The following is a 72,089-nucleotide window of genomic DNA, read 5'->3' on the forward strand; positions in this document are numbered from 1 at the left end:
GGAGAGGGAGAGACAGAGAAAGAAACATCAATGTGAAAGAGACACAGCGATGGGTTGCCTCACCTATGCACCCCAGCCAGGGTCGGGGATCGAGCCTGCACCACAGCAGGTACATGCCCTTGACTGGAATCAAACACCAGGACTCTTCAGTCCACAGCCTGACGCTCTATCCATTGAGCCAAACTAGAAAAATTTACTTTTTTTCACTAAGTAATATGCTTTTAAGTTTCCTCCATGTCTTTCCATGGCTTGAGAGCTCATTTCTTTTTATTGCTGAATAATGTTCCATTGTCTGGATGTACCACAGTTTATCCACTCACCTACTGAAGGACATCTTGGTTTTAGCAATTATAAGCAAAGCTGCTATAAACATTTTAGCTATTTAGTGTTGGTCTCTCCTATCCTCATTTGTAAAATGAGACATTGAACAGAAATCTTTATCGTTTCTAACACTCAAAAATCCCATTGGTGAAGAAAACGAACTGCTAGGAACCGGAAAAGGAAGATGGGTGACATTTTGAAGTCAGGCATAAATGGTCCCCCAGCAGAGGAGATGCGAGAGGGAGGGAGGAAGGAGGAGAAGGGTAGCCTTTAGGTGAAAAAGAGACTTCAAATGAGAAGGACTTCATGGAGCCGAGAGCATGAGCATAATGATTATTTGTTTTAAAACAAAAAGAAAAACTAAGAGCACAAACAGTGCAGCTGGAAGCGGGGGGCCAGGTGGCTGCAGTCTGGCTAGGAGAAGGTGGGAAGGTGACCCACAGGACCCAGTGGTGGAGTCCAGGACACTTGCTTGGTTTACCTAACGAGTTTGTCAACCTATAACCAATTTGCATATGGAGCTAGAAAGAAAAGACGGAAAAGTGGCAAACGTAGATGCCTGGATAATACTGTCAGCTTGAAACACTAGCAGCAACTAGGATTGGCTCACGGGGACCCTCAGCACACAGCGTTTGTCAGGGCCCTGGCACTCTGCTCGTAGCTCACGTGGGCCAGCTCCCAATATGAAGTCTAACTCCTGTGCTAAGTTAGACTTTATATTCTGAATCTGACGGGAAGGGAGGTACATAGAGAACTCACCAGCCCTAGGAGCGTTGCTTGTAGATGAGAAACCTTTCAACTTTTGGAACACGTCCAGGATATATCCCAAAGATAATGTTAAAAAATATTTTTCCAGTTTTATTCAGAAATAATTGACATACATCACTATATAAGTTTAAGGTGTATGGATGGCATGATGATTTGATTTAACATATATTGTGAAATGATTGCTACAGTAGGTTTAGTTAATATCCATTATCTCATATACATACAATAAAAAGAAAAGAGAGCAAAAGGGGGGGAAAGTTATCTTTGTGATGAGAGCTCAGGATGTACTCCTGACAACTTTCCTATTGACTGTACGGCAGTGTTGGCTCTCGTTAGCCTGCTGTGCAGTACATCCCTAGCACTTACCAATGGTCATTTCGTTGGAGAGCTCCTGATTGTTGACTGTGGAAGGCCTCACTTTGTGACTGATCGATACAAGTCACAGGAACCAGATTTTCTCTTCTAATGTAGGCTTGTGCCATGGAGAAAAGTTGAAGTCCACACAGGCGAATACTAAGAAGTCAAAAGGTTCGTTTCCAAGGCCCTAAAAAGAGTGTTAGAAAAATCACCAAGAGAGATCTTTCCTGAGGCTGCTGGTGATGGGGCTAGAAGAGTTGTGAGGTACGTTACAGGTTTTTCTGAGGTGAGGCTTGGGAACTATACTGTGGCTCTTTTGACTGAAATTCATTACCTGGACACTTTACCTTGAATTATGTGATCTGTTGTCTGAATGCTCTTCACAATGTTTATTAGACTATTCACATGGAAATTATGATTAATTATATATTTTTTTAGTGCTTTACTGATATAAAATATAATTTACTCACTTCAGTTGTACAATTCATTCATTTTTAGTAAATTTACAGAGTTCTGCAACCATCTAATTTTAACATTTCCATCATCCAAAAAGAAAACCTCATGGCCACATGTAGGCACTGCTGTTTCCTCCCTCGGCCCCCAAAACCACTCCTCCACCCTCTGTCTCCATAGATTTGCCTTTTCTAGACATCTCATTACATCACTGGAATCATGCAGTATGTGGTTTTCCTGGCTGTTTTCTTTCACTTGCCTCTTTAAAGTTTCACTTAGCTTTTGAGGATTATCCATGTTGTAGCAACATTTATTTTTATATAATTAGAACTAGAGGTCCAGTGCATGGAATTTGTGCACTGGAGGGGGGGGGGTGTCCCTCAGCCCAGCCTGCACCCTCTCCAATCTGGACCCCTCGGGGGATGTCCAACTGCCAGTTTAGGCCCAATCCCTTTGGGACTGCTGGCTCCCAACTGCTTGCCTGCCTGCCTGGCTGATTGCCCCTAATCGCTTCTGCCTGCCAGCCTGATCACCCACTAACTACTCCCCTACCAGCCCAATTGCCCCCAACTGCCCTCCCCTGCTGGCCTGGTCACCCCCAACTGCCCTCCCCTGCAGGCCTGGTCACCTATAACTGCCCTCTTCTGCCGGCCATCTTGTGACCACATGGGGGTGGCCATCTTGTGCAAGGGTGTGATGGTCAATTTGCATATTACTGCTTTATTATATGGGATAAATGACTATAATACTTGACTCCTGTGTTCTTTGATACATCTGAGTGTATTATTATACTTGCTTTTAAAAGATAATAGATAAGGATACAATTTTGAGTGCATTTGTGAGTTTGTTTTAAATTCTTCTGGGACCTAATTTCAGAAGGATGTTCATAACCTCATTGTGTAGAAGCGTTAGATCTTCCTGTGACTGGGCCCCACGCCTGCTTTTGATGGGAAGCTGCTCAGCACCAGTACATTGGCAGCCCAGCAGCCATGAGTATTTTGCCCACGATCAAAAAGGGCACTTGGTCCCACAGAGAACAGCATGTTCTTGAGACTAGCCTGGGGACAGATGTCTGCGTGAGCACTTTCTCATCTGCACCAGAGCTGGGCAGAGCACCAGCCAGCACAGCCCGTGGACCCCCAGGGCTGGTCTCGGTGAATACCCACATTTCCTATTTTTTAGCTTCATCTCTTCTTTGAGGTACAATATTAGAATGCTCCTGTGACGTTTTGTGTGTGTGAAAATTGGGGAAGAACATTAAAATTGAGGTTTAATACTTGAAGGGAGTAGGAGGAAGATTCTTATATAATAATAGATAATAGGTCCAATATTCCTGTTCAGAAGACATAGGTAGAAAAAAGTGATAACTCTCTCATTAGCTGGGGTTTTTCCTTTTCTGATTCTCCACTTACATTTCTTATTATTTAAGAAAAGAAATTTTCACTCAGCAAAAGATAGCAAAGCACTCACAGGAGATCAGAATAATGTTATAAACACCACTTATTTTGTGAAATACAGAATGGTGTAAAGCCGAAGCATTCCACATGCTTGTCCAGGTTGGCAGTGGAGTAGTTGATAGGAAATAGTAAAACCTAACTGAGGAAGTAAGAAATAGCTCTAAAATTGTGCTGTGATTGTTATTATGTGAAGGTTTCTGAAGAACAGATCTTTCTAGTTGCCTCTTTCCAAGCTCCCCCACAGCCAAGTATAAAGACCGTTTTATAGAGGATGTAAATTAGTGCTGCCTGGGTAACCACCACTTCACAGAAAAGGAAGAAATACCAGCTGTAGCACTTCAGCTTTTTGCATGTATCTGCTCTAAATTCCACAAAAAGAAGCTCCAAACGCACTAGCTGTATTCCATAAAGTCTGTTTTGATGACTGGTTAGTTAGTTGGATATCAGGTCAACTAAAGGGACAACTCTTGTGTTGTCCCCTTAAGCACCGCTGCTGAGGATTAGACATGTATGTATGTCACGTGTAGATGGGAAGTTCCACATGTGAATCAAGAGAGTGTTACTTTAGTAATATGTGGACTTCATTTCATGGCTGATTCCTGAAGGCAAGAATTGGGATTGGGTATTTTCTGTGGCTTAAATTCAGTGGGCCCTCCAATTCTCAGATTTCTTATTTCTCTTTTTTCTTGGTGGATAAGTGGGAAGCAGATAAAAACTTTCTTTGATATTATAAAATACAAGTAATTCACAGAAGAATTTGGTAGTGTTCCCCACAGATAGATAAGTTTCCGTTATAGACATCCATATCTAACCTTTATAAAGCCCCCCCCCCCATCAAATATTTATTGAGCTGCTATTAGGTGCCAGACACACACACACATACACAAAGGGTGGGGCAAATACAGTTGTTCATATGAAAAATAATATAGTAATTAGTAAATAATAATACAAGATTAGACTGTTTTGCATACTCATAACTGTAAACCTATTTCTACCCCACCCTGTATGTATGCTATATGACTAAGGATGACTAAGACTTGTCCCATCTTCAAGGAGTTTGTATTGGTGGGAGGGTGCAATAGTCGCTCACAGACATCACTTTACATATGGGTGTGTGTTAGATGCAGATTTGCACAGCTTCATGGTTTAGCACAGGTCTTGTCACTTTGGGGAAACCATTTCACTTCCTTTACTGAACCTCATAGGTGATGGTGGCAGCAGGCAGATCACAGAGGGCCTTGTGTGGACTAATGGCCAGGACCTGCTACCCATCAGGCACTGGTGCAGGAATAACATTATTGAATCCACACTGCAGTTCTCTAAGGTCTCTGGTGCCATCACCCCACTGTACAGACAAAAAAATCCGAGGGAGCTTTGTGCTCAGGGATATTTAAAACTTTAGGATAACTATGAGTCTTCCTGAATCATGCATTTTGGAAAATTTAAAGTAGTTTAACTGATAAATTATTAAAAACACTATGTTTTTTAATTATTTAATTTTCACATTTTTAGCAAGAACATTTTTTTGTAGTAAAATATACATATAAAATTTAGCATTTCTAACCATTTTTAGGGTTACAATTTGGTGGCATTAAGTTGCACAACATTTACATTGTTGTGCAGGCATCACCACCATCCACCTAGAACTTTCCCATCTTCCCAAACTGAGACTCTGTACCCCCAGCCCTTTCACTTCGTGTATCTATGAGTTTGACTACTTTGGATGCCTCATATAAGTGGAATCGTACAGTATTTGGTCTTTTCTGACTTATTTCACTCAACATAATGTCCTCAAGGTTCATCTATGTGGTAGCATATTGCAGAATCTTCTTCCTTTTAAAGGCTGAATAATATTCCATTGTATTCATATATCACATTTTCTTTATCCATTCATCAGTTGTTGGTTATTTGGGTTGTTTTTACCTTTAGCTATTGTGAATAATGCTGCTATGAACATGGGTATACAGATATCTCTTCAAGACCCTGCTTTCAGTTATTTTGGGTATATATCCAGAAATTTAATTGCTGGGTCATATGGTAATTCTGTGTTTAAATTTTTGAGGGATTTTCATACTGTTTTCTCTAATGGCTGCATAATTTTACATTCCTACCAACAATGCAAAAGAGTTCCAATTTCTCCACATTCTAGCCAACACTTGGTATTTTCTGTCTTTTAGATAATAACTGTCTTTAATGGGTGTGACATGGAAAGCATTGTTTTTTTTATAAAAACAAACCTTATGAAAAGAATGCCAAATTTGTATAACTTGCAAGTTAAATACTGGAACTTTAAACTTCCTGCTTTCAGTAACCTGCTACCTCAGCCTTTCCCCAAGGCTGTGGACTGGTGTGGACTGGTTCTCCTGAGCCACCAGGAGAGGTGGCTGCAGTGGGTTAAGAGCTCAGGGGTCTAGCCAGATTGCCTGGTGCAGATGCTGGCTCCATCCTTTCTCCTGTGTGATCTTAGGGCCCAACCTCAGATTTTGCATCTGTGAAATGGGGGTAATAATTGAGGGTGGTTATGAGTGCTGAGAATACTGGGTATATAGACTCTCTCTATATATATATACCTCTTATCGATTGTATTGTCAGAAATAATTCAGAAGAAAAGTTTGAGTAGCACTGTCTGATGAGGAGATCTTGAAGAGCTTTTCGCTGGGAAGTGACAAGCCTTGTTCTTATTGGCTGCCAACAACTTTGAGAGGAATTTCTTTGTCAGCAAGCTGGAGAAAGGTGGGGCTCAGATTGCTGGTTAAAATCAAGGACCTAGTGGCCTCCCAGAATAGTGAGAGAACTGGGAGGAAGCAACTTTATACCAGTGACTACCTGGAATGGGGTTCAGTTCCCAAACATATGTTCCATATTCCTTTTGGTTACATGAAGCACAGTGGCTCCAATTTGATTGTTCTCCTGTAGAATAAAACACAGAATATAGCACCCGCCCAAGAAAGACTGGTGTTAAAAGCCTAATTCCATCATCTCCCAGTGCTGCAGGTTCCAGGGAGGCAGTATCAATAGAGCCCAGTTCTTAGATGTCTGGATGGCCATCTTACTGGTTTTTCTTAATGAGCTGCTTCATGTCCATCAGCCAGGAAAGGCCTGATGGGGTGGAACACATTCCAGATGGATCTGTTGCTGCCAGTAGTGTTAACCCTTCAGGCCAGAGGGCCCACAGACTTTCTCAGTTTGTGAGCCCTGGTGCCTCAGTAAGTCTTTTATGAGCCTCTAAGCCAAAAGAAATACCTAATTAGATATTTTATTAAGTAGTTTTTAAAAAATATGTCTTTTAAAAAATAATTTTATTGATTTCAGAGAGGAAGGGAGAAGGAGAGAGGGATAGAAACATCACTGATGAGAGAGTATCCTTGATTGGCTGTCTCGTACATGCCCCCTACTAAGGATTGAGCCCACAACCCGGGCATGTACCCTGACCTGGAATCAAACCATGACCTCCTGGTTCATAGGTTGACACTCAATCACTGAGCCACACTGTCCGGGCTTTATTAAGTAGTTTTAATGAACTGTCTGAAAAGGGATTTTTCTAATTGCAGAGAAAAGGAAGAAAGTTGAGAAAAGCTTTGCTTCTTCAGAAATCAGTGTGCCCAGTTTAATTTGTTCCAAGTGGAAGTCTCAAGAGATGACTATTCACTCCATTGAAGAATGGATATAGTTGGTTTTTTTTTTTAACTGAAAGGTTTACAGAATTATTTGGAAAACACAAAATTCCTGGAAAATAGGAATCTCTATGCATGTTTTTGTTGTCTCTGGACATGATTGTGATGTCCTGTAGAACAGGCCCTGTCCAGCATCATTTCTTGGTCCCCGTGGCAGTTCTGGTAAGCTCAGCACATAGGCAGGGATCCGTTTTAATAGTGACACGGTGAGAAATGGCGCTGCCAACTTAGATAGTTAAACTATACTTAGGATCAAGAGGATTGTAGGAATTCAGCTTGAAAACACCATGTGATCACAATAATATCAACAGTGAGTGTTGTAAAGGACCCATTCATTCCTGTTTCTTAAGCCCAGTTATACTTTTGCTGTCTCAAGTGGACAGAGGTATAAGACTTCATTTAATTTTTAATTTTAAAAGGTGAGTGTTTTAGTCATACCTACAGTGTGGGGTGAGGGAATTGAAGATGAAAAGATAATTCTTGCCAAAGTTATTTGATAAAGTGAAAAGAGACTGTTTTTCATGAGGGACCCACATCAGCTCCATGCTCTTGCAGCTCCAGGAGCTGACCTGAAAGAAAGGTATGCAACTCCACCCTGCTTGGCTCTTCCCTCTCGGGTCCCTCTTCCAGACTGCTGTGCCTAAGAGGTGCTTTTCAGGCCTTTGCACCAGCCTCTCCCCTCTAGTGCTAATCACTTTCCAAAGTGACAGGATAACCTCGGATCTGTGTCTCAAGCCGGACCTCGTTTTCCATCTCCGGGCCCAGCGTAAGCCATTGCTGCCTCCGGGACATGATGTAAAGTCAGTATATTTAAATTAGAACTCCTCATCTTCCTTCTCTCTCTGCTCCCCTCTGGGCTTTGGTAGTTCATCCCAGTCTGACCCAACCTGTCACCTAGAGTCACACCCATCTCTCTTGTTTTCCTCCATCTTCCCTCTCCCTCATCCTACACATCCAGTTGGTCAGCAGGCCCATGTTGTCTGTATCTCCCATCACCTCTCCGCATCTCATAGCCACCTCGTGAATCCCGGCCACCATGGTCTGGTTCTGGCAGTTGAGGGTTGTGGCGGCCTTGTAATTGCCTCTGCTGCCTCTAGTGTTGCTGCCTTTGGGCACTCTGACCCTTAGGAAAAACCTTAAAACCCTTACCATGGCTTATAGGGTCCTAGCCTCTCCCTGCCCACTGTCCTCCAGCTAGGTCTCTACCCCAGGCTCTTAGTACCCCCACCTTTCATTATTTTTCAGGTCCTGGTGCTAATGTCACTTCCCGAACAAGGCCTACTTTTTACAGACTTCATTACAATTTCTTCTTTAATTATATATCTTTTCCCCCTTGGCTAAAGGTCTGTGATGGCTGAGATCATGTCTGCAATTCATCATTCTATTCCTAGGCTCTACCCCAACACCAGTCAAGCAGGAAGAACTGAGGAAACATTTGTTCAATGAATGCATGCATGAATGAATGAATGAATGAATGAATGAATGAATGAATGAACAAATGATGCCTCATATGAGGTTCTTTCTTGTTAAAAGATGAAGTTTTGAAACAAGCCACAGGAACTTCATTTCAATCAATGAATGTTTCTTTCTAACTTACATTTACTCAAATGATGACAGTCTGATGTGACTTTGTAGGTGTTCTTACCTGCACATGGCCCATCTCTGCTTATGTAACCAGAGGCAACTGAGGCAGTGATTATTGACAAACCACCAGCCTTGCGTCAGAACAGTTAATCTAGGAGGACCTATTGGGACCTATAGAGTTGATTGACATATCATCATAGTTCTGAAATTATAATTAGAAAAGAATTGAACTAGCAAACTTTGGCAGTTTTTTTGGGGGGGGTGAAGCAGGGTTGTTTTTTATATGAAATTTGAATGCAGTTAAATTGGTCACTTCGGAGCACACAGTTGAACAGCTACTTTGCCATATCTTGAAAAATCATGAAAGGTGGGCTTTGTTTGCTGGAGGGGCAGGCTTAGACTCACTGCCCTGCCACTCCTGTCCCTGAACCTGAAATCACTGCCATTGGGAACACAGCAGACGGCCGGCAAACAAGGCCTGTGTGGCTTTGCCTTATCTCTACAGTATCCAGGACGTGCTTGGACCAAGAAATGGGAGGAGGATGGCCCAGAGGCAGAAGTGACCTTGCATAATGGAACACTGTGGGGGGTAAGAGGGCCAGCGGAAGGCTGAGGGCAGCTCAGGAGGATGAGAGGAAAGAAAGGAAGGTTAGAGGATGCCAGAGCTCAAGGCATCTATTTCCAAACACTGCGGAGGGTCTTTGTCATACCAGAAAGGGGAAAATGCTCTTCTTCCTCTACTAACATAGGAACCCCTAAGCCAAAGAAATCAGGTTCATCTTCTTATTAACTACTACTATCAGTTTAGTTTTTGATCATTACTATTAGTAACATTCATTTGCATTATGGATTAAGTAGGATTGGGCAAATAACATGAGAATCTTACATTCTGAACAATTGACTTTTAGAGTACTACCTGTCAAAATTTTGAGACCTCTGTTATTTATAGCTCATAGGATTGAGAAGAGTCTTAGGGCATATATTACTCACATGCATAGAGAAGAAATAGAGCTGAAGAAAAATGAAATAATGGAATTTAATATATATTCAGTTTCAGAGGCCATATTCCCTCCCATCCAAATGCAGATATTCCTTTGCTGGTCCCTCACCCTGCAGACTGTGCAGAGTCTCCATCCAGCAGTGACCCTTGAACTGTCAGGATGGCTCTAGGGAGGGAATGTGCTTCCACCTGCTAGTCACACAGCATGACCTGTGCACGTGGGCACCTTCTGCACCCTCACAGGCTGCATGGGACGTGTGGCTTTTGCATAAGTCCAAATGCATGTCTAATAAGTTTAAATCCATTAAATTTCCAATCGAGTATTTCACTTATTTTTGATCTAGACATTGTGATGTAAAATTTCATTTCCTATTAACCCGTAACCATAAAGTTTACACTTTAAAAAGAAAGGTGTCATGCTGTGAGCATAATTAATATTTCAATGAGAATATTGTTTATAGTACATTTGCTTCTTATAACCACCCTTTGAAATACTCTCAAAGAAGTGTTAGGAACACATTGAGAAATCTGAGGCCAAGGATGGGGTGTGACTGGTCCAGGTTTCCACAGCTAGTAAAAGGCAAAGTAAGACCCAGGCCCAGGAGTTCTGAGCCTCAGCTGACATCCTTTCTCCTTCACCGAACCTGCGTTAAGCTGTCACTCTGAGGCTTGGCCTTACTAAGAGGAATGCTCTCCTAGTCTTGTCTGGTCATCATGGGTTCTTGGCGGCTGCTCTCTCAGAAAGCAAATCTGTTTCTTTTCTTAATTGCCTGGGGACTTGCCTTTTATAGGCTGTTGCCTCATAGGAGGGGTCCCCTGGCTCATCGTGCCCTTACTCTTTGCAACAGCATGGATGGATCTGGAGAACATTGTGCTAATTGAATAAGCCAGTCAGAGAAAGATAAGTACCATATGATTTTACTCATGTGGAATCTAGTGAACATAATAAAGTAACAAACAAAATGGAAACAGACTCATAAGTAGAGAACAGACTGACAGCTGTCAGAGGGAAGGGGAGTTGTAGGAATGGGGAGAAGGAGAAGGGATTAAGCAAAAAACAAACAAACAAAAGACTCATAGATATAGACAACAGTATGGTGATTACCAGAGGGAAAGGAGGATGGGGGAAGCTAGAAGAAGGAATAGGAGGGATAAATGATGATGGAAAGAAACTTGACTTGGGGTGGTGAACACACATACAATATACAGATGAATAAATGTACAATTATAGAATTGTACATTTGAAACCTATATAGTTTTATTAACCAATTTCATCCCAATATATTCAATTAAAAAATTGGGTCATTGTGTTATTGAGTTTGAGAGTTCTTGATATATTCTGGATGCAAAAAATAAACTTTTTTTTAGTTTCAAGATATTAAAGTCTTTGTCCTGTTTTTGTTGTTTTTTTCCTCTATAGCAGTAGGTGATTTTTTGTTGTTGTTAAGAGAGAGAGGAAGGGAGAGGGAAGAGAGAGAAAAATGTCCTGGATTGGTTGCCTTCTGCAGGCCCCCTACTAAAAGATCGAACCAGCAACCCTTCTGTGCACAGGATGACATCCAACCAACTGAGCCACACTGGCCATGGCAGTTTTTATTATTCTGTAGTTTATTTTATATATTTTTTTCTACTACATAAACTAAACTGGCTTTGAACTTTTCACAAAAAACAGACTATAGTATTTCTTTCATTTCAGGCCACACCAAATGTCTGAAACATTATTATGCTATGTGTCGAAGGAGCCTTGTTGGTAGGATTACTGCCCGGGTATTCCTGAGTTGGATGCTCCTGTCACGTTCTGCTAAGCATTGGAACCTTCTGGCTTCTGAGAGCCAGAACCATGTCAGGTGAATGATGTGTCCGAATTCTGGCCAGGTCTCCTCGGTGGAGGCACCATGCTGGAGGTTTGGATGAGGTTGATGGGCTGTGAGCTACAGGTTAACAGTGATAGGTGTGACTGGGAAGAAAGTCAGAGGGAAATGGGAGGGAAGGAAAATGCCCCTGTGGGCATTTGGAGGGGTGAAGTGTCTGAGGGATAAAGCTTGTCGCTTCCATGCCTGTCCCCCTGGAAGGCAGTGGATTGATACAGTAGATCATGACAGTCCCCACTAGTGGCTGTATCCATAGAATGGGTATTATTGATTTCTGCTGCAATGAGGCCCTTTGCGCAGCACCCAGAACGGGGCCCTTCTGCATAGCAGGTCCCCTAAACCAGTGGTCGGCAAACTGCGGCTTACGAGCCACATGCGGCTCTTTGGCCCCTTGAGTGTGGCCACGAAGTTTCAATCGCACTGTATGTGCGCTCCCGCACGTGGTATTTTGTGGAAGAGCCACACTCAAGGGGCCGCAGTTTGCCAACCACTGCCCTAAACGAATAAGCCAGGTGATGATGGAGGGGGTCTTGTAATCTCATGGAAGCTTCTGGCCACCAATCTTTGTGTGTAGAAAGAATGGTAAAAAGAGAAAACTCAAGCTGTAGCCAGTTTGACTCAGTGGATAGAGCATCAGCCCATGGACTAAAGGGTCCCAGGTTCGATTCATGTCAAGGGCACGTATCTTGGTTGCAGGCTTGATCCCTGGCCCTGGTCGGGCTTGTGCAGGAGGCAGCCAATCGATGTGTCTCTCTCACATAGATGTTTTTCTCTCTGTCTCTCCCTCTCCCTTCCACTCTCTCTAAAAGTCAATGGAAAATATCCTCAGATGAGGATTAACAACAAAAAAAGGAAACTCGAAGGAAGTTGCTGAGGAGCCTCCTGATTTGCTAGTGAGCCCCCCCCCCCCCCTTTTTAAAAATATATTTTATTGATTTTTTTACAGAGAGGAAGGGAGAGGGATAGAGAGTTAGAAACATCGATGAGAGAGAAACATCGATCAGCTGCCTCCTGCACATCTCCCACTGGGGATGTGCCCGCAACCAAGGTACATGCCCTTGACCGGAATCGAACCTGGGACCTTTCAGTCCGCAGGCCGATGCTCTATCCACTGAGCCAAACTGGTTAGGGTGTGAGCCCCTTTTTGAAGGACAAATTAATGCAGAGATATAGGCACCTACAGCAAAAGCCTGAGAAACAGGCAACGTCATTCTCCACTGTAAATTTCCCTCACCAGGCTTCTGCTCCCCACCCTCTGTCAGGTTTCCTTCGTCGTTGTGCCAGCTTGCCTTCCTGAGCCATGGGAGAGTGTGAGAGTGCGGCTTCCTAATGCGCAGCAGGGAGTTTTCTTTATGTCTGATGTCCCCTGAGGATGGCTCATCATAATGGCCTGTTCCTCTAACAAAGTGGCCACACATCCGCTCCTGCCAGCCTGCCAGCAGTCCCCAGAGCAGAGGTATGAGGTAGGGGACCTCGGCTCAGAAACAACAGCTCAGTCTGCACTGGCTTTGTTCCTTGATGGCGTCATCCCACATTGCTATCCACTGTCTCCTAAAGGGGTGGCTGTGCCAAGAGGCGTAAAGGGCTGACAGGAAACAATATCCAAATGTCAGTTCAATTAGAAGACCATTTAAATTAGACAATGTAAGGCATTTCAGCAACTGCTTACTGTGAACCACAATTTGAGGTTGTGGGATACCTAATTGAGCAGAACAGGGGAAATGCATTTTCTGGGCCTCTGTTTAGCAATGGCAGAATGGGCTGCTATGACAGTCCCTAAATTCACACCTAATTGGTTCCTGGATAGAAAGTGTGCCAAAAGTTGATCTTGTTTTCTCAAAATGCAGTGTTATGCATTGGGGTTATATGCTTAGAAACAAATTTTATGCAAAGAAAACAAAACAAACTTGAGCAGCAAAATCGGTGCAGAGAAATACAACACAAATATATACTCTTCTAGACAGTTTACATGTTTAACCAAAAGCTGGATACACAAGCCACACAGATCCTTTGCCGGGTTTTTCTGTGCAGCCTGCACCGCGTGTCTTACTTAGACCCTGAGCCCAATAATGTATAGCGCCCGATCCTGCTAAGTCTGCCTCTAGCAAGCAGAAACATTGTTTTTGCTCCAGTGACCTTCAAAGAGCCTTCAAGATTAGGGCCGTCCTCCTGGAAAACTTTCTTTGCTCTGAATGGTACCTGCAGGGGAGGCACAGTTTCGGTGGTAACATCATATTTGGCATCGGCTGCAGGCCTTAGGTAGTCGTCCTAACTGTGAACTTTGGTGGTTACTGCACAATCTTATTTACCGTGAGAAACATGGTGGGCAGGGAATGAGGACTAGCTGTCTTCAGACTTTTCATTGGCAGCGACTCCCGAAGTGTTCCGAGGCTCCTTCTACCCCAGTGGTTAAATTGGAGTGGAGAAGGGGGGGTTCAGAGGCTGGAATTTTGTTGAGCCTTGGGGTAACGGCAGGCAAGTACAGTGTAGAGAATCATGCTTGCTGTTGCTCAGACCCAGACCTACCCTGGCATGTCTTGCTAGACCTGCCTGATCCCCAGCTTTGGTCTGAGGCCTGCCTTTGCAAATCCTCATTTTTCTCTACCTACACTGCCTCATATATTGGCAAGGCAAACTTCCATCCCATTGGGAAACCCCGTCCTCATCCACAGGAATGTGGCTTAGCCTAGTAACCCACATAGGGCAAGCCAAGACAATCATATACTTGTATAAAATTTACACCTTTCCCAAAGATGCAGTGATTCAGTCTCATCCACAGTTAAGTTTTTATGTATACTTTCAATTTGCAAACACTGAATTTAAGTGATTAGCTATTTAAATGAAGCCAGAGCGACTGGCTCTTTTGAGGTATCCTCCCCATCCTTAAGCCAAAGTGAACCCGAGGATGCCAGATCCGGGCTTGAAAAGCCTCCCCCTTTGACTGATACGTGCACATTGGGATTGAAAAAGAGAGAGAGAGGGTTGTGTATTAAGGACCAGGGTGGTGGGGAAAGGTACTTCAACCTTAGAACTAAAACCCACAGCTGAATTGTAGGGGCATTTTCCTATGGACATGTTATAAATTATGGTTAAGTTCAATGGTAGCTATACTACCAGTTAAAGATAGTTTGATGGACAGGGTCTATAGGGAAATGGATTGCCTGTACACAACCCTTTAGAATACAACCTGTTCATAAAATGTGGGGTATTAGAATTTCCAGTTTCTGGCCAGAGTCTTGATTTCAACAGGTTCTAGGGAAGGTACTGGAGTGAATAATAGAAGGAAAGTACCTAACAGGAAGCAAATGGGCAGAATAAAATAGGCAGTTTCAGCAAATTAGAAAGACTCAGCACCGTGGTGCTTTGTTTTTATTAATCCCCAAACTATAATTTACTCAGAATGAAATTTTATATAATTGCAATAAAGTACTATTGGCAAATATTTTTACTATTACTACTCATCTGTCTTTTAGCTAGACATCTGTAATTTTTTTTCCACAGCCATCTTGACTTAATGAGAGCAGGTTAATGTTTGGTGTGAAATGAAGAACCTTATCCTTAACCCAAATCTGAATGCATTTAACCTTAATTTCCTGGATAATGTGATTTATAAAGAACGTTAGTAGCTTAATTTATATACAAATTAACTTTTATTTTACATTTGATAAAGTTGAAATAGTTCCTTTGGACTAAGAGTAGGGAAAATATTTTTTAATGATCTCTTTTTAAAGTATTTTTTATTTTTAAATTATAGTTGACATACAATATTATATTAGTTTCAGGTGTACAGCCCACTTATTAGACATTACATAATTTACTAAGTGATCAACCCCAATAAATCTACTACCCATCTGACACCATACATAGTTATTACAGTATTATTGACTGTATTCCCTTTGCTCTACTTTACATCTCTATGACTATTCTGTAACTACGAATTTGTACTTCTTAATCCCTTCACCTCTTTCACCCAGTCCTACCCCTCCCCCCACACCTTACATTTGGCAACCATCAAAATGTTTTCTGTATCTAAGAGTCTGTTTGCTTGTTTAATTTTTTAGATTCCACATATAAGTGAAATCATCTGGCAGTTGTCTTTCTCTATCTGACTTTTTGTTGCAGATGGCAAGATTTCATTTTTTTTAAAATATGTTTTATTGAATTTTAGAGAGAGAGGAAAGGAGATGGAGAGAGAGAAACATTGATCATTTGCCTCCTGCATACACTCTGGGGTGGGGGTGGGGGTTTGAACCTACAACTTGGGCATGTGCCCTGACTGGGAATCAAACCAGTGACCTTTCGGAGCATAGGATGATATTCAACCAACTGAGCCACAACAGCCAAAGTAAGATTTTGTTCTTTTTTATAGCTGAGTCATATTCCATCAAATATATGTACTACTTCTTCTTTATCCATTCATCTGTTGATGGACACTTAGGTTGCTTCCATATCTTGGGTATTGTGAATAATGCTGCGGTAAACATGGATGCATATGTCTGTTTTGGGTTTCTTCAAATAAATACCCAGAAGTGGAATTACTGGGTCCTCCTTCTTTGTCTCATCTTATATAGCCTTTGTTTTATTTTATTACTATTATTTTTTATCTCCCTATATAGCCTTTGTTCTAAAATGTGTTTTGTCTAGTATAAGTATTGCAACCCCAGCTTTTTGTTTGTTTCCATTTTCTTTCTTTTTGGTTAGTCCTCACATGAGTATATTTTTTCAATTGCTTTTCAGAGAGAATGGAAAGGAAGGAGGAAGGGAGGGGGAGAGAGATAGGAGAGAGAGAGAAACATTGATGTGAGAGAAGACACATCAATTGGTTGTCTCCCGAATGTGCCCTGACCGGGGCCAGGGATTGAACCTGCAACCCAGGTATGTGCCCTTGACTGGGAATCAAACCCTTGACCCATCAGTGTGTGGATCAATGCTTTAACTGCTGGGCAACTCTGCCCAGGACTGTTTGTTTCCATTTTCATGTAATACCTTTTTCCATCCTTTTACTTTCAGTCTGTGTGTGTTTTTAGATCTGAAGTGAGTCTCTTGTAGCATACATATGGGTCTTGTTTTGTTATCCATTCAGCGTTCTTATGTCTTTTGAATGGAGCACTTAATCCATTTGCATTTAAAGTAATTGTTGATATATAAGTATTTATTGCCATTTTATTATTCATATTTTTTTTTAATCTTTTTTTCCTCTTTCTTCTTCTTAAAGAAGACCCTTTAACTTTTCTTGTAATACTGGTTTGGTGTGATAAACTCCTATAGCTTTTTCTTGTTGGGAAGCTTTTATGGGAACTCCCTTGTAGATAACTGCTTTTCTCTTGTTGCTTTTAAGATTCTCTCTTTGTCTTTAACCTTTGGAATTTTAATTATCACGTGTCTTAGTGTGGGTTTTTTGGGGGCTCATCTCATTTGGTACTCCCAATGCTTCCTGGATTTGTGTGTCTGTTTTCTTCACCAGGTTAGGGAAGTTTTCTGTCATTATTTTTTAAAAATATTTTTATTGATTTCAGAGAGGAGGAGAGGGAGAGAGAGAGATATAAACATCAATGATGAGAGAGAATCATTGATTGGCTGCCTCCTGCATGTCCCACACTGAGGATTAAGCCTGCTACCCTGGCATGTGCCACGAATCGAACCATGACTTCCTGGTCGAACCATGACTATAGGTCGATACTCAGTCACTGAGCCAGTCAGGCCTGTAATTATTTTGTCAGATAGGTTTTCAATTCCTTCCTCTCTTTCTTCTCCTTTTGGTACCCCATGATATGAATGTTGATATGCTTGAAGTTGTCTCAGAGGCTTCTTATAGCTTCCTCATTTTTTTTTTTTTGTTTCTTTTTCTTTTTGCTGTTTTGATTGGGTATTTCCTGCTTTCTTATCTTCCAAATTGCAGATCCTCTGCTTCATCTAGTATACTGTTGATTCTCTGTGATGTATTCTTCATTTCAGTTAACATATTCTTCATTTTTGACTGGTTCTTTTTTATGTTTTCTATATCTGTTTTTTTTTTTTTTTTTTTTTTTTTTAAATATATTTTATTTATTTTTTACAGAGAGGAAGGGAGAGAGATAGAGAGTTAGAAACATCGATGAGAGAGAAACATCGATCAGCTGCCTCCTGCACACCCTCCACTGGGGATGTGCCCGCAACCCAGGTACATGCCCTTGACCGGAATCGAACCTGGGACCCCTCAGTCCGCAGGCCGACGCTCTATCCATTGAGCCAAACCGGTCTCCTATATCTGTTTTTATACTTCCTATCTCTTGTTGAAGTTCTCACTAAGTTCATCTACTCTTCCCCTAAGTTCATTGAGTATCCTTAAAACCAGTGTTTTGAATTCTGTATCAGTTAGATTGATTGTCTCCACTTTGCTTAGTTCTTTTTCTGGAGTTTTGCCCAGTTCTTTCATTTGGGACATGTTTCTTTGTTTCCTAATTTTGGCTGCTTCTCTGTGTTTGTTTCTGTGTTTTAAGTAGAGTTGCTACGCCTCCCAGGCTTGGTATAACGAAGTTATGTAATACGGTCCAGTGGCACAGCCTCCCCATTCACTCTAGCTGGGCACTCCTGTTGCATCCCCTATAACAGCGGTTCTCAACCTGTGGGTCGTGACCCCCTTAGGGGGTCGAACAACCCTTTCACAGGGGTCACATAAGACCATCGGAAAACACATATTTTTGATGGTCTTAGGAACCGAGACACCACTCCTCTATCCGTCTCCAGGTGGGTCCGCCCACATGCAGATACGCCCACATACGAGTACCTGGAGTATTAAAGGGTTGCCGGCATTAGGACGGTTGAGAACCACTGCCCTAAAATGTGTAAGAGTAGGAAAAATATTAAGTTATGGCTTGCATTAATATTTTGAAGATATATTTTAGAGAAGAAATATTTTATATTTTAATGGGAATATATAATTTTATTGAAGAAAATCACATTCCTAATAATCACAGGTACATTAGGAAACTCTTTAAACATTTTTTATTCAAATATTGCTGATTTACATTGAGACAAATGAATCAAAATTTGTCTTAATACCTACATTTGAACATTAATATTAACCATATTTTAAGTATGTTATGAAACATTTATTTATAGTATTCTTAATTGTCATATTAACTTTACTCAGATATAATCTGTGAAATCTAATCACTTAAGTTACTAACCTTTTGTAGATAGATTGATTACCTATTAAAATGAAATATCTGCATTGATAGTTAAAAAGTGATCACTTAGTGTAACTATTAACATGTTGGTATTTACTCTCTTATGTTATTAAATTTTCTTTTCACTGAATGTATAAAAAAGCATTTACGAAATTAGACACTAATTATAATAATGAAATATAAACATTCATTAAGCTGAGCTTTTTTCACAGGAAACTGTCTTGCTAACAATATTATCATTAAAAATTTTTTTTACCAGTACCCTCAAAGAATAAGTAGAACACTGTTTTATGATTGAAAATGATAAATTTCAGTAGTTTTTAGAAACTACTGTGAAACTAACTCATGGCACTTCCATGGTTTTCAGGGTTTTCTCTATACTTTATTTTTCTTCTTCCTAATAGCATCATTTTAAGGCAGTGGCTGGGGATACTGCTAAATATCTACAATGCATAGGATAGCCCTCACAACTAAGAATTATCTGGTCCCAAATATAGGTTGACACAGCTAAGTTATGCCAAAGAAATAGTGTTATTCTCATCTGATCAGAATTGACTGCTGACAACAGAGTTAAAGAAGATTTGCTTTCTGCGTTGAAAGAACCTTGTTAGAGTTCAGTGGAGAAAACAGACAGAAAAACCAGAATTACAGAGCAGTATGGTAAGTACTAAAATAAATGCACGAGGTGCTGTGAGCCCATGCAGAAGGGGCATCTGGATTGGATAGGAAGGAAAGACCTCTTCTAGGGACAAGTTTATTTGAATTAATGAAAGTTAGGCAAAGCACGTATTTACCAGTCAGAAAGAGAGAAACTTCTCTAGGTATTTCAAACAAAGAGAATTATTACACAGCTGAGAAACAAAAGAGAAGACAGTGAAGCTCAGATGAGCAATAGCAGGAAGATGCTGCCACCCCTAGCCTGGAGGGATAAAGGGAAGAGGTGGTGTTACTTGAGCCGGACACACTGCCACCTGGAAGGAGGAGCTGCCCAGCAGGAGCTGGAGCCAAATAAGAGCCTCAGAGCTGCTGGAAAGGCCCCTGCAGCAGCCCACACAGAGAGAAATACCCTGGCATCTCCCAACAGTGCTGCTCACTGGCCAACCTGGCCAGAAGCCACTTGTTACAGGAGCCTGGGGATTGTGGTTCCCTACACTACAGAGAGACAAAAATGGCTGGAGAAAAATTCCGGGAGCAAACAAGAAAATATCCCAGAGAGTAGTTGTATGAGAGAGACTCACTGTATTGTGTGCTAGGCTTAGGTGATTTGACATCTCAACATCTTCAAGGGTAGTCGATGACACTAGATCAGTGGTTCTCAACCTTCTGGCCCTTTAAATACAGTTCCTCATGTTGTGACCCAACCATAAAATTATTTTCATTGCTACTTCATAACTGTAATGTTGCTACTGTTATGAATTGTAATGTAAATATCTGATATGCAGGATGGTCTTAGGCGACCCCTGTGAAAGGGTCGTTCGACCGCCAAAGGGGTCGCGACCCACAGGTTGAGAACCGCTGCACTAGATGAAGTGACACCACTCCATTTGCAGTTTGGGAAGTTCACTGTGGCTGGGTTGGAGGTGAGTCAGACCAGAGGACAGAAGACTCGTCAGGAGGTTAATGTAATCATCCATGTGAAGGTCCTAAAGGCTAGAATTAAGGTGGAGGCAGCCCACACTGAGCCAGGATCTCTTACACTTGGTGACTAGTAAGGGAGGGAAAGGAAGTCTAGGACCACCAACAGGTTTTAGCCAGTAGGTGGCACTGCTGTGTCAGAATCTGGTCCCTCTGATTCCCAGCCCACTGTGCTTTCACCAACAGTAGGCTGACCCACGGGCCCGAGTATCCTAATCTTTACAATTAGTGATCACGTGCTCCTTAGCTCTATAGTGCTGTGATTCAAGGATCTATACTTTCACTCCTTTAGTATTTCAGATTTCAATCCTTTAGCACTTAAGATTTCATCCTTTAGCATTAGATTTCAATGTTTGTTTGTTTTTCAGTGTTGTAGTTTCTATAATTTACACCAACATATTACAAAAACCTTCTTGTTTGTACATTTAACTTGATATATATTCCTGAATTTCAAGTACAAGTTCTTACTTAACAAGTACTGGTCATAGTTGTTTTCAGAGAATTCTCATTATGACTAAAATATTCTATTCTAAAGTTCATACACCCCAGAACCTAGCTTGTAGACAATGGATTTCACAATATTCCCATCTAAAAGTCTTTCTTGTAGTTCTGTTCATAAATATCTCTGGCAGAGTTTCCACAATTTACAAGCCTTGCTACAAAACCACTGACTGAATTGCGATCCTTGTTAATAGAGGTCAAAGTGTTAGTTCTAAATAATGCAACTTGGTGCTACTTGGAAATTCCAGGAAAAGCTTTCTTCCGTGATTTTCAGTTTCTTTCCAAGTAGCACACAACAATCACATTGTTCAGCTACATGAACAAAATAGTAAGGCAATGATTTTTTGAAAAGCATGTTGCCCCAATTAGAAACTGATTTTCTGCATGTATTTTACTGGATCTCCATCCTAAAACTTAAGTTTTACTTAGACTTCTTAGTGTTGTAAAAATCTAAACATCTTCACATTGGAAAAATAATAGTGGTATATAGTAATGAATTGTTACCTTGGTACAGATTTTGAGAAGGCAGGAGAACTTGATACAATTTCACATCAAGATAATCTACACTAATAAAAGAGAAAGATGCAAATTGACTGTACCTTTGCGATGCCCACCAGCCAATCAGGAGTGAGTATGCAAATTAACCCAACAAAGATGGAGGGTTAATTTGCATACACAGGCACCAAGTGGCAGGGGGCGGGGCAGGACACACGTTCTGCACTGCCCCAGCCACTCCAGGCCTCTGGGCAGTGTGGAAAGGCGCAAAGGCGGCTCCAGCCAGAGTGAAGGCCGTGCTGGCAGCCAGGGGAAGGAAGGCCCATTCTTGCATGAATCTTCATGCATCAGGCCTCTAGTTTTAAATAATCTAAGTGTGCAAAGTACATCGTTTTTACTGCTTAAGAGTTCACAGTCTTGTTCTGAAGGCAGCCATAAAACCTATCATTGTAATATGCTTGGGTAAAGCAACTTGGGGAGACATCTGTAACCCACAGAGTAAGGGATTAATTTATTTGAGTGGAATCAGGAAGGAATTCCTAAAGAAGGTGACACCTGCAGACAGTCTTAAAGTGTTAGATTAATGGTGTGTAGGCTTAGCCTGTTTTCACCTTTATTTCTACTACTATATTACATCAAGCCATCCTTCCAACTGTATTATTTTACTTAATGTAGGGTGGCCAGTCATCCCACTTTGCTAAGAACTTCCCCAGTTTCAGCCATCAGAGTCCCACATCATGGAAAATATCTCACTGCTGGGCTAATTGAGATAGCTGGCCACCCAAATATACTGCCTCCCAATCATACCTATATTCCTTACTCTTCTTTGCTCATGCCAGTTTCCTATCTGGAATGGACCATCACCTTGTAATTGCCTTGAATTCATCACAGGGCCCGCACAGATCTTTGTGCCCAATAGAGGCTTATGAATTGATTAGTTGGCTGATATATACATAAATGTTGGCACTTCTTCTTTTATAGATGACACTGAAGCACAGATTCCTGAAATGACTTTACTTAAGATTCATGTGACAATACTGATTTTAGAACCTAGGCCTGGCTTCATGTCTTTCATAGAACATGCTCAAACTACCCAACATTTTATCAAGCACTTTCCTATACCCCTTGAGCCCTTAGGATCAGCTTAACACAGTTTCATCCTGGGTATAAAAGGTCTCCTAGTGCCCTCTAGTTGTGTTAGTAATCTGTTTTTGTCCAGCCAGATTACACAGTAAGGGCTCCTGCCTGTTTTTCTGTATCCAGTACAAATCATAAGAAGGCCATTATTACTCCACTAGAGGCCTGGTGCATGAAATTCGTGCATGGGGGGCGGGGGTCCCTCAGCCTGGCCTGTACCCTCTTGCAATCTGGGACCCCCTCGGGGGATGTCCAACTGCTGGTTTAGGCCCGATCCCTGTGGGGCAGTTGGACCTCCCTCTCGCAATCCAGGACCACTGGCTCCTAACTGCTTGCCTGCCTGCCTGATTGCCCCTAACCACTCTGCCTGCCTTCCTGATTTCCCTTAACTGCTCACCTGCCTGCTTGATTGCCCCTAACTGCTCGCCTGCCTGCCTGCCTGCCTGCCTGCCTGCCTGCCTGATTGCCCCTAACCACTCTGCCTGCCTTCCTGATTTCCCTTAACTGCTCACCTGCCTGCTTGATTGCCTCTAACTGCTCGCCTGCCTGCCTGCCTGCCTGCCTGATTGCCCCTAACCACTCTGCCTGCCTGCCTGATTGCCCCTAACTGCCTCTACCTTGGCCCCCGCTGCCACAGCTTCGTCTGGAATGATGTCTGGAAGGTTGTTCAGCTGTCCGGTCTAATTAGCATATTATGCCTTTATTATTATAGATAATATGTTGCCTGTCAGTACCTGGGATTGGACTTGACTATGTATAGACTGACTTCATTATTTCAAGAATCTAAAAAGCTGAAACAACCACAATCCCCAGTTCCTCCCAGAGTTTGTATGTATAGGTGGACAGAGGATGCTAAGTGTTGGATTCATTTTGCAACTGGTTAGATGTCACATCCAGCCTCAGTGCTGGGGTGATTCAGGACTTAGCTTATATGGCTCATAAATTTGCAACCTACAGCTCTTCAGGCCCCCAATTGCTCCTTTAGAACATTAAACTGCAGAGAGCATGTGGTAGCCCCATCAGCTTCTGGTTAATAGAATTGGGTGACTGAACATCAGAAAGGCTCCAGGGGTTGAAGTCTCTGTATTGTACCTGGTCTCAGATGGAATCAGCCCTCTTGCTATGGCTGGCCATGAGCATCATTTTTAACTGGGCATGACATAGGGGCAAATAAATATGAACCCATCTGAGAATTTGAAAAGAAGCTGAACAGGCCTCTTTGCATGAAGTCAGATTTTCTTCTGCACTCAAAAAGGCTAAGTTAAATCTCAAGGTCTTTATATAACTTTCTTGTCTTCTCTTTTGCTTTTAATTTTTTAAAAATATATTTTTATTGATTTCAGAGAGGAAGGGAGAGGGAGAGAGAGAGAGAGAGAAATATCAATGATGAGAATCAATGACTGGCTGCCCCCTGCATGCCCCACACTGGGGATCAAGCTGGCAACCCAGGCATGTGCTCTTAACCGGAATTGAATCTAGGACCCTTGAGTCCGCAGGCTGATGCTCTATCCACTGAGCCAAACTGGCTATTGCTTTTAATTTTACCTTTGGAGTCATAAGGACTGGTGCCATAAGGACTTCTGGGGTTTGACTTAAATCAGGGTTATGTCATGAGGCACTGAACTTGGAGTCAGACACCTGCATTGCCTGTCCCACCTCTGCCTTTCCCTTTGTTCATGAGTTTGAAGCAAAGGGGAAAAGCATAGGTTTTGGAGGGGCAGCTGCAGGGTCCCTTGACAGATTACCTAGTCTGCCAAGCATCCATTTGATTATCTATGAAATGAAAATCATTCTATTGACCTCTTAGGTTTGCATGAGTACTCTGTAGCATGTTGTTTCTAAAGCACTTAGTACAAGGGCCTGACATGTAGTAAGTACTTAATAAATGGTAGCCTTTTAGGGTTATTATCATGATCCTTCATTCATTCACCAGTCATTAATTGAGAACAGGGGGACTGTACCATTTAAGCTGGCTTTTGAAGGCTGTGGAGGACTTGGGTTGATGGAAAGTGTTAAGGAAAGCAGGCTTTTCACTTGGGGCTGGGGGCGGGGGAGGAGGGGAGACAACATGGACACAGGTGTGAGCTGGGCTTCAGGACATGTGCAAGAAGGAAGAAGGTGCAGTATTTAATTTGAATTTTTGTTTCTGAATTTCTAGTACTTCAGTATTTATGTCTCTCTCCATTCCTCAGCCAGTTATAATACTGTTGACAGAAGCCCCTCACTAATGTGATTTCCTTCACAAAGTTGAGCTAATGCAACCTCAGCTTGGTCCCTCCCACTCATGTCCCTGTAGCATTTTGTAGCTCTCTCATTAGAGTTTTGGGGTATTCTGTAGACAGTAAGCAGCTGAGAGCATCTTGCACTAGTTCTTGTGCATACTAAGCACTCAGTCTGCCCATTAGCTGTTTTATACTTAAGTTGACATTTTGCTGTGACACATTTTGAAATCGTTGCTTTTTAAATTATTAATTAAAGCCAAATTTTTTTTTATTTTTAAAATATATTTTTATTGATTTCAGAGAGTAAGGGAGAGAGAGATAGAAAGATCAATCATGAGAATCATTGATTGGCTGCCTCCTGCACACCCCTACACTGGGGATTGAGCCAGCAACCCCTGGAATGTGCCCTGACCCTGAATTGAACCATGACCTCCTGATTCATAGGTGGAGGCTCAACCACTGAGCATACCAGCCTGGCCAAAATTTCTTCTTTTTTAAATAAAGAGAAGACAGTCTTGAATGATGCCTTAGCTTTTTTATTCCAGCAGTTTTTCAAAACTTTTAAACAAGTTTCAATAAATTCAGGAGTTTACCATTATATTGAATGCACAACCCATAATTATCTTTTTTTAAAGGAATGTATATTTGCATTTTTCCCTTTAATTTGTGAAATAAGTTAGAAAAAAAGTAAAATTTGAACTTAATGTATAACTTTTTGTTTGATCAGCTCATTTATGGGGCATGCCTTTTTTTTTTTTTTTTTTGTCTATTAGCAGTTAAACAAAATTACTAGCCCCTGTTTAAAAGGCTTTTCCGTGGGGGCAATGGCTAAATCCTGCTTTGTTTTCTGCTGCAGGCAGTGGCCACAACTGAGGAGGAGCCTGATGTGCAAAGCAGGTGTGAAAGCCAGGCGGGCAGCAGCCTCAGAGATGAAGGTCTGCACCTGGGACCAGCGGACACAGGTGCGCACGTGGGGTTGAGCCGCGCCGCCCCGTGGCCACAGGCTTCCAGCTCCGAGAACATGACCACAGCCCAGAACGGCCACGGGCGAGTTGCTGCGATCCCCTGTTCAGTCTCGGATCCCACAGACCCCGGCACGGTGACCTACCCAGCCTGTCAGAACGGAGGATGCGGCGGAGGCGGCGACGCGGAAGCCCAGGACTCCAGGCCGGGCCCCGCCAAGTTCGTGCGCCTCTTCTCCGTGAGCAGGAAGCGGACGGGCGCCCACCCCGAGCGGCCCCGCTCCGTGGTGCTGATGGGGCACTCTTCCACCTGGAACGCCCTGGCCTCCTTCCGGAAGATGGGATCCTTTAAAAAACTGAAGTCCTCCGTCTTTCAAGGCATTCAAAACCGAGAGGGCTCCGATGCAGCCAAGGAGGAGGCCTCGGAGCCTGATGTGGGCCCTGCCCTCCCCAACGGGGCGGCCGTGGCCATCCCCGCGGGCGGGACCCCCCAGCCTGGGCCCGTGTCCGACGGCTCGGACCCCGAGGAGGCGGACGACGCCTTCCAGAGGAGCACGCACCGCTCCCGCAGCCTGCGCCGCGCCTACGGCCTGGGCCGCATCAGCCTCCGGGACGCGGAGCCGGTGCCGGTGCCGCCGCCGGGCCCGCCCGAGTCCCCGGGCCTCCCGGAGCCCCCGGTGTGCGCCATCCTCGTGAAGGACTCGGAGGTCAACAGCGTCGCCTACCGGAGAAGCAAGAGCACCGACAACCTGAGCTTCCTGAGGAAGAGCTCCTTCAAGAGGAAGTCCGCCTCCAACCTGGCCGACCTCCGGACGGCGCCCGACCGGCCGGCGCCCCGACGGACGCTGAGCAGCTGCTCTGCCGACTCGGAGAAGCTCGGCGGGTCCGAGCGGAGGACGAAACGCTGGAAGAGCCCCATCAGGGCCAAGGACTTCGACCGGGTCCTCAGGCTGGTGAGCAGCGCCACGGACGCGGCCTGGAAGCGAGAGCGTCCCAAGGGCGAGGCGCCCTGCCCGGGCGACGCCGCCCCGCGTCCCGGGCCCCGCAGCCGCCTGCACGACGACTACTCGCGCCGGGCGTCCAGCAGCGCGGAGCCGGAGAGCAGGAGGGCCGGCCCGGCCCCGGACTTCAGCCCAGCAGGGCCGCGGGGGCCCCACGTGGACGTGGAGACCGCGGTGTTTCCTCTGGAGGCCCAGAGCGGCGGTCCTGGCACCGGCAGCGCGTTGCCAAGCCCGCCTGCCCAGGAAGCAGCGCGCAAAGACTCCCTTGAGCCAAAACCTGGCAGCCAGTTTACATGGGAACCCGAGCAGCCCACGCCTCTAAGGCCCACCGCCCCCAAGCCCCCCAGCCCCCAGAGCCCATCAGGGAAGGACCCCAACAACCTCAGCGCGCTGTCCCTGAGCTCAGTGGACAGTAACGAAAGGGCAGAAGGTCCTGTGCCCTTCCCGGATTTGGTGCAAGCCACATGTGACAACGGCAGTGAGGACAGCGGGTCCAGGAGCCGCCCTCAGCTGAGCCTCGGCGAGGCTTCGGGTCCAGAAGAAAAGGAGGAGGAGGTAAGGGCAGGGCTGGGCAGGGCTGGGCCTCTTGTACACGCCCCGAGGCAGGACGGGTGCTTGGGACAGCGCCCCCTTCGTCCTCGCTGGAGGTTGCCCAGGTGCACACGTGCTTTCCTTGGCGTTTTCTCTTTTTCTTTAACTTAACCGCAGGAGCAGGCGGACTCTGCTGATTGTCCTACCATTACAATTATTCTTGTCAACCTGCTGCTTACCACATTCAGCGGTCGTCTTTATCTCTTTTGAAATGAATGACTAATGTAGGAAATTTCTTGGGATGGCACTTACCACACCATATATTCAAAAGATATTTATTGAGAACCAACTATGTGCTAGATTGGGGGTGGGGTAGTTGAAAAAGATCTGTCTTCCATTCCAAGCAGCTAATAGGGGCTCTCAAAATTTTTATTTTTGGTGCATTTGTTATTACCCACATACTTCTCCTCTTTATATTTTAAATGGTTTCTTATCCTTTTCAACTGAGTGCATATAAATGAGATTCTTTGTGTTAAGAGACTATTACGTGTTCTAAGTCTGTTTTACTTCCTGGGAATGAATTAGAAATGTGCAGTTTGATACCTGTCAAGCCCTGAGCAATGCTGGTTCAAAGCAACTTTTATGATGGTTATTGAACTTATTTTTAGAGGAGAACATAAGCATCTCATGAATTGAATCAGCTAATAACTGTCAAGGCTACAAAAGCAATGTTCTTTTCATATCCTATCAAGCCAGACAACTTACCTCACTGTATAATTTTCACTTTATAAATGCATTCGGTAATATTACCTTACAGAGCTGAAAGATGAGCAAATGCATTCATGTGTATATATTGCAAATAATTCTTCACATATATTTCTAGACTGTTTTACAGGTGTAAATTGGTGCTTGCCATAGAAAATAATCCCCTAGCAACTATTTCTTCCCCCTGATCCCTAAAGAGGAACTCAGTTTTGGATTAATGCTGCTGATAAATGATTATGCTACATCTTTTGGAAGCTGGAGAGCTTTTGGAGTGTCCATTTAAAAAAAATCTTTATTGTTGAAAGTATCACATATGTCCCTCCTCTTTTATCCACCCATTGACCCCCTCCAGCCCGTCCCTGCCCCCCCTCCCCCCAGGCCTTCACCACCCTATTGTCTGTGTCCATGGGTTATACAATATGCATGCAAGGTCTTTGGTTGACTTGCTCCCATCTACCCACCCTCCCCCGCCTTCCCTCTGAGATTCCACACTCTCTTCCATGCTTCCATGTTCTTGGATCCACTCCGTTCATTAATTTATTTTGTTTATCAGATTCCACATATGAGTGAGATCATTTGGTACTTGTCTTTCTCTGACTGCCTCATTTCACTTAGCATGATACTCTCCAGTTCCCTCCATGCTGTCTCAAAGGGTAACAGATACTTCTTTTTTACTGCTGTAGAGTATTCCATGGTATAAATATACCACAGCTTTTTTATCTACTCATCTATTGATGGGCACTTGGGCTGTTTCCAGATCTTAGCCATTGTAAATTGTGCTGCTATGAACATAGTGGTGCATACATTCTTTCTGATTCGGGTTTCATAGGATATATTCCTAGAAGTGGGATCACTGGGTCAAATGGCAGTTCCATATTTAATTTTTTGAGGAAACTCCATACTGTTTTCCATAATGGTTGCATCAGTCTGCATTCCCACCAGCAGTGCACTAGGGCTCCCTTTTCTCCACATCCTCACTAGCACTTGTCATTTGTTGATGGTAGCCATTCTGACAGGTGTGAGGTGGTACCTCATTGTTGTTTTAATGGTTTATTTTGCTTTCTTGTGCAGAAGCTTTTTATTTTGATGTATGGATAGTCCATTTTTTACCTTTGCTTTGCAGAGAGACTTAGAAAGCAAAGCCTATTGCAGATGACTTTCAGATATACCATTAAATCAGCCTGAAGGAACCCTGGGCAGCCGGAGCAGTGAATTGGCATCACTTTGTGGACCTAGGTTTATATGAGACCTCAGGGCCAGTATGTCTTCCAGAAGTCTTCTGGAAGCACCATTTGTTCATTTGCAGATTTCCAAAGAAGCCTTGTGGAACAGTTGTGAGGACACAGGACTCGCTGCCAGCTTTGGGAAGGCATTCCAGTGCTGCTAGCTCTGCTTTATGTAATTGGCCAAGACCTGAACCAGTCGGGGCTTCACTCCTTCCTGGTTGATGAGATGAAGCACAATGCCTTCCACCAAACACCCTGAACTGTCACACTGAGGGTTTGGGACTATCCTTCCCACCCCCCTACTTCCCATACGTAAAATAATTTGCATAGGTCTAGAGGGTTTTTATGTTAAGGTGGAGATTTTAGTTTTTGTTTAACAAAATTAGTAAATAACCTTTAAAATATTTTATTCCTGAGTGCATATTAAGTGAATATATGCAAGGGTTAGTTTCTTTTTAAAAAAAATTATTTTGGGAGGCAGAGAAACATTAATTTGTTGTTCCACTTATTTATCTATTCATTGTATGTGTCCTGACCAGGGATCGAACCCACAACCTTGGTGTATCGGAGCAATACTCTAACCAACAGAGTTACCCGGCCAGGGCCATGCAAGGGTTAATTTATGACTTAGTTACTTCCCCAGTGATTTGATCAGATATATTTGTTATTCTTAATTATATACGATTTAATTTCTACCCACAAGGGACCACTAAATATAGAAAGCAGATGGACACAAATTATTAAAATTCCATATATATTGATAGATAATTCTATAAATTTGCCTTAAGATAGTCATCACATTTTTAAGTTGTATTCATATCCTCAAAATTCTTATATAGCACATCAAGCTTCCTCTTGTACTTTTAATGTAAATGTCAAAAAGAGAAAAATATAATGATAATTTTTCCCAGTTTTTATTTTATGTATTGGTGATCTTTAGTTTTACTTGAAGGGAAGTGCTTGTAAAATATAACCTAAAACTTTCTCTTATTCATTTATTTATTATTTATTTTTGCTTAAACAACAGAAATTTATTTTGTTACAATTCTGGAAGCTAGAAGACCCAGACTTTCTCTTTTATTTTGACATTTAGAAACAAAATACAAACAAAATGAAACAAATAAAACAAAAAACACCTTGCAAAATGCAAGAATTCCAACCTTCATGTGTTAAAAGCAGTTTTTATTTACGTTGTATAGCATTACACAAAATTAAATTTCAGTCTATTGTATCTTAATGTATAGTGTTTTTTTAATGTATTGATAGTATAGTTCTGTTTTCATGTGCAAAGCTAGTTTAAGCTGTGGTGATTATTGAGTACAAAAGGTTGGAATCTGCATATTATGATATTTAATATATAATGTATTTTCAATAAGTGAGATTAATTTTTTATTTAAAATCATTTATTTGTAACTAGCCACTCTAAAAGTGACAAAATATTTTTTTAAACTCTAAGCTGTTTAACACAATTTTATGTTACTATAAAAAGGAGTTGGAAAATGTCAGGCTTCATTTATAAAGCATTGTAGAAACATCACCTCCTTAATGTTATACTTCTGCCACCTAGTGGTAAACTTTGTTGTGAGAACAAAGATCAATTGAAGGAATTCCTAAAATTGTTATTTAATTTAAACATGCAGTGTAGCATTTATACTTGTACATAGTGCTCCCTAAACATTATAAAGGTACAGGCACAGGAATTTAGTGTTAATGCTGGTTTTCCTACCCAGTCACGCAATAATGCCTTTGGCTGAATTGGGTCACGGGTAACAGGGTCCTGTCCTTAGTTGTGCAGTATAGATTCGGTAATTCGTGATAGTGTTGAACTATGCCATAGATAGTGATTTCAACCTTTTTCATCTCATGACACGCATAAACTAATAACTAAAATTTGGCGGCACACCACAAGAAATATTATATTTTGCTGATCTCACAAAAACATAGGTGTATTTTTGATTCATTCACACCAGAGAGCTATTATTGTATTGGCTGTTGTCATTTTTTTTTTATTTGACAGTCTAACAGAAAAGAGGTCAGTGCCTCTGACTAAATAGGCAGGTGAAGCATGGTTTAAAACTTCTTGCAGCACACTGGTTTGCTGCCATAGATGAAGCCCTTTTAAATGATGAGAATCCACTTTAACTCCTTCATAGGGAGCTTTAGTCTTTTGGTAAATGTTTCTAGTTTGGTAAGGATCTTGGTTCTGCCATTCAAAAGATACCTAGCATTGGGCACACCGTTGAACTTCTGTTGGCCGAAATCTGTTCAAGGATAGAATGTGGAATAGGTTTATCTGCCTTGGAGGTTTGTCAGAACTAAGACAATTAAGCATGTTAAACACTTAGCCTCGTGCTTAACACTGGCTGTCACTCTGTGATGATTACTATCAGTTTAGATGGTTTTTCCATCCTAGGTTGACCTGACTTCTTAAGATATGGGCCAGTTAAGGCCAGTTTTTTCCAAAACTGGTTTTTAAATGCCAGTTTAGCCTTAGGGAGGATTGTGAAGTTCTTCAATTAGTTTGACTTCACATTAATTTCTTTTAAATGCCTCAGAGATAGGTTTTACCATAACCCAGTCTTTGTATTATTTTAATAATGCACCAAACTAAATTTGTTAAGCACCTGCCAGGTATGAAACAGGCATAGTTCTATAAGGAAGAGTAGTTGATGTTGTCAAGGAAATTATAGATGAGCTAAGATGTGTCTAAATCATAGTAGAACTATGCAGAATGGATTAAATACCCCAAAAGAGGTAAAACCATAATGCTCTAGGATTTCGGAAGAGTTGTAGTTTTCACTCATGTACTAAGTCAAGGAAGGCTTAATAAAGGTGATCAACTCTGATTTGAAAAAGGTGAGATTTTTGCAGGTAGTTATGGAGGGAAAGGTGGGGCATTTCAGTAGTCAGATGTACAGAGATTTTATGTGATTTGAGAGAACAAGAAATAACATAATTTGGTTTGGTGTAGGGAAATCATGCAAGTTAGGATGAAATTATCCAGATGATGGACACTCTGAAATTCCAGAGTTAAAGAATCTATACATTACTTGGTAACTGCCGAGGAGTCAAGGATGTTTTGAACAGAGAAGAGCCAGGCTCAGAACTGTGTTTTGGAGAAATTAATCCACCACTGGAAAGAAAGGTAACCAGAGGGAACGCTATCAGGAATGTATTGCCAATAAGAACTCAGAGGTAGTAAGGCTCTGAAATAGAATATATAAGGAAGGAACAGGAGTAAATGAAACAACACATAATAAATAGTAATGTACCTTGTTCATTTATTACCTGGCTACTATATGCCAGACATAGGGACAAGAAAAAGTTGTGTGTTTATTTTTCTTTGTTTTTATTTTTTAATCCTCACCCAAGGATATTTTTCCATTGATTTTTAGAGAGAGTAGAAGAGAGGGAAAGACAGAAAGAAATATCAGTGTGAGAGAAACACATTGATTGGTTGCCTCCTGCACATGCCACAACCAGGGCCGGGGCCTGGGAGGAGCCTGCAACCGAGGTACATGCCCTTGACCAGAACCGAACCCAGGATCCTTCTGTCTGCAGGTCAATGCTCTATCTACTTAGCCCAACCGGTAAGGGCAAGAAAGAGTGTTTGTGTGTGTGTGTGTGTGTGTGTGTGTGTGTGTGTGTGTTTAAAGCTGTTCTTATTTTCTTCGGTTCATAGTCTAATTGTTAGATTGGAATGTATAGAGATAATTATGACATAGTGTGATGAGTTTCTAATGAGGAATGTAAGAAGAAGCATGGGAGCTCCAAAGATAGGATTATTAACTCTGGGTGAAGAATGGCATGATTAGGGGAGGTCAATTGGGTGAGGTCTCAAAGATTATGGTGGGGGTATAGGGCGCAGCAGTAGAGGAGCGGCAGGGCCTTCCAGGCCAACTGTAACAGCATGGGTGAGGAGGCGGGTCCTGTAACAGGACCCTGTCAGCCAGAGGAGTTAATCTAAGCTTCATTTTCCTCCCCTGTAAACTGGGAGTAGTAAGATACCTACCTACCACATAGGGCTGCTGTGAAGATTAAATGAGGTGATACATGTAGAGTACTTAGCACTGAGCTTTGCAAATAATAAGTGTCCACAAAGAGGCTAATTTGTTGGACTAAGGGAACTGCACAGGGTAGCTGGGTGGAGAAGTGAGAGATAAGATTGGAGAGATAGGTCTGTACATAATTAGGAAGGTCCTTACTTGGACCTGTGGAGTTTAGACTTTACCCTGCAGGCAGTAGAAACCCCAAGAGGTGTTTAACCAGCCAGGGACTGTAGAGGGGACCAGCTCTGCAGAGAGGATGGGGAGGGCAGTGGCCCTGGGGAGAGACAGTGTCCCTCAGCAGGTTCAGAGGTAATGAAATCTGCACTAAGGCCATGGAAATGGAGAGTAGGGGATGATTCCAAAAACGATTTCACAATTTATATTTTTAACTAGCATTTGAATGTTTTAGGAGAGTGAGAAGTCAAAGATGACGGGGTGATTGGGAGGATATTATTGTATTGGGATCAGTAATCAAGCCACAAAAACAATGGGCTACAGCTGAATTGGGGTTGTTATCCCAGCCCGCCAACCTGATGGCACCTTGTGGAAAATCGCTTTCCTTTTCTGAGCCTCAGTTTACTTGAAAAATGTTTCAGGGTTTTATAATTTTCTCCCACAAGGATTCGTAGCTTTAAAATTGGTGGAAGCTATTGTACTTACAACGTTAAAATGGTGTGAGTGCTTAACTAGGAGGTTTCAGTTCTGTAGAATACAAATGGGGTGTTATTGCACCCGGGTGACTGGCATTCTCCCGAGGTGGTGATTTTACCTTGCCCACTACTCCACTGGCTCTCATCCCAGCCTTGGAAAGAAATAGAAGGGGAATTCTGTGGCGCCACAAGGTACCGTGTCTCTAAAATAAAGCGTCCTTCCAGCTGGCTATTGAAATAGTTCAGTGGGTGAGCAGGGACTAAATTGAAGCCTATTTCCATGTGAATTACGAATTGTGGAATTGTATGATGATGATGGGTACTTCATATGGAATGATAGCTCCAAGGTGCTGTCTCGGTATAATTTAATGAGAGAGACAGATATATTGCATAATTTTGACTTTGTAGATTACTTAGACATTACTCTTTGGATTACTCAAATAGCTAGTTGGGAGATTCAGACAATTCTCATGAAAGTTAGAAATTATCCACATTTATTTCACAGAGCCATTCTTAGAACCAGAAGGATGGGGTTGCATATACAGACAATAAATGTAGTGACCCTAGAAAGTCTGCTCAAGATTTTTTTAGGAGCTTTATTTAGATATAATTTACATAACATAAACTTCACCCATTGTAAGTCGACAGTTTGATGATTTTTAGGAAATTTGTAGAGTTGTGCAGCAACCATCACCGTCATGTAATAGAACACTTCTGTCATCCCAAAAAGTTCCCCATGCCCTTCTGCAGTCAGTTCCTGCTCCCACTGAAGGCCTCGGCAACTGTGGATCAGCATTCTGTCTCGATGTTTTTTTAATGTAGCAACTCAACGATTGTTTGTAAATTTATGGAGTTACACAACCATCAAAACTATCTAATTTTAGAACATTCCCATCACCCCTGAAAGGAAACTCATGCTCATTTGCAGGCATTCCTGTTCCATTCCTAGAACCCGATCTGCTTCTTGTGCCTGTAGGTTATACCTTTCTGTATAGTTCATAGAAATAGAGTAAGGTAATATATGGTCATTTGTGTCTGGCTTCTTTCACGTAGCATCTTTTTTTTCAAGGTTCATCCATGTTGTAGCATGTATCAGTACTTCATTTCATTTTATGTCCAAATAATATTCAGTTGAGTGGCTAGCCCATGTTTTGTTTATCTGTTTATCAGTTGGTATACACTTGACTTGCTTCCCCTTTCTGGCTGTTATGAATAATGCTGCTGTGAACATTTACATGCAAGTCTTGTGGACATATGTTTTCATTCTCTTGGGTCAGTGGTCGGCAAACTCATTAGTCAACAGAGCCAAATATCAACAGTACAACGATTGAAATTTCTTTTGAGAGCCATATTTTTTAAACTTAAACTATATAGGTAGGTACATTGTTATTTACTTAATTAGGGTACTCCTAAGGCTTAGGAAGAGCCACACTCAAGGGGCCAAAGAGCCACATGTGGCTCGCGAGCCGCAATTTACCGACCACGGTCTTGGGTAGATAACTAGGGGTTGAATTTCTACATCATATGGTAATTCTGTGTGTAACTGTAACTGCCAAACTAGTTACTAAAATAGTCATCCCATTGTAGTCATCCCCAGCAGTGTTTAGGTTTCCAGTTTCTCTGCGTCCTTGCCAGTATTTGGTATTGTCAGTATTTTGAATCCTAGCCCTTCAAGAGGGTATATAGTGGTATTTTATTTTAATTTTTAAAATTTACATAATGAATGTATATGTGTAAATAATTTTATAATCCTATCTAACAGCTATATGACAAAGATGCATTTACATGAAAACAATAATTCTATATATATTTTTATAAGATGCTTTCTTTTTAAAAAAAAAATTTTTTTATTGATTTTAGAGAGGAGGGGAGAGGGGGAGAGAGAGAGAGAGATAGAAACATCAACAATGAGAGGGAATCATTGATTGCCTGCCTCCTGCACTCCCCCTACTGGGGATCGAGCCCACAACCAGGGCATGTGCCCTGATTGGGAATCGAACCATGACCTCCCGGTTCATAGGTCTACACTCAACCACTGAGCCACGCCGGGTGGGCTATCACATGCTTTCTTGATAAACGACACATACAACTATCCTCAAAAATAATGATCCTTGAGTCACACAGAAATGATAAAATCAGAGGTGGTGAGGATAATCACAATCTGAGTGAAATGTTAAAAATCTAAATAGCCCTAACCGATATCTCAGTGGTTAGAGCGTTGGCCTGCAGATTAAAAGGTCCTAGGTTCGATTCCATTCAAGGGCATGTACCTTGGTTGCAGGTTCCTCTTGGCCTGGGCCCTGGTCGGGGTGTGTGCAGGAGCAACCAATCGATGTGTTTCTCTCACATCAATGTTTCTCTCTGTCTTTCCCTCTATTTCTTCCACTCTCCCTAAAAATCGATGGAAAAAGATCCTCAGGTGAGGATTAACAAAAACAACCAAAAAATAATCTAAATAGGCATGTCGTAGAGTCCATTTAAAATTGTATGCAAGAAAGAGTATAGCCTGGCTGGTATGGCTCTGTGGTTGAGCATTAACCTATGAACCAGGAAGTCATGGTTTGATTCCTGGTCAGGTACTGGGCTGTGTGCTCTACCCCCAGTAGGGGGAGTGCAGGAGACAGATGATCAATGAGTCTCTCTCATCACTGACGTTTCTCCCTCTCCCTCTCTGAAATCAATAAAAATATTTTTTTTTTTAAAAAGAAAGAGCACAGTAATATAAGAAAGATATGAGCAGTCTCACCATGAACATAATTATGACCTTAGGAAGCACCATATTCCCTAGGTCTGTTTTTTTCAGTGGCCATAGAGCAGCGGTTCTCAACCTGTGGGTCACGACCCCTTTGGCGGTTGAACGACCCTTTCACAGGGGTCGCCTAAGACCATCCTGCATATCAGATATTTACATTACAGTTCATAACAGTAGCAACATTACAGTTATGAAGTAGCAACGAAAATAATTTTATGGTTGGGTCACAACATGAGGAACTGTATTTAAAGGGCCAGAAGGTTGAGAACCACTGCAAAGAGGGTCATCTCATCACCAGTCCGCTTGTTCCATCAGCACCCAAATATTGAGCTCAGTAGTATATTTCCTTAGCAATAGCCAGGGCTCCTTCAAAGAAGCTGAGTCCCTATTTGAGAGCTGGGGAAAATGAAGATGGCCTGAAGCATGTTACTATTGCCAGAAAACCAGGATTCTGTGAAAAAGTGCTGGGCTTTGCTGAAAAGACAAAAGAGTCAGCTGAAAAGGGTCAGGTCGTGATAATGTGCATGTCACAAAGAATAACTAGATCTACAGTTGTTGATCTACAGGTACAACCTGACTCTATGAAAAGCCATGAGTCCTTAATGATAAAAAGAAAAGTTAATATTATATGTACTAAAGCACACATATAAATGTGCAATTACAGCACTAACTGTAATTCAAAGGGTAAAAATAGAATATTTTAGTAAGTAGGTAAGTTTGGCATATATGGGGTTCTATTTCCTTTTAAATTTTTTTCTATATTGATTTTTAGATGAGAGAGAGGGAGAGAGAGAGAAAGACACTGACATTTGATACTCCATTTATTTATGCATTCATTGGTTGCTTCTTATATGTGCCCTGACAGGGAATCAAACCCGCAACCTTGGAGTATCAGGATGATGCTCTAACCAACTGAACTCTCTGGCGAGGGCTGCTTATTGTTATTTTTATTAGCATTTCCCTAATGACTATTGATGTTGAGCATCTTTTCATGTGTTTATTAGCCATTCATTTATCATATTTGGTGGTGTCTATTCAAATTGTTTGCTCATAATTTTACTGTATTTTTTGTTTTACTATTGAGCAGTAAGGTTTATTTATATATTTTGGATACAAGTTCTTTATCTTTATCGGATATAAACTTGCAAATATTTTCTCACAGTCTCTGGGTTGTCATTTTGTCATAATGGTGTCTTTTGAAAAGCATAAGTATCTCATCTGATGAAAATTTAATAATTTTTTTTTATATTAGGGATTGTGCTTCTTTTTAGAGCTAAGAAATCGTTGCCTATCCCAAGTTCACAAAAACTTTCTCCTATCTTCTAGAACTATTATAGTTTTAGCTCTCACATTTAGGTATATGCTCCATTTTAGTTGAATTTTGTTTATAATGTGAAGTACTAGTAAAGAGCTTGGCTCATTTTTTGGCATATGAACGTCTGATGATCCCACCTCCATTTGTTGAACTGCCGAATGTAAGTTTCCATACTCTCCTGGGCTCTCCATTTTCTCTGACAAAGATGCCCTGTAATTTCAATCACAAGAATTGAAATTACAGTTGGAGACATAATTTGAAAATATGCTATTAATTGTACTTTTAGTAAGTAAGTATTTCTAATGAAGTTAACATTGTGTTACAGGGACATCTGCTATATTGTCAGTGTTTTATAATATTCCCTAAGTAGCAACCCTGGGTGCACATCCTTCAACAGATTTTTTCCCCCCAAAGCATGCTTTTTCCTCTCTTGAGACAAGAATCAGTGTGCTTTCTATTAGTCATCTTTGTGCTAGCTTATGTTTAGTTTCTCCTGAGGTGTTTTTGATTTATTTACTAGTATTTTCACTTTCCTTTTTGCAGGAGAAAAATTCCTAAATAGAAAAAAACAATCTCTTGCAGAAATTTTATTAAATCATAAGAATGCAGGTCATGCATCTAAATGTGAAAGTTACCTTTTACTTTAACAACTGAGTTCAACATTTTCTAACTCAGTATTTGTTTTTTTCACTTATTTTTAAATTGTAGTAGACATACTGTATTAGTTGCAGGTGTACAGCATAGTGATTAGGCATTTGTATACCTAACAAGATAATCACTGTGATAAGTCTAGTATCACCTAACACCATACATAGTTATTATCATATTATCAACTCTATTCCACATGCTGTACATTACATCGCCATGACTAATTTTATAATTTTTGTACTTTTTAATCTCAGCCTTTTTTAAAAAGAACTTTCCACTTGCTCTGAAAAGGTTTATGCTCATTATTACATAAACAGCTATTTCTTTTCCAGTGGAAAGTTTCAGAGTATTTCTGAATGGATGCTCAACATTTGATAGGCAACAGAACTTTATAAAATTAAAAGCTGCTTCTAAAATTCCTAAAAATGTGAAATCTAAAGAAAAATACATACAGGTGTCATATAATTCTTGAACTTTACTGTGGCTCATTTCTTGAACAGTTTCTCTCTAGTGAAATGTCATCAAATAGTATTTTCTCATTAAAAACAAGCGGGGAGAGGGAGACAGAATTATATACCTATGTGAGGCCCAGTGCATGAAATTTGTGCACAGGTAGGTTCCCTAGCACAGATTGGCTGGTGATCAGGGCCAATCTGTGGGGTGACTGGTGGGGCGATCAGGGGGCCCTTGCTGGCACCTGCCTTGGCTGGCCTGGTGCCTGTGGGCTGGGGGCAGCTCCTGCACTGAGCGTCTGCCCTCTGGTGGTCAGTGCGCATCATAGTGACTGGTCATTCCACCGGTCGTTCCACTGTTTGGTCAATTTGCATATTTGGTTTTATTACATAGGATATACCTAAGATCCTAATTTTTATAGGTTATTATAATAACCATTTGTAATCAAGTATAAATGACATAATGTATCATATTATTAAGCTTTCTAAAGTATATGAAATATTTAAATGCAATGATATGAATAGTGTATTTGCTGGTTTCAATATTCTCTTATTTAGTGACTTCTTTTACTTGGTAGGTAAGAAAGTCATAATAGACCGTACTGAAGTTATACAGTACAGAAAAGTGTAGTATCAGTATTCTTTGGGGGAAAGAAACTGATACCAGTTTGTATGTTTTTCTCCTGGTCTTTTTTTTTGCATCTTTAGCTTCTCTGTAATAATTAAGATCACAGAGCATCCAAAGTTGGGGATGCTCTGGGAATCACTTTCCAGTTGGCTCAGTGACACACGTTCAATTTACCATGTCTGCCATGGTTTAGTTGGCAGAAGGGCATACAAATTGCCACATGTCACTTTCTAAACGGAATGTTATCCATGTTTCTCCTGCCAGTGACAGTCTAGGGACAAAACAGCAATTTGGAATGCTTCGTTCATGTGGTTCATGTAGAATGATCAGAGTAAAGGCGAGGGTGAGGGGGGAATGATGCTCAGGTTGGTTGGAGAGGAAAGAGTGCTAAAGCTTGTAACTTTCTAGGAAAACAGCGTCAGCGTGCTTCTAAAATTTCAGCCGTCAGTGCCAGCATTTCTGAGTGGTCAGGAAGGTCCATGGTGTGAAAATAGATGGGCTTTGTGGGTAGGGCTTCCTGAGTTCAAATCCTAGTTTCACTACTAGCCAGCTCTCTCCTTAAGAAAGATACTTGGCCTACTTAAGCCTCTTTAAAGTTTAAGTTTCTTTAAAAATGGAGCTAACAGTGCCTACCTGGATTAAATGAAATAATGCATATGAGATACTTAAATTCCTGGAACATAGTAAATCTAATAAATGTTGACTTTTATAATCTTAATTGTTGTCATCATTAAAAGTACTGCATTTGGTTAGATACTCCAGTATAGACCAGTTAAACTTTGCAGAATTAATCTTCTAGCCAGTTTCTCGAAGTTTGGAATGAAGACCATCCAGGGGGCAAGCTAAAGTAGAGATCCCTGAACCCCAGCTGGAGCTACTGAATTGGAGTCATTAGGGTGGAGACCCAGTACTCTGGATTTTTAACAAGCAACCCAGGGACAGTCTTTTTGCCACACTAAAGTTTGAGATCTGCTGTCCTGGCTTTGCTTTATTGTGTTACACAGATATTAACTTGTTTTAAAAATTGAAAGCAAGACCCTCCGCCAGCAAAAACATTACAACTCACTTTTTTGCAGTAGTCTGGAAACGGACCTCCAGTATCTTCAAGGTTCGCCTACATTAAGTGTTCTGTATTTTTGGCGTGGCTACTTCTCTTCTAGATCTGTGCTATCCCCCGCCCCCCCCCCCCCCTTAACTCTTGATTTAGAAAACAGAGACATTCCTGAAAAAGTTAAAGATAGCTTATAATCCTCTTTTCCCCCTTGAACTATATTATCAATTGAATATGAATTTCTACAGAAGTCAAACAAAATTCCCTTGGCAAAGCAATGAAATTTAAATTTTTCAAACAAGAAATGGTGGAATACAGCATTTGGTCTGAAATATATACAGGAGCGTGATCCCAGCAGTTGCTCTACCCACTGCTGGGAACTGGAATTTTACTAACTCATTTGAAAATTTGAAGGATGTAATTGTCTCTTAAAAATCAAAGTGTGGATAGTAACTGCTCACACTTACAGGATGCTTTCAGCCAATACAGGCCCTTTGAATCACACAGCCACCCAGTGAAGTAGGTCAGCAGTTTTGGATTTGCTTTAAAACAGTAAACTGAGGCTTTGGAGGGTTACAGGGCCCTTCCAAAGTCATACAGCTGATGAGTGGCAGAGCTGGGCCTAGAGCCAAGTCTCAAAATGGGAAAGAAGTTCCAGAAACAGCATCTGCTTGTTATCTAACACTCAGTGTTAATTCTAACAATCTGCGAGTTTCCTGATCTTTGGAGGACCCTTAGCCTTTTTAAAAAATCTGTGCAATAATTAAAAGTATCTAATACACACAGTTTTGAAAATAAATGAGATGGGATCTGTAAAGGCCATATATCAAATGGTGGTATTGTAGTAGTTTGATAAGTTTCCATTCCGTTTTCCCTTTTGACTCCATGTCCAGCATTCTTTCTACTATGCTTGGGCCACGTTCTACTGCAGTTAGTTCCTGCCCAAACCAGAGTCCTTCCTCTTCATCTTTTGACTACCTGGGATCCGCTAGGCAGCTCAACTAAAGAGCTTCACTCCCTTTCCTGGAATCTTGTGTTGGTGGTTCACCTGGTGGCCCGGGAAGAAAGTACTGTGGACACAGCAGTGTGACTCCAGGGCTGAGCTTTGCCATTTCCAGTAGGTCAGTGCCACAGGTGGGGAGATAGGAGGCAGGGTACCTTAATACAGTTTGTGATGATGAAGGTAAAGTATTTCAGTTCCATTCCCCAGTGTACAATATAAATTTTTAATATAATTGTACCAATGTTCCGTTGTATATTTGGCTTTATATCTTCACTATTTTTGTGGTATAAATTATTCATCTGTAATTTTTTTACTGCCAAGTTTTGCATTAAACATTTTCAAGATATTTTGGAACAGCACAGTTTAGATTCTGATATCCCTGTATGCAAGTAAAGAAGAAACACGACTGGCACTATTTTTTAGTTTTTCAGTTATAGTTTGCATTGAATATTATTCTCTGTTAGTTTCAGATGCACAGAAAAGTGGTTAGCAATTCATATACCTTACAGAGTGGTTCCCTCGATGCTTCAAGTACCCACGTGGCCCCCATACAAAGTTATCATGATATTCAGTCTCTTCTTTATATCTATGAGTCTGTTTTTATTTTTTGTTTTATTTTGTCCTTTAGATTCCACATATAAGTAGAATTATATGGTATTCGTCTTTCTCTGTGACTTATTTTACTTAGCATAATATCCTTTAAGTCCATCCATGCGAGGGGGTGGGGAATCTTTTTTCTGCCAGGGGCCATTTGGATATTTATAACATCATTTGTGGGCCATATAAAATTATCAGCTTAAAAATTAACCTGCTATATATATTTGGTCAAACATTTAACTCACCCCTAATGCCTGGACAGGGCCAGATGAAATGATTTCTCAGGCCTTATATGACTGGCAGTTCCCCACCCCTAGTCTATGCTGTCACAAAAGTTAAGATTTCATTCCTTTTTATGGTTGAGTAGTATTCCATTGTGTATATGTACCACAGCCTCTTTTTTAAAATGTATTTTTATTTATTTCAGAGAGGAAGGGAGAGATAGAGATAGAAACATCAATGATGAGAGAGAATCATTGATTGGCTGCCTCCTGTGTGCCCCACACTGGAAATTGAGCCCACACCCGGGCATATGCCCTGACTGAGAATCGAACCGTGACTTCCTGGTTTGTAGGTCAGCGCTCAACCACTGAGCCACTGCTGCTGGGAAATACCACAGCTTTGTTATCCACTCATCTATTGATGGGGCACTTGGATTGCTTCCATGTCTTGGCTTTTGTAAATAATGCTGCAGTGAACATAGGGGTGCATATATTCTTTTGAATTTGTGCTTCAGGTTTCTTTGAATTATGTTACCAGAAATGGAATCACTGGTTCATAAGGCAATTCCATTTTAATTTTTTGAGGAACATTCGAACAGTTTTCCATAGTGGTTGCACCAATCTGCATTCTGACCAACAGTGCACTAGGTTTCTCTTATCTCCACATCCTCACCAACACTTGTTGATGATACCATTCTGGCTGACATGAGGTGAAATTGCATTGTAATTTTGATCTGCATTTCTCTGATGATTAGTGATATTGAGCAACATTTCATATGTCTATTGGCCAACTGTATGTCTTTCTTGGAGAAGTGTCTATTCAGGTTTTCTGCTCACTTTTGTTTGGTGTTAGCTGAGTTTTTTTTACAAATTCTGGATATTCACCCCTTATCAGATGAATCATTGGCGAATATGTTCTCCAGTCCAATAGGTTGTCTTTTCATTTTGTTGATAGTTTCCTTTGCTGTGCAAAAAACTTTAAACCTTGCCAGGCTTGTGTGGCTCAGTGGTTGATCATCGTCCTATGAACCAGGAGGTCACAGTTTGATTCCTGGTCAGGGCACATGCCCAGGTTGTGGGCTCGATCCCCAGTGTGGGGTATGCAGGAGGCAGCCAATCAGTGATTCTCTCTCATCATTGATGTTTTCATCTCTCTCCCTCTCCCTTCCTCTCTGAAATCAATAAAATATGTTTAAAAAAACAACAAAAACTTTAAGTCTTTATCCATTTTGAGTTTATTCTTATATATGTTATAAGAAGGTGGTCTAGTTTCATTTTTTTCGTATCTCTATCCAATTTTCCCAACACTATTTATTGAATAGACTGTTTTTACCTCATTGTATGTCCTTGTTTCCTTTGTCAAATATTAATTGACCATATAAACATGGATTTATTTCTGGGTTCTCTATTCTATTCCATTGATCTATATGAATGTTTTTATGCCAGTACCATGCTGTTTTGATTACTATGGCCTTGTTGTATAATTTCATATCAGGTAGTGTGATCCATCCAACTTTATTCTTTTTTATCAAGATTGCTGAGGCTATTTGGGGTCTTTTGTGTTTCCATATAAAATTTTGGATTATTTGTTCTAGTTCTGTGAAATGCGCCATTAGTATTTTGATAGGAATTACGTTGAATCTATAGATTGCTCTGGATAGTATGGAATTTTATTTTATTATTATTTGTTAATATATTTTTTATTAATTTCAGAGAGGAAGAGAGAGATAGAAATATCAATGATGATAGAGAATCATTAATCGGCTGCCTCCTGCACGTCCTACACTGAGGATTGAGCCCGCAACCCTGGCATGTGCCCTTGACTGTAATCGAACCTGGGACCCTTCCGTGTGCAGGCTGATGCTCTATCCTATAGAGCCAAACCAGCTAGGGCAATATTATGGACATTTTAATGATATTAATTCTTCCTGTCCATGAGCATGGTATATGCTTTCATTTATTTGTATCTCCTTCAATTTTTTTTTTTTCAGTGTCTTACAATTTTTCAAGTACAGGTCTTTTACCTCCTTGGTTAAATTTATTCCTAGGTGTGTTTTTTCTGATGCAATTATAAGTGGGATTATTTTCTTAGTTTCTTATGCTGATAGTTTATTATCCTATATAATAAAAGGCTATTATACAAATTGACCAAATGCCAGAACAATCGGTCGCTATGATGCGCACTAACCACCGGGGGCAGACAGTCAATGCAGGAGCTGTCCCCGGGTGGTCAGTGCGCTCCCACAGGGAGAACGCTGCTCAGCCAGAAGCTGGGCTCATGGCTGGTGAGTGCAGTGGTGGTGGCGGGAGCCTCTCCCACCTCCACGGCAGCACTAAGGACCCCTCGGGGGATGTCCAACTGCCAGCTTAAGCCCGCTCCCTGTGGAGAACAGGCTTAAGCTGGCAGTTGGACATCCCCCGAGGGGTCCCGGACTGTGAGAGGGCGCAGGCCAGACTGAGGGACCCTCCCTTCAGTGCACGAATGTCGTGCACTGGGCCTCTAGTTTGTGCATAAAACTGCAAATGATTTCTGAATGTTTATTTTGTGTCTTGCTAACTGAATTTATCAGTTCTAGTAGTTGTTTTTTAATGGAATCTTTAGGGTTCTCTATATACAGTATGATGTCATCTACAAATAATGACAGTTTTACTTCTTCCTTTCCAATTTGAATGCCTTTTATTTCTTTTTCTTGTCTGACTATTGTGGCTAGGACTTCCAATACAGTGTTGAATAAGAGGGATAAAAATGGACATTCTCGTCTCATTCTTAATCTTAAGGGAAACTCTTTTAGTTTTATCCTGTTGAGTGTGATGTTAGCTGTGGGTTTGTCATATATGGTCTTTATTATGATGAGGTAAGTTTCTTCTAGTCCCACTTTGCTGAGAGTTTTTATCATAAATGGGTGCTGGATTTTGTCAAATGCTTTTTCTACATCTATTATTATGATCACACTAGAGGCCTGGTGCACGAAAGTCATGCACTCGGGGGAGAGGGGTCTCTCAGCCTGACCTGCACCCTCTCACAGTCTGGGAGTCCTGCAATCAATCACCCCAAAGAGGTAGGTCCTGCCCACCCAGCTGGGGCTCCGTGATGGATTGCCCCAAAGAGGTAGGCCCTGCCCACCTGGCTGGGGCTCTGTGATCTATTGCCGTGCAGAGGGAGGCCCTGCTCACCTGGCCGGGGCTCCACGATCAATTGCCTCACAGAGGGTAGCCTTGGCCTCCCTCTTTGGGGCAATTGCAGAGTCCCCCCTCCCTCATTGATCACCCTGCTGGCTAGTGGCCTGGGCCTCCCTCTTTGTGCTGATCATGGAGCCCCACATCAATCGCCCCGCCAGCTGATGGCCTGGGCCTCCCTCTTTGCAGTGATTGATCACAGAGCACCCCCCACCCCGCTGACCAATCGCATCGCACCCACCTTGGCTGGCCTGGCAATGTGTAATCTGACTCTGTCCTTTAAAAAAAAGGTGTTTGGGGGAATGCTATGCAGGGTCTTTTTTTATTATGATGCATTAATTTTCATTTAAGGGAAAATAGGTAATGATATATAACTCTAAATAGTGCAATGCTATTTTATTTTATAATATACAGTTGTCTTCCTCGCACCATCCACAGTTTCACTTTCTGAAGTTTCAGGTACCTGTGGGCCGAAAATATTAAATGGAAAATTGCAGAAATAAATTTATAAGTTTTAAGTTGTGTGATGTCCTGAGTAGTGTGATGACATCTCACACCATCCTCCTCATTCACACCTGAGATGTGAATTAGCCCTTTGTCCATTGCCTCCACACTGGATACGCTATCCACCCATTAGTCATTTAATAGCCATCTCAGTTGTCAGATTGACTGTCGGGGTATCTTAGTGCTTGTGTTCAGGTATCTCGTATTTTATTTAATGACTCCAAAGTGCAAGACTAGTGGTGCTGACAATTCGGAATGTCAAAGAGAGACCATAAAGTGCTTCCTTTAAGTGAGTATGTATATAGGACATGACATAGTACATACAGAGTTGAGTACTATCTGCAGTTTCAGGCATCCATTGGAGAAACTTTGGATAAGGAGGGGGGCAGCTATTGTATAAGGCCTAAAATTTAATTTTCTGGAGTTGGAACACACTATTGGTACCATAAGCTATTCTTAAATGATATTATTTACATTGGGAGATTTGTTTGTTTTTTAATAATTATTTTCTATTACAGTCGGCATAAAATATTACATTAGTTTCAGGTGTACAACCAGTGATTAGACATTTATATAACTTATGAAGTAATCACTCCAATAAATCTTGTACGATCTGACACCATACATAATTTTTACAATATTATTGATTATATTCCCTATGCTGTACTTTACATCCCCATGACTATTTTGTAACTACCCATTTTTACTTCTTAATCCTTTCACCTCTGTCACCCAGTCCCGCAATCTGCCTCCTATCTGGCAACCATCAGTCTGATCTCTGTATCTATGAACCTATTTCTGCTCTGCTTGTTCGTTTTATTTTATTTTATTTTTTTAGACTCCACATATAAGTGAAATAATATGGCATTTGTCTTTCTCTGTCTGACTTATTTATTCAGCACAATACCCTCTAGGTCAGGGGTCCTCAAACTTTTTAAACAGGGGGCCAGTCCACTGTCCCTCAGATTGTTGGAGGGCCGGACTATAGTTTAAAAAGAAACTATGAACAAATTCCTAAGCACACTGCACATATCTTATTTTGAAGTAAAAAAACAAAACGGGAACAAATACAGTATTTGTATTTGCATGTGGCCCGTGGGCTGTAGTTTGAGAACCCCTGCTCTAGATCCATCCATGTTGTTGCAAATGGCAAGATTTCATGCTTTTTTTTTTTTTATGGCTGACTCATATTCCATTGTATATATGTATCACTTCTTCATTATCCATTCATCTATTGATAGACATTTAATTGCTTCCATATCTTGGTTATTATAAATAATGCTGCAATGAATATATCCATGCCTATTTTTTTTTCGAGTTAGTGTTTTAGGTTTCTTTGGATAAATAATACTGGTGAATTTTAACATATGTTCATTCAAGGGTCAATAGACAGAAATCAGGAAGTGGGGAATTTATTTTATTTTTACTAACCTCTAGCTAAAATGTAGCATTTCCTTCAATTATGAATGTAGGCATCAGACCAGTAGAATTCACAGATCTTGTTCACATCATGCATCCGTCTTTGCTGATATCTTAAAATATCTCTTACTCATCGGTGCTTCTTCAGAAGTGTGACCGTTGGTAGACGTGTCGCTAGTCCTTTTAATTCATGTGTTACATATTTTATAATATCACAGTCATTTTACTATTTTGAGAAGCGTGTTTCAAAGTAATCAGCTTACTTTATAATCCTATCTGCTTTATTTGTGTATTCAAAAATGTGATTCTAAGAAGGGGTCTCTGGGTCCCCAGGTACCATTATCAGAGCCTCTTGTAGCTGCTTGTTGCTGCTCCCCTCCCAGGATACCTACAAAGTTCTGTTTTCATCTGTAAACTGGCCAGAGAGGAGAGGGGTGGGTCGGGGTAGAGTTGGGGGTAAAAAGGGGAAGGGAAAAAGAGTCACAGGGATATAATGTACAGCACAGGGAATATAGTCAATAATATAAACATTTTGTATGGTTACAGATGGATACTAGATTTATTGTGATCACATAAGGCATTTCAGTATCAAATAACTGTTGTACATGTGAAACTAATACAATATTATTTGTGAACTAAAGGGTGTCCCAAAATTCACGTAAGAAGTAATTTTCATAGAAAACACAGGTTTATAATTAAAAATTGTAAATTTTTTTAATTAAATCTTTATTGTTCAGATTATTACATTTGTTCCTCTTTTTCCCCCCCATAGCTCCCCTCCTCCCAGTTCCCGCCCCACCCTCCGCCCTCACTCCCCACCCACTGTCCTCATCCATAGGTGCACGATTTTTGTCCAGTCTCTTCCCGCATCTCCCACACCCCTTCCCCCCCAAGAATAGTCCATTCCCTTTCTATGTCCCTGATTCTATTATGATCACCAGATTATTTATTCACTTTATTCTTAGATTCACTTGTTGATAGATGCATGTTTGTTGTTCATAATTTGTATCTTTACCTTTTTCTTCTTCTTCCTCTTCTTAAAGGATACCTTTCAGCATTTCATATAATACTGGTTTGGTGGTGATGAACTCCTTTAGCTTTTCCTTATCTGTGAAGCTCTTTATCTGACCTTCAGTTCTGAATGATAGCTTTGCTGGATAAAGTAATCTTGGTTGTAGGTTCTTGGTATTCATCACTTTGAATATTTCTTGCCATTCCCTTCTGGCCTGCAAAGTTTCTGTTGAGAAATCAGCTGACAGTCGTATGGGTATTCCCTTGTAGGTAACTGAGTTTCTTTCTCTTGCTGCTTTTAAGAGTCTCTCTTTGTCTTTTGCTCTTGGGATTTTAATTATGATGTGTCTTGGTGTGGTCCTCTTTGGATTCCTTTTGTTTGGGGTTCTCTGTGCTTCCTGGACCTATAAGTCTATTTCTTTCACCAGGAGGGGGAAGTTTTCTGTCATTATTTCTTCAAATAGGTTTTCAATATCTTGCTCTCTCTCATCTTCTGGCACCCCTATAATTCTGATGTTGGTACGCTTGAAACTGTCCCAGAGGCTCCTTACACTATCTTCGTATTTTCGGATTCTTTTTTCATTTTGCTTTTCTGGTTGGGTGTTTTTTGCTTCTTCGCATTTCAAATCTTTGCCTTGATTCTTGCGCTCCTCTGGTCTGCTGTTGGGAGTCTGTATAGTATTCGTTATTTCAGTCCGTGTATGCTTAATTTCTAGTTGGTTCTTTATCATAACATCGAGGGTCTCATTAGTTTTCTTGAGGATCTCACTACATTTATCGGCGGCTTGTAGACAGTTCTTAAGAGACCTTAAAAGTGTGGTTCTGAACTCAATATCCTCCATTGACAGTTTTGTCCTGTTTCTTTGTCTCCGCATTTTTTATGCTTTCTTGGTGCACCCCCTAGTGGCCTTTGTGCGCAGTCTTGTTGTAGTTAAGCCTTGATTGTTGTCAGCAATACCGGGGGTGATTTGACCTCCAGGCTAACTGGCTTTGAGAGTCCCTAGTTTCACTTTTGAAGTGGTTGTTCGAGGCAGCAAACTCCAGCATTAATCTATGCCGCCATCTTGGTTCTCCAGAAGTTATCTCAAAAATTGTAAATTTTTTATTGATTCATAAAGTATACAGTATAGGGTTATGTATGAAATAGCATATTGGGTAAATGGCCTCCATGGCTTTGCTGGCATATACGCACTCTTTTGTTATTGCCTGAGCAGCCGCATTTTTGAAGAAGAATGGTCAGATGATGCCTCCAGCCCCAAATCCACACCAAACAGTGATACGTTGTGGATGCATTTGTTTCTCAACAATCACTCGTGGATTTTCTGAACCCCAAATGCGACAATTTTGTCGATTAACCAAGCCATCAAGATGAAAATGAGCCTCATCGAAATTCAGCCACATTTATGCAAAATGGTCATGGAAAATTTCAACAAAAGAGTGCGTATGTGCCAGCAAAGCCGTGGAGCCATTTACCCGATATGCTATTCCATACATAACCCTATACTTTATACTTTATGAATCAATAAAAAATTTACAATTTTTAATTATAAACCTGTGTTTTCTATCAAAATTATTTCTTGCGTGAATTTTGGGACACCCTTTATAATTTTTAAAAAAATAAATACTTTTTTTTTTTTTAAATCTGTGCCAGGGCTGCAGAGTGGAAAGGACAGAGATTCTGCAATGAGAGGAATAAATTGGTTATAAATTGGGATCTTCCCCTTTCTGGCTCTATTAATCTGAGCGAGTAATTTTATTTATTTCAGCCTCAAATAACATAAAATGTGGCAAATGAAACATCCCTAGGGTGGTTGTGGAGGTTAAATAAGGTAACACATGCCTGGTATATAGTTCTCATTAGTGTCATTATTGCAGTCCTCTACATTGTCAAGGTGTTCTCCCTTTTCCCCTCCAGCTTGGTGACTGTACCTGCCCTCCCTACATAATCCAGGATTCTGAATACCTAAGGAGGCTTACTTTTTGTTAATCCTTATTCGAGGATATTATTCCATTGATTTTTAGAGAGAATGGAAGGGGTGGCAGTGACATAGAGAAATATCATTCTGAGAGAGACACGATTGGTTGCCTCCCGCACGTACCCCAACCAGAGCCTGGGCTGGGATTGAGCTGCAACTAAGGTACGTCCCCTTGACCAGAATCGAACCCAGGACTCTTCAGTCCACGGGCTGACGCTATTCACTGAGTCAAACTGGTGAGGGTGAGACTTACTTATTAACAGTATCCTGAAAGTACCTTGGCTTGTTCAAAGTAAAGTCTCTTTGCTTTAGTTTATTTTTTAAATCTACACAAAGCATCTTAATTTCTTTGCCTATAATATTTTCTTCTGAATTCCCTTGCTGTGTTAGTTTCTTAGAGCTACTATAATAAACTACCACAAACTGGGTGGCTCAAAACCTTTATTCTCTTTGTTGTAGAGGCCAGAAGTCTGAAATCAAGGTGTGGGCAGGGCCAAGCTCCTTCTAAGTCCCTAGGGGAGAGACTCGGGTTTCTTGGCTTATAAATGCATCATTCTGATCTCTGCGTCTGTTCTCACATGCCCTTCCTCCTTTTGTGTTTGTCTGTGTTCAGATTTTCCTCTTCTAGGGACATCAGCCATTGGAGTAGGGGCCACCTAATCCAGTATGAGCTAATCTTAACTCAGTACATCTACAAGCACTGTATTTCCAAGTAAGATCAGTTCACAGGTGCTGGGGGTCAAGACTTCAACATGTCTTACAGGAGGACACAATTCAACCCACAGCACTTGGCAGTCACTTTAGGTCAGGCTTCTGAACAGACATATGTGACATCAGTTTTTCTGCTTGTGTTTTTCTTTCTTTTTACTTCCAGGTAGTAATTTAATCTTGCTGTGGTTTCAAAAAACATTTTAAAGTGTCTAATCAGAAGTAATGAAATCTATCTTGGTTTTTTACTTTTGTAAAGTAAAGAAAGGAATTTTGTATGGGAAGAAAAGCTGTAGGGACCCCTGTCTAGGGAAAGTACTTTAAAACTGTACTGAGGAACAAGAGTTAAACTGAAAAGTGTGTTTACAAAAGTTTATGACTTGGGTGTGAATTGGCCATTCAAGCTTAGAGAGCCCCAGAAGCTCAGGCTGCTGACCTGCCAGCAGAAGCTGACTGAGCAGATCTCTGGCCACTTACACCCCTGATTTGAGAGTGTTAAAAGCGGGAAGAAGTCTCAGAGAGCATGGATGTGGTCAACTGCTTGTTCCTTCAGTGTGTCTGCGGGCCACCACTGCCTGTAGCGGAGTCCGAGGTAGGTTATTGGAGAGTGTTGTTTGTTGGTGGTGCTGGGTTTGTAATTCCAGGTATAATCACACTCAAAGTGAGTTCCCCAGGATGAAAGGAGGTCATATTTCCAAAGTAGGTTAACTTTGCTAAAAGAAGTTTTAGTCTTGGAATATGCATCAAAGTTCAGATTTGTTCTGTGAGGAATGTAAGTCGCTTCTGGCTAAGGATCTCTGTTTGAATGTGAGCTTAACGCTGAGGGACTTCACATTGTTCCCTCCCTCCTTCTCTCCCTCCCTCCCTCTGTTTGCTAGGAGTAAAAGGAACATTTCAATCTTACATGTTATTCTGTTAACTAAGTTTTGCAGTTCTAGAACATTTGGTACCACTTGGAGGGGGTGTTCTCCTTGGGCTGTATCAGTGGTTACGGTGGAAGTAAGTTGCTTCTCGGGGGTGCTCCCATGCAGGCTGGTAGCCCCAGAGGGCTGATGTGTGAGGGAGTCAAGCCTGTGCTGGCCACCTCCTGCCCTCTAATTCCCTGCTTTCAGCCTCCATCACTTCCTGGAGTGTGTTTTGGTCTCAGAAGATTTATTATGTGAACAGCTAAGACAACTTCTTGTTTCCCATTTTCTTACTTTGTTTGCATCAGTGAGGAAAAGCAGGTTGCATGTTGCATAAGTGCAATCAAAACCTCATGTAGATTTGTGACCAGACTACCCATTGCCCGTAATTTTGTTGTACTTCTGTTTTTCTAGCACATTTTTCTGAACCTTTTTATCTCAGGGTAATAATATAAATAGGTTTAGTCTCATTGTGTGCTTAAGTCGTCTGTGCCATTTGATGTGGTAATTTAAACTATCCATAAAAATCTGTTTTTCATATGTAATGTAATAAAATAATATAAACATTTCCATGACTTCTGTTATACTTTCCCAGGGCAGAGTCACAGAGGAAAAACTTTTCCTCTACCCTCTTAGGTTTATGCTTAGGGGTTCTTAGAATTAAAGTTGACAAAAGGCAAATTTGGGAAAGACATTTTTTATTCATGTAGGTAAGTGGGAGTTCACAGAAAAGTGTGACTCCAGGAAGTGTTTGAATTGGGGCCTTATATACCATCTTAATGAGGTGGAAGGGTGCTGATGGGAAAACAGGTGACTTTTAGGAAAGGTAGCTGGGACTGTGAAGAACAGATGAGAGATAGGATGGTTTTGTGACCCTGTCTGTGTAGGTGAGGGCTTCTCTGGAGCGGTAAGAGTGCATCTTCCCTGGTTGGAATAAAGAAACTCTATCCAAGGGAGCAGATTATGACAACTGAGTTCTTCTGGGTGGCCCTGCTTTAAGGCAGATGAGGGAGTTCAGAATAAAAGCCCGTCCTTAAATACCATCAAAACAGATGGAAGGCCGTGGTGGTGCATTCTGGACCCCTTCAGTGGAGACTTAAAAGAGAGGTAGATTCCAGGCAGTAGAGTCACCACATAGCAAGGTCATTGGTGAGTGCTAGAACCATCTTCCTTTGAGCAGAGGTGACTCGGTATCGTGGAAACAGAAGTTACGAGGCCCGCATTTCTGTGTCTCTGTTGCTGCTCGTTGGCTGTGTGGCCCTAAGCAAATCACTTCTCTAAGTCTCAGTTTTCCTGATTTAAAAAATAATGGGCACAGGGTAGAGTATCTGTAAGTCCTTTCCTGTTTGCTTTGCTCTTCAGCACATTTCCCACGGTATGTGATCTTAGGGGATGCTTGGACACACCAGATTGGAAATTACAGGACCTGCATTTCTGGTCTCAGTTGCCACTGATTAGCAACAGGTGGGACTTCTTGGGCCAGCAGTGCTCATGGGCGAGGTGGGGGGTGGGGCTGGTCTGCCAGGGGATGCCACAGCAGCTCAACTGGCCATCTCCATCCACTAGGTGGCCTGCCCTGCAATCACATGAGTTTTCTGGGTAATTTAGTTCCCTTCTGGTGCTGTTATGTTTTTACTGTATTTTAAATAATGTATAGGAATGGAAGAACTGAAGGCACCCAGGCTCCCAGGCCTGCGGCAGACTTTGGCTAACCCCTCCCTGCCCCTCCCATAGAGCTCTGAGACCAGTCTCAGGGGTCTGCTGAGGTGGAGCTCATCTCCAGGCTGTGCCAGTCAGGGGATTGTAATCTATGGCAGTGCTTTTTTAAGAGGGATGATTACCTGTGGCTGATAGGGCTCTTACCATTGTATTTCATCCGCACTAGGACCCATTTTTCCCTAGGGAACAGTTACAGAACCACATCCACAGAAGTAACTTGCCTGAGGTTAATAAAGCTAGGGGCCCAATCTGACTGAAGTCTGCTCATTCTCAAGCCTTATGGCTTTTTCCCTAGTATATTGCATTGCCTCTGAAAAAGTTACTTGAAAAATTAGAACGTGTTGCCTAATTTAGGATCATAGACTCTCCAGCTGTGGTATTGTCTACTCTGAAACCTGAGATCCTGAAGGGTCGGTCAGTTAAGAGGTGTCCAAGCTCACATTGCTAGTTAGTAGCCTGATCTGGTTCTTGGAATCCTAATTTAGTGCTTTCTCCTCCTTCCCTAGCTACCCAGACTTAATCTTCTGAAAGCACCTTCTATTTTTAAACATTATTGCAATACAGTACCTTAGAATAGCAGTGGATAGCATTGCACATTCATTCTTCTACTGGCAGACCTGCCTTTCCCCTATGCTATTGGTATGTGTATTTTGGGTGACACCCCTACCATACTTAAAAGTTCTTTTTATTAACTCCTAATGGTACTGATTTTTTAAGTATCTTTTATCAGGGCTCACTAGTCACCAAGCATCACTATTTAAATTCATTTTAATTCAACTTACAATTGAAGACAGACGTGGTTATTTTAATCCACATTTCAGTTATGTTTGTTACACAAAAACAAGTAAATCTAGAAAGCCTCCTGGTGGAGCTAAGGGGCGGTAGAGGGGAATGTGTAGCATGTTCTTTTTACTACCTTCCTGGATATTGGCCCTCACCTGACTTGTTCAAATTTGAAAAGGTTGTTACTGAGGAATCCTGGAGGCGGGGCTCATCCCTGGAGGAAGATGGGAAGGAGGCTCAGAGGATCCCCAAGAGGCGATGGGGCTCTGGGAGGAGGTCCCGGCCTCGACCGCTCTCAGACTATGGCCAGTTTGCCTGCCGAAGTTTGTCTATTCCTGAAGACTCAATTGCTGTGGACCCCCAGAAGGAGGACATTGTGGACAGTGACCACCAGCTGAGCATGGCCTCCACGGTCCCCGCAGACCAGAACGCAGCCATGGTCTGCCCCAAAGGATGCCAGAGAAGGCGCCCCATCTCCGTGATAGGCGGGGTCAGCTTCTATGGGAACCGCCAGACAGAAGCAATAGAGACTCTTCTAACCCAAGTAAGACCTGGTGTGCTTCTATCAAAGCCAGCAGAGCCCTCCGCTTCCTGGCCTTTGTTCCCCCTGCAAGCTAACCGGACGCTGCTTTCCTTTCTTTCCTGACTCACGGATGGTGTCCTCTGCTCACAGCCTTTCTTCCGGACTTCGCAAACTGCACATATTAGAACTAATAATCTGACATTTGGATGTTTTACTAATCTTCTGTCTTTGCTGGGATCTTGAATGATGTGTGAAAGTAGTTTGCTGTTTGTTCCAAATCATCTGGGATTTGAACAAGGGGAAAATAGCAGTGCGTATTTAGTGAGCTTCCTGAAAGAGAAAGCATCATCCATTGTTAACATGTAAAGATAAGAGGACAAAGAAGTCGATTTTTTTAAAAGATAAGGAAATAATTTTTTTCTACCATTTTCTTCCTTTTGAGTTGCACTTTTTCAATTGCTTTAACAATAGATTAAAATCTTAATTTCATTCACTTAGCATAATGTAGTAATTCAGCAAGTATTTATCAGTTACTCAAAGGGCTCTTTGAGGACACAAAACAATTAAAGGCCCTGGTCAGGAGGAGTTTCTGTTATTTGGCAAGACTACACCCCAGCCATGGCCCAGGGTTCACCAAACAGTACATGAGTAAGTGCCCAATTTCATACTTTAAATTTGCTGGCTAATACATAACCCATAAAATTCTCCTAAAAGGGAAAGTCTGTGTTGGTATAGCTTTTCTGTTTATGTTCTGCCTGTAAAGCCCAGCACAGCACCTTGTTTATACATTGAGCATGCAAAACCCTCTTGCTTAATTGAATTAAATTGAATTCTTAAGGTAAAAACAAAATAAGTTGAAGAATACCACAAACATTTTGCTGTGTTAAGATGCTCTGCATGCTGGGAAACAATTCTTAACTAAAGCAAACTGTGACCTCTTAATTCAAAATTCACAGAATATGGAAAATCTAAAGCACTTAAAAATTATTTCGCTTTAGAACATCAAAAAGGAGTGTGGTCAGATAACTTTCTGCATGGTAAGCTCATTTAGGGAACTCGGTGAAAAAGCTAAAGAAAGCACCAAGCAGCTGGGCCTGTGTTGCAGTTATAGGGACTGTTAATGTGGAAAATCAAAAGGGCATAGAGATATTCTATAGACAAGGGCAAATTTTTGAAAACCCAGCTCTTCTTTTAAACAAACCTTGGTTGTCTTGTTATTTTAGGTAAACAAGAATTGTATTCCACAAATACTTAGCTGGTACCTGCGCGTGGATGCTTAGGAGACCAGAGTAAATAGCTGAGCCACAATTGGTCACCCTGGCCATGGTCTTTGGCACTGATTTTGCTTCTTCTGAAGGCTGCTACTGGGAACACATCTTCCTAACCTGTATCTCTGAGAAAGCCACCACTTCCTAAATTTGCTTTTCCTCTTCTTAGCTAACATTTTGCTTTTACTGAGTGTTGCCTGTTGGTATGTTGTTGACAGATAAAATGAAAAATGATGCTGTGAGTTAAGAGCCAGTGGGTTGATACTGATTATTTTAAATGTCAGAATATGCAGTTCAGCCTCAGTGCAGCTGCAAGCTTTTCACATGCTTCAGAGAAACCATGTCACATCTGCGAGGAGCTTCGAGGTGAGAACGCTGAGCTCCTTGCAGCTAAGCTGTGTGTGTGAAGAGCTTGCAGAGCTGCCACTTCCTGGCATCTTCTCACAGCCTCTTGCTTTCCTTTTGTAGCCAGCAGCCAGGCCGCCCGTGCCAGCTCACCAGGTGCCACCCTACAAAGCGGTTTCAGCCCGGTTCCGGCCGTTCACATTTTCCCAGAGCACCCCCATTGGGCTGGACCGCGTGGGACGACGGCGGCAGATGCGAGCATCCAATAGTAAGTCTCACAGGCCCCTTGTTTTGGGTCTCCCCTTTCAGCAACTGGTGTGGAACCCTTGCTTTGACTCTCCAGTTAAACCAAGGTGTCCAGTTCACTGTGGACCTTTCCGCCTGTCTCTGGGCCAGGTAGTTGTTTGTTTCACTGTGAAGAAGGCTCACCTGAGGAATCGGGTTTGTCATCAGCTGTCATGTCCCGGGTGGGTGCTCTGCGGCATTACAGTGGCCCTAAGTATGAGAAGTTTGCTCCTTTCTGTGCACCTCAGTTCCTGCAGGTAGACAGCTGACCCAGAATGCAGTTTCGGGGGTTCGCCTTAACCTTCTTGAAGCTCTTTCTGGATATTTAAGATTCACTAATACTGTTTTGAACACCAAAGAAAAGATATCTAATACAGTAGTTAATATGCCACCATAGCACTTACCCACTTGTTAATTTGAAATAATACCACGTGTTTTGGGAAGATGTTTAAACTCCTAAAAAAGACAGTCTTTCCCTGTACTAACATTTATGCCCATGCCAGTCAGCTGGGTGGATAGTGGCATGGTCCTGGTGGCACGGGGCAAGAGTCAGAGCTGACTTTTATTGAGAACCTACCACATGGCAGACACCGTCCTGTGTGCTTGCTTGGATGTATTCACATATTTGATCTTCTTAACTCGGCGCCATGGTGGTACTGCATTATCCTGTTTACAGAGAAAGAGGCCTAGGTATAGATAGGCAAGCTACCCTGGGTCACTCACCCAGGAAGTGGCAGAAATGGGATTTACCTCCAGTCAAATAGAGTTTTCAATAGCAAGGCCCATGCTTTAACCACTGAACTATGCTGACTATATAAAGAAATGCACCAGACTATTAATGATTAGCTTCAATTGCTAGGTTTACTGTCTGACTTTTAAAAATGAATGTCTTGTGGTGGGCATGACAGTGGTGAGCTGGGCGGCAGGAGCCACAGCCTAGGCCTGGGCTCTGGTTGCAGCACTGCCGCTAGCCTGCCCGCCATGGGCACGCTCCCCGTGATGCTGATGGTGGAAGCTGTAAGAAGCAGGGAGAGTTAAGTAATGTTTTTTTCAAAAGACTTGGAAGAGGCTAAGGGTGTTACTTGGAGAACACTTAAATTTCAGAGAGAGGAGGGAAGGAGAACAAGGAAGTGTGGAATCCTTGTTCTCCTCCCCTCTTGCTTTAGACGGGGCAATAAGAAGGGCACAGAAACTGTTGAAAAGGGTGTCCTGGGAGGGCTAGCATGTAAGAGGTCAGAGAATTGGTGACTTGTGCAATAACTTGGCATGGTTTCTAACTCGTGCCACACATATTGGAGGAATTGAGGCCAGACTCCTTCATCAAACAGAGGCAGAGGCAGAGGCAAAGGGAAATTAGATGGCAGCTGGACGCTGAGGAAATCTGCGATCATCTCAAGCCCAGATGTCCAAGAGAGCTTGTTTCTGGGAAACAAGCCTGTGGCTCCTCTTGTCACTGATGCCTTTGTCATTCTGTCAAGGGAGCAGGCCAGACACCTTGGAATCATTACTCCCCTCGTCCGTAGTCACTCGTCTGGTCCTCAGCAGCCCCGCCTTCTCAGGCCCCTTAACCCTGACCTTCAGCTGCTGCCCTCCCCCATGGCTTCCTTGGGCCGGGCTTTTATACACTCTAGTCAGAGATACTGTTCATATTCAGTTCTTTTTTGTTGTTGTTAATCTTCACCCAAGGATATTTTTCCATTGATTTGTAGAGAGAGTGGAAGGGATGGGAGAAACAGAGAGAGAGAGAAACATCAGTGTGAGAGAAACACATCAAATGGTTGCTTCCCACATGTGCCTTTACCAGGGCTGGGGATGAGCCTACAACCAAGGTATGTGCCCTTGACTGGAATCGAACCCAGGACCCTTCAGTCTGAGGGCCTATGCACTATCCACTGAGCAAAACCAGCTAGGGCATCAACTCTTACTTTGTTATTTCCTTGCAGACTTTCCCCATCATCATTGACGTAGCATCTTAGTTCCTTAACCGAGTTGACAGGTTTCTCCGCCACCCCAGTCTGACATTCCATCTGTGTCTCTCACTTTTCTTTCCCAAGCTTACCGTTCAGTGTTCCCACCATCCTCCAGGCTCTCACACTCCCTTGGCTCTGGTTCGCCTAGAATTTTCCTTTCCTTTAAGCGTTCTTTCCATTTAAGATTCAAAACTCATTCCCATCTACCCTTGGCAACACAGTAAATGCATTGTCATGCTTTGGCAGAGCAGTTTAGCCACAGGCTGTGAAACATTCTCTGAACAAGTCATTGACTTCTGGTGATGTATTTTGAGAAAGTTATCCAAATGGAGAAAAAAAGCTACATGCACAAGATGTTCTTCACAATATTATTTGTGATAGCAAAAAGTTGCAGTGTCAGTGTCATTACAGTGGACTATGGATTTGGAGTCATGTAGGTTACTACTTCAAAACAGTATCCTATATAATAAAGAGATAATGTGCAAATTAACCCTCACGCCCTCACAAGATGGCTGGCTATGACCAGGCCAGCAGGGGGGTTAGTGAGGGACGACCAAACGCCTGAACAGTAGTCTGCATCGGGCGACCAGGCCAGTGGGGGGGCCATGAGGGGCAACCAGGCCAGCAGGGGGGCCATGAGGGGTAATCAGGCCGGGGGTGGGGGGGACAGTTGAGGGCAACCAGGCCAGCGGGGGGGGGTGCAGTTAGGGGTGACCAGTCAGGCAGAGGGGGGCAGTTGGGGGTGACCAGACCAGAAGGGGGGGGCAGTAAGAGGCAACCAGGACAGTGAGGGGGGCAGTTAGGGGCAACCAGGCCGGCGGGGGGATGCAATTGGGGGCAACCAGGCCAGTGGGGGTGGGTTCAGTTGGGGGCGACCAGGCTGGCATGGGGGGGCAGTTGGAGGTGATTAGGCTGGCGGGGGGGGGCAGTGAGGGGTGACTAGGTCTGTGGGGGGCAGTTGGGGGTGACCAGGCTGGTAGAGGGGGACAGTTGGGGGCAACCAGGCTGGCAGAGGGGGCAGTAAGGGGTGACCTGGCCGGCAGGGGGGGGCAGTTAGGGACAACCAGGCAGGCAGGCAGGTGAGCAATTAGGAGCCAGCGGTCCAGGATTGTGAAAGGGAGGTCTGACTGCTGGTTTAGGCCCGATCTCAGGGATCGGGCCTAAACCAGCAGTCGGGTATCACCTGAGGGCTCCTGGATTTGAGAGGGTGCCGGCTGGGCTGAGGGGACCCCCCCTCACCCCCCCTCCCCCGCATGAATTTCGTGCACCAGGCCTCTAGTATAACATAATTAGGAAAACCAAGCGAGAGAAAAATTGGAAATAAAATAAGATACATGTATTAGTTAGCTAAAGCTGCCATAACAAAGTAGCTCAAATAATAGAAATGTATTGTTTCCATTCTGGAGGCTGGAAGTCAGATCAAAGTGTTGGCAGGGTTGGTTCCTTCTGAGGGCTGTTCCTTCTGCTTGCCTCTAAGAAAGATGGCAGGACTGTAGGTGATTTCTCCTCCAACCCTATACACATACAGACTGTTTATTTCTTTACTTTCTCTAAGTGTTTTGTTTTGATTTTAGTGTTATTTTGTTGAGACAGCAAATGGGTAGCTTAAGCAAAAAGACAATTTAGCAGAAGAGTGTCAGGTTTCCCATAATTAATAGAGTGGTTAGAGAACCAATTGAGGAAACGGATGACATAGTCAGGGTTGCTTCTGGGAACCAAAGAATCACAGGGAAGGAGCCAAGGAAGTCCTGTAACACAATACTGGCCATAGTGCTACCCCTGGGAAAGAGGGAAGGTCAACCACTCCTTCTGTCCTCCTGTCACTCAGTCAAGAGTCAAAGTCCCCAAATAGAGAATCAGCTCTGAAAGCTTAGTGATGTGTCCACCACCTGGTGGCACTGGAGCAGTAAGAAGATGGGTGCCTCCAGAGACCCCCTTGCCTTTCACAGTAGGAGGCAGGTGCGTGAAGACCCTGTCTACTAAGGTGGAACGCAGTGGAATGGAATGGAGGTCATTCCCCCAAAGAAAATCCAGGTGGTAGAAATAGAAACAGATTCTGGACTGCTTCTCCATTTGTTCATTCCTACCTAACTATTGAGTGTGTACCATGTGCCACCTGAGAGCAGTGAACAAAACAAAGCCCCTTAAACCACTTACATTCTAGTGAGGGGGTAATAAATTAACCAACAACTGTATGACACAGCAGGTAGTACTATAAAGAAAAATAAAGCAGGGTAGAGAGAGTTCATTTTTAAAATAGCATTATTCTAGAACAATGCACTCCCTGTATAATTAAAAACCTTCTTCTCTCGAGGGAGACAGCCCAAAGTCTCATCAGTTACTGCAGACACCTCCGAGTCTGTGACTGCCTAATATCCACTCCTTCTCCACTTCTGTTGCAATGACTTTTTAAAAAAATTTTTTTTATTGATTTTTTAGAGAGAGAGGAAGGGAGCGGGATAGAGAGATAGAAACATTGATGAGAGAGGAGCATCATCAATTGACTGCCTCAATTGAACCAGCAACCTCTTGGTTCCCGGGCCAACACTCAACAGCTGAGCCACACCAGTCAGGCTGCAATGCCTTTTTAATTTTTGTACCCAGAGATCAGTTTAAGCAACACACCCTTATAACGGAAAGAGGTAGGGGAGATAAGGAAATAGAGAATAAATAAATAGTGTGTAGACATACATAGTACCACAGAAGGAAATTTCTCTCTTGCCTGGGTTGCAAGGCCACATGTGCCACTTTTGACTATGCTTACCGACTTGCCCTTGTGTATACCTCTCACACTTTACCTGGTACTGTTCTTTGCCAGCTGAAGTGGTCCAAACCTTCTACTCCTTAGGTGTCTGAGCTGTTAGTGGTCCTGCTTGCTTAGAGCTGCCATAGTCTCCTTTTCCCCCCTCTCTTATTTAATTAAAAACCAATCAGTCCACAAAAATGTGTGGAGCACCAACTGTGAGCCAGGTACTCTTTTTACCATTTGGAATCCAGCAGAGAATAAAGCATCGCAAAAAGGTAGTCTTTTAAACAGATTCAGTAAGTCAATCAATAGGGTTATCTCAGGCGCTAATGATTGCTCTGGAAAAGATGAATGTGGGTGATGTGGAGAGTGAATAGGAATGGGGCAACAGAGGGCAACCTAATTCTCTAAGGAAATGATATTGAATTCAGATTTAAAAGGTGAGCAGGAGGTAAAGGTCTGAGGGAGGAGAGGTCCCAGTGGAAGGAATGTCTGATGCCCAAAGACAGGCAGGAATTTGATGTGTCTAATGGTCAGTGACAAGGCCAATGTGGTTGGAGCACAGGTAACAAGGACAGGAGAGGAGGTCATTGCAGTTGGGAAGTTGTCTATGGATACATACAAAGGGCATTGTGGGTCCCTTGGAGTTGGGGTTCTTATAAGTGAAATGGGAAGCCATTGCTAGCAGGGAAATGACATGCTCTGACGGACACGTTAGAGAGGAAGGACAGCTTGGGGTAGACAAGGCAGAAGAAGGGAGACTGATTTGAAGGCTATCCTTAATCCCACTGAGAAACAATGGTGGCAGTGACCACAAAGACATCATGTCTTCTTGGGTGCTCCTTTTTCTAGCGCGTAGGACTCAATTCAATAGGGCCGAGGCTGTGAATTCTGGTGGACGGACTTCTCCCTTGGGAAAATAAATTCAGTTTTGACAGAGAAGAGTTAGTGGATGGGAATAAAATATTTTGCAATTGTATTATTAAATAACCATAAGAAACAAACCCTGTGTTTACACTTTGTTTCTGGACCCATATGTTCTGGCTACGGGAGAGCATCTCTGTGTCAAGCACTCACTCCACCCAACTTCAAGACATGTCCCCAGGCTGCCTCCATAACTTGGGTTTAATAACACCATTATTCAGTTTGATATGATTCCATGCTTCTGGGTGACATAAACGAGAAAGCTAGTGACACTCGTGGGCACTCCTCTCACTGGGGAGTCCTCGGGTGGAAGCAGTGTTCTGTGAGATGCCATAATAGTGTATGAGGCAAGATCCCAGTAGGGGTCTAACAGGTGAGGGAAATGCATCCAAATCTAGAATAAGTGCCGTTTCCTGTAAGGACAAATCATCTACTCCTCTGTTATGAAAAGGGTCCATTGTAATCAACTTTCCACAAGCAGATGTCTGGTTCTTTCAAGGAACCATATCATTAACTTGGTTGAGGGGCACCCTGTGGTGGTTAGCCCAGGCTTGGCATCCATTTCTGCCACTTTGGCCATTTTTTTAAACCCACTGAGTGAGCATGAAAATGACTAGGAACAAGGATTAACATTTACAAAGTGGGACATAATGTCCACACAATTATTCAACAGCCTCTTTTGCAATAGAATTCACATGGGACACAATTGGGCATTTGCATAGATGACATTTTCTCATGTTTTGAGTGTATTCTAATATATCTAATCACACTCCTTCCCAAACCAGTCCATTACCATTTTGTTCTTTCCAAATTCCTCTAAGGCATTTGCTCCTACCCATGAATCCACACAAGCTAAATCCCTTGTGAGTCCATCTCTCCTTCCCATCAGAAAGCATCAGGAAGAGCATTGCTTAGATTTCGCTAGTGGGATTTCCCTCTCCTGGGGGGCAGTTACCAGGTAAAGGGTGGAAGGTCCCTTTGGGGAGGGCTAGAAGAAAGTTGTAATAGTGCAACTACCCCAAGGGGACATAAGTCTGGGAACCAACTTAGATCTGGGAGCTGCATGAGGGCCCTTGATTCTCTACGATGGTGGTTTGTGTCAGACTTCCCCTCACCAGATTTGGAGATGTCCTACTACAAGAATCAAGTAATACCTTAGTGAAGTCACTTACCAGTTTTGTTCCTAGGTACCCTGTGATAAGTTAAGCACAGCCAAGGTCACATGGGTCAGACCATCCAGTGAAGGAGCTGGCACTGCTGCCCAGTACTGAAACTATGTCCACTTTTCCTGTGATGGATGCTCCACCCATGGAGGTCCTCGACCTCATTGCAACAGAAGCACCTCTCACTGGCTTCCCTTGCCTAGAGAGATGAGCAGTACATTGCTTATATAAATTGCTGCCACTTCCATCATCTGGGAGGTAAAGCCGGGGGAGGGGGAGTACACGGTAGACAAGCTCCAGCTTTTCCTTCTCCCGGGCTCTGCACTCTTCCCTGTCCAAATGCCAGCAGCTGGCCCATCGGCTGCCTTAGGGTGGGTCCAGGTTTACATCCCATTGAAATGCAATGAGTGGTGGTGCTTCATGAGTCCATGTGGTGAATGCAAAACCTCTAATAGATGTCACCCAAATGGACAAATGTGGTTTAATCTAAATTTGTTTGGTAAATGCAAACCTTATTTGGACTTTGATAACAAATCAGCTGTAAAAAGATCATTTAATACAAGTGGGAATTTTTTTTTATCACATTAAGTGCCATGTCAGTCACCGGTGACTGAAACAGAAAGGAAGACAAAACAGGCTTGACACTTAACGTGTTAATATATTTTTTTATTGATTTCAGAGAGGAAGGGAGGGGGAGAGAGAGATTAAAACATCCATGATGAGAGAGAATCATTGATTGGCTGCCTCCTGCACGCCCCCTACTGGGGATCGAACCCCAAACCCAAGCATGTGCCCTTGACCGTAATCGAACTTGGGACCCTTCAGTCTGTAGGCCGATGCTCTATTCACTGAGCCAAACCAGCTAGGGCTAAGTGGGGAAATTTTTACATGAACTCAGTACTCAGTGAAGGAATTGTTGACTTTGTTAGTTGGGATAGTGTAACATTTTAAGTCCTTATTTGTTATAGGTGCATAATAAATATTTTTGTATGAAATGATATATGTGAAATATGCTTTAAAATGCTCCAAAAAATAGTTAGGAAATAGTTGGGAAAAGTTGGTAAAATATTGGTAATTATAGGTTCATTATATAATTTCTCTATTTCTGTTTTTTATTTGAAATGTTTCATAGTAAAGGCATTTAAAAATAATGAAAGTATGTTTCCTCCTCCCTGGTCAAGTGCTCTCAAAAATCTCCAAATCAGAAAATGTACACAACTATATTTTTCTCAAAATGTAGAAATGTGAATAGTAGCAATTTAATTTCTTTTAAGAAAGGAAGTCCAACCTACTTCTTTTAGGTGAAAGTGAGCTGTCTTATCTCAGAACTTTGCAGGACTGCACTGGGATCTTTTCTGGCACTTGTTATTTCTCTCTTGCTTTATTTAGAGTGTTTGTCTAATTAGTATATTTACTATATCGCCTAACTAGCCCCTATGGACTGTGAAGAGAGGTCCCATGAAGCGTGCTCAGTAATGGTTATCGACTGCATGGGTTGGTATTGAAATAATAGAATCGAGATCATGAATCCCGTTGGCCACTTATATAAGTGTTTCCATCAAGTTCATGGATGGTAGCCTGCTCAAGTTCATGCATAGCAGCCTGCCAGTGTATAGAAACCCCACTGCTTTATTGGTGATGGGATTTGTGCCCTGGGTCTTAGCAAGCATGTCTAACTGTGATAACTTTCTCTTATGGAATTGCCTTTGCTCTCTTCTTCTGTAAAGCTTTTCTCTTACATCCAAGGCAACTTACTCTGTCACAGCCTACCTATGCTCCTAATTTTCCCATACTTACTTTGGGTTCCTCCCTCAACTAGTCTGTTTTGATCAGAAGTCAAATTTGATCACATTTCAAAATTCTCATTCTTAGGTGTTCATCCTTCTCTTTCTACTCATCCTGCCCATTGAGTTCAGATTAGTTTGTACATGTGATATAAACCAAGTGATCATCTGAATTGTCTCCCAGAAAGGAGAACATCCAGTTTCCTTAGGTCTTACTCTTCAGTGGAATCTTTATGGGTCACAAGCAAAGGACTAAAGCATGACATTGAAGTCAGTAGAGTAAGGTATGCCATTTAAAAATGATCATTTGTTACATTTTTAAAGGCCTTTAGTTAACCATGAAGTACTATATTTGAGTATTTTTATAATAATGCCAGACAACGGAGGAGAGAAAACAGCAAGATTAGGTCCAATACTAACTAAATATAAAAACAGAAAATGCTTTTTTGAAGAGATACAAACATGACAAGTTGGCATAAATAGATTCTTTATGGCTTTTAAAAATATTTCTAAATTATTGCATGATTCGGTTTTTAAAATTTCTACTTTTTAATTTCTTATGACTATAGTCACTTTTTAAATTTTTTAAATTATTCAATTATAGTTGACATTCAATACTATAATAGTTTCAGGTGTATAACATAGTGATTAGACAACTATATAACTTACAAAGTGATCACCCCAATAAGTCTAGTACTCACCTGACAGCATACACAGTTATTACAATACTGTTGACTGTATTCCTTATGCTGTACTTTACATCCCCATGAATATTTTTATAACTGGCAATCACGTTTTACAAGCTAGGAAAGGGAATCAAATTAAGCCAGTCTGGCCCTCTAGTGACCTGAGCCAGAATCACTTAGTTTTCAGTAGAATTATGTAATTATTTAAGTGCTAACAAAGAGATTATAAGATTCTCAATCTACATTTTTCATTAGGAAACAACCAAAAAAAAAAAAAAATCCAGTCCTTAAAGGCACATCTTGATCTACAAAGGATAGAATGACCCAAAGGATATGCTTGCCAGTCTATATGGAAAGCATATAAGGAGCTCGCCAATGATTGGTGAGGGAGGAACTATTTTGAAAACTGACTCTGAGGTTTTAAAAGCTCTGGTTCTGCTGTCAGTAAGAAAACAAGTGAAAAAAATTACAGAACTGCACACAAATTGGTCACTGATCTAACCAGGGTCTACCACTTAGAATACAAAGTGAAAGAGACATATTGGAACTAAGATACCTTAGACATTTCCAAAATAAATTACTTAGTGACAAGAAATCCAACCTACTGCAAGTTTTCTTTGCCACAAGAACAAATTTGGGACTGTTTTTTAGAGAAACATTTAACGGAAAAGGGTGCTGGTAAGTGTCCACCACTGAAAAACCCATGGCTTCCCCATAGTTAACATGCTGTCTGTATCCATCCAGGCAGGGAGATGAGAGCTAGAGCATATCCTTGTTTGCTCAGTTATCAGCTTTTGGAATAGACCCATTTGGCCATTACAGTCGAGCTATAATTTTGATAAACATCTGCAATTTGCCTGTAGGCATTGGCTTCTGCCCAGTATCTTAAAGCTTGATCGGTCCTGTCAGTGACCTCTCCTCCTAGGAGCGTCCCCTCGGAGGTTTGCCTAGCAGGCGATTGGCCAGATGAACCGTGGGAGCACGGGGAGCTTCCTTGCTGAACCAGTGACCTGAAAGTACCCAGCAGAAATGTCGGGGTGGGGCAGCCTCTGTGGATCTTAGGCGGGCCCTTCTTAAACCGAGGCAAGCGCAGCTGCCATCTGTGTCCCTCGCGGCCAGCCTGGGGACACCTCTCCAGCTGGCGTGAGGTGGCCTCAGTCCACAGGGCTGTGTGCACTGAGCCACAGCATCTGCTGTCCCCAGAGCGCCACCCCTACGATGGCACAGACCTTACTTGCTTTCACAGGTACAGATTTAAGGTTGGTTTGTCTAAAGTAGGGGGAGAAAAAGTGTCTAAGATAGTCTTTAAAGCCCAGTAGTTTCAAAGTGCAACTTAGAGATATCACTCAGAAGTGACATTTTTCCATGTCTACAACTTCCCTTTCAATTTGATTATCTTTTGAAATGAACTTTTTCATAAATGGAAAATATTTCCTGTCCAGCCAGTGTAGGTCAGTGGTTGAGCAGTGACATATGAACAAGGAGGTCACGGTTTGATTCCGGTCAGGGCACATGCCTGGGTTGTGGGCTCGGTCCCCAGTGTGGGGTGTGCAGGAGGCAGCAGATCAATGATTCTCTTTCATCATTGATGTTTCTATCTCTCTCTCCCTCTCCCTTCCTCTCTGAAATCAATAAAAATATATTTTAAAAAAATAAAAGTATTTCCTGTGTATGTGTTTATTTACTTTCCCCCACTTAGGAACCTCGTTTTGGTTTTAAAAGCAAGTTTATTCAACTGTATTATGAAGTCATTCCACTGGGAGATGATATAGGACATTAGGACATAAACAGTGGTATTTCAGGAAATTCCCCCAGGATTCTGAAACCTTCCTTTAATGTGCCTTTGGTGTAGGTGATACCTCGTCTGTGCTGATCCATGTAACAAATATATTTGATGCTGTATAATATATACATGTGCCCATTTGAATCTCCAGTCTGATGTACAGACAGGTAAAGCCATTATGACAGTGCAGGAGTGAAGTGTATACAGAGGGCAGGCAAATCAGATCTGCAGGATCCCAAGACTCCCTGGACCTCCCTGTCGAGACTTGAAGGATGAATAGGAGTTAGATTCCATTTGTTGGTAGGGTGGATATATTCCAGGCTGAAGGGAAGAGTGTATGCAAAGGGCAGAAACCAAAGAAAGAAGAGCACATTTGAGAAACCGAGCGTAGGATAGCCCAACAGAAACTGTCTTAGCCCATCCACATGCTTAACAGATTAAAGACATCCTCCCTGTGAGACTGAAGCCAGGCCAGCCGAGTGCCTGCTTCAGTAGGCTACTCACTGCTGCTGCTCTCGTCGATGGAGTTATATCCTTATCCAGAGTCAGTGGTGAGGGCATGACCCCAAACCTGATTATGGCAGTTGTATTTATTATAACTACGGAGCTTATTAGCTATATAAACAAATTAAATGCAAGTATAAGACTAAAAAGAGACTCATGTCTATGAAAACTAAATTGAACACTTTGGAGAGATTCAATAAAAGTGAGTTGCTAAAAAAAGCATTTTCTGTCAAATTAGATGAGAATTGAGAGTTTCATAAATTGGAAAAATCAAAGAATCTGTACTCAGAATGCTTCACACTGTCTGTGGTTACTGCTGTATTTTAAAGAAGCTAGAATTGGAACTCATGCTTGACACATTCTGGGTGTGGCCTACGCAAGAGAGAAGGCAGAATTCCAGTTAGATGGTCATACATGAAGAGCTCTGGTCCTGTATGATAGCCAAGATGAATTAATTGCACGTTATATTTTTTAAGTTAAAATGTTAATGGCACAAGTGCAGGTGTCATTTTTTCTGATTTAGGAGTTGTAGATAGTCTGTTTGCACCTCTGCTGCAGGTGGCTGAAGCAGGATGAAAGTGAGGGGAAGAATTGAAAGGTTGAGAGGTGAGTCTAGACTAGAGATCCCACTGAAAGAGGTAAGAAGGAGACTGCCCATTCAGGGCCTCCTGTTAAGGAGACTTTATCTTGGGGGTAACCAGGAACCACAGAGGGTTTTAAGTGGAGTGAGATTTCCAGGAGACAGGAGGAGTCTGTTGCTTAATCAAGGAGAGAGAGCCCTCAACTAAGAACATGAACTAAGAGCCCTAGAGAAATGAAAACTTGGAGGTCGAGCTGATTGTCTAGATATTTTGGGTGCTGCTACCCAGATGCCTGAGTTTTAGGAAGCATAGGAGAAGAGTACACAAAAGGGGACTCAGTCCCATTCCAAGCACGTAAAATTGGAGTGATGATGTAATATCCCAACATTGAGGGGGTAGGGGGAATTCAATTCTAAGTGTTTATGCCATTTCACATTTGATTTTTAAAAATTAAATAAAATCTAGGTGGGACAGCTAGATGGAGGTGTCATCACCACACCCTTAATCTAACTTGAGGAGGGAGACCCAGACTAGAGGTAAAGAGACATCAGCAAATGGATGGTTGTTCTTAAAGCTCCAGGAAGGAATGTTACCATCCTGGGTGTATGTAAAAGATGAGAAGAAGATCAACAATTTTGGGGGACCATTAAAGGAAAAGAAATCCACAAAGAGATAGAGAAGGAATGGCCAGGCCAGGTGAGTAGTGTCCCAGATGTCAGAGGAAGCCAGGCTTCACAGAGAGAATGGTTGATAATGTCAGATGTGACCAAAGTCAAGTTAGATACTTACTGCTTGAAAAATACCGTTGGATTTAGCAGCCAGGAGTGTGCTGATCTTGACCAAAGTAGTTGCAGTTCACCAGGAGGGCAGAACCTGCATGCAACGAGAGGGTGGCTGCATGGTCATAGGGGAAGTTGGGACAGTAAGTTTAGTATAGAGGTGTCTATTTTGCTTAGCTGTGTTGTTTTTCTGACTTTTATAGCTGAAAATTTCCCATAAAATCTAGAACTAAATAAAAATGATATTTTTGGTTGGAATATTAAAAAAATTATTTTGGGTTTATTTTACAATATCTGAAAGCTCAACATGATTGTGTGTTAATTTTACTAAATATTTTTAATTTGTTTTTATTGATTTCAGAAAGCGGAAGGGAGAGGGAGAGAGAGAGAGAAACATCAATGATGAGAGAGAATCATTGATCAGCTGTCTCTACGTGTCCCCTACTGAGTTAAGGATCGAGCCCACAACCCGGCATGTGCCCTGACCTGGAATCAAACCATGTCCTCTTGGTTCATGGGTTGATGCTCAGCCACTGAGCTACACCAGCTGGGCCTTTACTAAATATATTTGAAAGAAGCAGTAATGTTACGTATACATCAGAAAGTTCTATTCCTTGATGATGTAATATCCCAACATTTAGGAAGTGGGGGGAATTTAATCCTAAGTGTTTATGCCATTTCAACTTTGATTTTTAAAAATTAAGTAAATTGAATTATAAGAAATTACTGGTGCACATTTTTTGGAAAGTCTTGCAACAAAATTAATAAAGTTATTAATAATACTTTAGGTTTAGATTTTACTTCAAAACAAAGAAAGGGTTTTTTCCCCCATTTTTGTTTAATTTATCTTCATTGTTGAAAGTATTACAGATGTCCCCTTTGTTTGATTTGATTTTTTTTTTTTTTTAGGCATTAGCAGTACTGTCCTCACTAGACGTTCATTGGATAGTAACACAACCCTAAGAAAAGAATGGTTGATTTTTTTCCCCCATTGACCCCCTCCACCCTGCACCCTCCCCTCCTAGGCCTACACCACTCCATTGTCTTTGTCCGTGGGCTATGCATATATGTGATATAAGTTCCCCGGTAAATCATTCCCCCCTAACCCCCACCCCCAGTTTTTCTCCTTTACCTTAGTATTTTTTGTTGTTGATCCTACTTCTGATTTGTTAGAAACAACAAATTTACCAATAGTTCAGTTAAAAACAGTTCAGAACATATTTCTGTTTTTTTCCTCAGTATGTTTAATAGAATAATACGTTAAGAATACTTGATTGCTAGACCTAATGAGTTAGACAAGGAAGGGGACTCATACAATGATTCTGACATTGCTCTATTGCAGTTATTGTTAAGAAAGTTAATTTTGTTATTAGCAGACCTTTGGGCCAAAAAAACACAGTTGAATCCCAATCTTCTCCTGACTAGCTCTGTAATCTTGGGTAAGTTACTTAACCTGAAAGTCTCAATGTCCTCTTTTGTCCTAGGAGATATTATGTTATACACCCACAGATAAGTGAGAATGACCTGGTACACAGTAAGTGTGCAGTAAATATTAGCTGCAATTACTACAAAGAACTAAAGGGAAGCATTAATTACACAGGGAGCAAGGGCAGTGGTGAGCAGTGAGCATGTTTACAGCCAGAGTTCTGAGTTACTTATTTAACTGCACTAACCACTTTAACCATGGATGAGTCACTTAATCTAATGAGTAAAAAGCCATAGAGCACCAGTAGTATATATAGAACAATAATCTGTTATTATTTTGTTATTATACCAATATAGGTTAAACAGATTTAAAATGCATACACTGAGGTTTTTAGGGGGGTGGGGGGATTTTCAACTGAATCTTTTCTGTTGATTCTCTTGGCTCAAAATGTTTTTGAAATTATTTTAAACATACCATAAAACCTTCTTGTCTGATCTCTTATGCTTAGATTATCTTTTTCTGCATTAGATTTTCTTTCTTTTTTTGTTCATCTTTACCTGAGGATATTTTTTCCAGAGAGAGTGGAAAGGAGGAAGAGAGGTAGAAAGATAGATAGAGAAAGAGG

The 72,089-nt window shown here is 41.9% G+C and overlaps 1 protein-coding gene across 1 annotated transcript; it reads left to right on the forward strand.

Moving 5' to 3' along the window:
* The first annotated feature begins 26,449 nt into the window (after window positions 1–26,449).
* Window positions 26,450–57,473, forward strand: LOC308513223 (spermatogenesis-associated protein 13-like). The gene is made up of 3 exons (XM_081083129.1): window positions 26,450–27,162; window positions 54,876–55,241; window positions 56,957–57,473. Exons 2-3 carry the CDS (start codon window positions 55,098–55,100, stop codon window positions 57,377–57,379), a joined length of 567 nt encoding a protein of 188 aa, XP_080939255.1. The 5' UTR covers window positions 26,450–27,162; window positions 54,876–55,097; the 3' UTR covers window positions 57,380–57,473.
* Window positions 57,474–72,089: the final 14,616 nt, after the last annotated feature.

The sequence above is a fragment of the Myotis nattereri genome (assembly GCF_964212035.1).
Source record: "Myotis nattereri genome assembly, chromosome: 2".
Classification (NCBI taxonomy): Eukaryota; Metazoa; Chordata; class Mammalia; order Chiroptera; family Vespertilionidae; genus Myotis; species Myotis nattereri.

What these genes read in the sequence shown, in the direction of transcription:
- LOC308513223 (XM_081083129.1), top strand. Translation starts at nt 55,098, where the DNA reads ATGGCCTCCACGGTCCCCGCAGACCAGAACGCAGCCATGGTCTGCCCC. An exon ending in TAGAGACTCTTCTAACCCAA is followed by an intron (nt 55,242 to 56,956) that starts GTAAGACCTGGT and finishes TTCCTTTTGTAG; the next exon opens with CCAGCAGCCAGGCCGCCCGT.